This window comes from Nelumbo nucifera, chromosome 1, assembly GCF_055504915.1.
Source record: "Nelumbo nucifera cultivar China Antique chromosome 1, China Antique-T2T, whole genome shotgun sequence".
NCBI classification, from domain to species: Eukaryota; Viridiplantae; Streptophyta; class Magnoliopsida; order Proteales; family Nelumbonaceae; genus Nelumbo; species Nelumbo nucifera.
Window position 1 is genome coordinate 179,671,997 of NC_142649.1, and position 60,948 is coordinate 179,732,944.

At 43.7% G+C, this 60,948-nt stretch overlaps 1 protein-coding gene across 2 annotated transcripts; it reads left to right on the plus strand.

The window, feature by feature from the left end:
- The first annotated feature begins 31,616 nt into the window (after window positions 1–31,616).
- Window positions 31,617–59,394, plus strand: LOC104600317 (mitochondrial adenine nucleotide transporter ADNT1). Of its 2 annotated transcripts, XM_088895449.1 has the most exons (9): window positions 32,142–32,557; window positions 33,552–33,758; window positions 35,264–35,312; window positions 37,372–37,535; window positions 39,014–39,051; window positions 54,552–54,664; window positions 54,832–54,945; window positions 57,900–58,244; window positions 59,015–59,394. In XM_088895449.1, exons 2-9 carry the CDS (start codon window positions 33,721–33,723, stop codon window positions 59,096–59,098), a joined length of 945 nt encoding a protein of 314 aa, XP_088751575.1. In that variant the 5' UTR covers window positions 32,142–32,557; window positions 33,552–33,720; the 3' UTR covers window positions 59,099–59,394. The 2 variants fall into 2 exon arrangements, with proteins under 2 accessions (XP_010261496.1, XP_088751575.1); XM_010263194.3 differs by lacking the exon at window positions 33,552–33,758 and having other exon boundaries at window positions 31,617–32,557.
- The last annotated feature ends 1,554 nt before the right edge of the window (window positions 59,395–60,948 follow it).

Sequence of the window (60,948 nt, forward strand, 5' to 3'; positions counted from 1 at the left end):
GAGGTTTAGATTTGTTTCCTTTAATTATTATTTTCTGCCATATAATATTTATAAATAATTTTCCGATTTGTAAATTTTGTTCCCTTACATTTACAATGGTGTATGTGAAGGTGAGGGTACATTTCTTTTTGATTGGGTGAATTTTAATGGGAGTGTGAGGTGCCATCTGTCCACATAAATGACTTCCATGGTTCAACAATGACTATTACAATATTAAATGTCTTATCTATGGTGTTTTGTGATTTGTCAAAATATACAAGAAATTTACGATTAAGAGGCAACTTATGTACAATGAAAATTCTAGAAAATTAAATATTAAACGTCTTAATTATGTTGTTTTGTCAAAGTACAAATTTGTCTCCAAGAAATTCATTGATTAAAGGGTAATTTATGTCCAATGAAAATCCAGAAAACTAAACCTTATTTGTACTTTTGTAAGTAGTATAGAATCTATAGATATAGATATGGTGTTCTCTTGGAGTTTATATGGAGGGGAAGAAATGATTTGATATTTTGTTAGGATGTTGCCACGCTTGGACACCAAACATCAGCACCTAACTAAATAGTCACTAGGTTAGTCTACAAACCAAGGACAGACAATCTCATCACATCCCAATGCATAGTGGGCCGGGCTTTTTTTTTCCATTTGGGCGTATTTCAAATTTCTTTGGCATAAATAAAATACTTTTTCTAGCAACATTAATAACTCCTCTCAAGAGTAATTAGAACTAATAACGATGCTCGAAATTGCATCTCGTCAAGGACTACCCACTTTACGTGCCAACGGAGCCACCATTCAGTTAGCTAGTGGGCCGGGCTTATACTTAATAGATAAGAAAATGATTGATTACTAACATGTACCTTGTATATTTGAAAAACAACTTATTATTTTTTTGGTATTGAATCATTTTTCTTTGTTAGGAATGGCAACAGGGTGGGTTCAAGGCGGGGATCATGTCCCTCATCCCTGCCACCGAGCCCCCGATTCTGAAATTAATCCCCATCACGGTCCCCGATTCCCATCGGAGATAAAATTTTTCCTCCATCCCCGATCCCCGGTGGGGATGGGTTCCTTGCGGGGACCCGAATCCCCAAAATTTTTTTAGATAATAGTATTTTTTTGAAAAATAAATTTACTTAAAATAAATAAAAAATTAAATTATAAATAATGTTTTAAATATGTTTTGATATAAATATATACAAATAATATAAATAACATACATTTAATATAAATAACATTTAAATATATATAAATATATAATCGGGGTCGGGCGGGGACCTCAATCCCCACCCCTGACCCCGACCCCGATCGAGGATTCTTATTAATCCCCGTCCCCATCCCCGCCCACCAAAACAATCCCCATTCCCAACCCGATGGGGTTGGGGAAGTTAGGTCCCCATCAGAAATGGGGAAAATTGACATCCCTAGTTTTTGCCCCCATAGGGTGTAATTCAAATTTATTTAGCATAATATAATACTTTTTCTAGCAACAATGATAACTCATCTCAAAGGTGGTTAGAACTGATAACAGGGCTCGAAATTGCATCTCATCAAGGACTACCCCCTTTACGTGTCAACCGAGCCACCATTCAGTTGGCTAGTGGGTAGGGCTTATACTTAATAGATAAGAAAATGATTAATTAATAATATGCACCTTGTATATTTGAAAAACTATTTATATATACCTGAACTTTTAAAAACAATTTATACATGCCTTATTGACTAGCCTCACATAACATAAACAACATCATCATTTGTGCATTGTTTGGAGCCATTAATATTGAGTTCACATCAACCCCCCACAACCCACAATGCCCCATAGTCCAAAATCAATTTGGACAGATTGGACAGACCAATAAGGCATATTGGATCAGACCAATCTGGTTCAAAATATTTGTTAGATTGGATTAGACCTGGTCCGTCTGTAATAAATTTATATTGGATTGGGTTGGATTAAGCCAATATCTAGTCCATTGATATAAGATAAGAATATATGTGTCAATAAACCGGGTTTGAGTTGAAACCAATCCAGATCAAAATGAATTTGAACAGATTGGGTGGTCCAGACATTGAATTGGACCAATCCAAATTGGGTCCAAAGCATTCATTGGATTGAATTGGACCTGATCCATTTATAATAGACTTACATTGGACTGGAACAGATTGGACCAAATCCAATCCAATTGACACCCCTAGATGTTCCCAATACATAATTGGGATGTACTGTGGGGTGCTGACGTGAACTTGTTAATATCTTACTCTCAATGCTTTTATAATATCAATATTACCCCTAAATCTATGGCAAGAAAAAAAAGACCCAAACAAAGCATCCTTTCATAAACAAGGGTGATGATAAGGTTATCGCTTACCCGGAGAGCCTGCATACCTAGCTCATAAACATTGAATCTGGAATATTGTCATGACAAGGCATTACGTTTAAAGATCATGGTAATTGAATGAAATTGCTGGATCTCTCCTAAATAGGGGTGAGCAAACGGTTTATTCAGTTAAAAATTAAACTGAATAAATCAAAATTTTTAAAATCAAAATTTTAAATAAAAAATTGAACCAAAACCGAACTTTTTTGTTCAGTTTTTGGTTAAAATTGAACTTCAACACTATATATATTTTAGTGTATAGTATACAATATATATAATAAATTATATATTTTAATACATAATATAATACAATATAATATATTTTATACATATTGTATATGTATTATATATATATTATAGATAAACAAGTTTGTTTAGTTCGATTTTTTTAATTAACTGAATTTTTAAACCTATAAATCAAAACCGAAATAACCAAAAATAATGAAATCAAAATTTTCTATTCGGTTTTTCAGTTTTAACCAAATAATGCTCACCCCTACTCCTAACTGGTTGTCCATATATTCACCAGCTATACTCCTACAGATAAATTATGAGCTTTAAGCTCAGTTTGGAAAGAGTACTGAATTTTGTATATATTTGTACGGTACATATTTATATTTGTACTATTTCCAAATTGAGCCTTAAAACCAATTTACTTCTCCATGTTTTCTAAAAGAAATTCATAAATATTTTCACAAAATTCAGTTGGCTAGCTTCTCAATTTCGTTCTGATTGTGTATTAGAGGTCTTGAAATGATGTTCCACTCTATTGTTCATCTCCGTTGCTTTAATAGAAAGTCCTTTTTAGCGAAAAAAAAAAGTCATACGTCTAAGCATTAGAAGCAATAAAGTAATTAATTCTTTATTTAAATTGATTGTTATGCAGTGCTGTTGGATACCATTCTCAAAGGAATAGACAAGTGGCACACAGAATCGAACAATGAGAGCAGCGGCGTTGAAATAGCAGTCCCAGCCTAATGGAAACAAGAATAATGTTAAACGATAAGCTGACTTCTCGTTTAGATTTAATATTCAAACGAGGTCATTTTGCATATATTTATCTCGCACCAAGCTTTCAACCTGTCATTCATCTCGGAATTGAAGAAAAAGTGATAACAAATTTGAGCGAAGGGAATATGTCCATGAAAAAGGGAAGGATGGTCTAACGTTAAAAAAATAGGCAATCTGTTTACTCTAAACCGTTGAATTGGTCACTAATCTTCTGATTTGGGCGGTTAAATTTTTTATTTTAATTATATTTTTTTAATGTTTTTAAGTTAAGATAGACCATCCATTAAAACTGGATGGTCAAACCATTGATCCAAAAATTAATGGCCAGAATGGTTCCAGTTTCTGGTCGATTTTTAAAACCTTGATTACACTACACATATGTGTTTGGTTCCATTGGTGTTTATCGAGTAAACGTTTTGTATTTGATGTGGCTGCAAAACCGAGAAAAGCAAATAGTGAGGGCGTTTATGACACATAGGTGCCATTAGGCACCACATCAGCAAAGGTGCCAATAAACGCCTACTCGCTTCTTGAAATGGGAGAAGTGCGCGTTGCAAACATTAATACGTACAAATGCGCATAATGAGACCTTTGCTAATGGGGCGCCTATATGGCAGGGTTTTTCAGTAAACGCCCACAGTTCCAAACACCTTCATAAAGCATAAACCCAACCTAACCGCCCCTCCAAAAAAAAAGAAAAAGAAAATCTATATGCAAATTTCAAAGAAACTTTTTTCTCGGATGAAGAACAACAAATTGGAATTTTTGCATTTTTCATTGAACATTGTATATGATATGGGCACATTCAGCTAGGCCAATACAGGGCTGACATGTGTCCAGCCAAGAAGCGCCATTAGGGATGCACTACGGAGCATACGGGGCCGCTATGTGCAGATCGTGCAGGCCCAATCATAGGATGCCACGTGGCCCCAACGGATGATCGCGCATCACCCTCGTACAGCTCGCATCTGGGCCATCCAAGCCCAACTACCTCCAGGTGGGTCTAAGTATAAATACAAGGCACCTCCCACAAGGTAAAGGATCTGAAACAAAAGAAACTCTTGGTATTCTCATTACCGAGGACTTAGTGCTTACAAGTGACCTCGTCCGGGTGTTCCCGCATCGGACCGACTACATGCCTTGTGCGATTACTAACTTGACCATCAGAGTTCCCACCTCGGGTCTTCACCTGAGGCCTCTGACCCCTTCTTCCTTGCAGAGCAACCTCTCAGAGCTCCCTCGGATCCCTCGCACGCACGAACGAACAACTTAACTTCAATACCAACCCTTCTGAGATTATCCACCTCGGCCGCTAGTCCCCGGTCTCTTCAGTATTTAAGGAGGTGGTCTGCCTCAGCCTCGGCATACCCCCAAGCCTCAACCAGCCCATGGCTTCAATACCCTCATGAAGTCCTCGGGTCCTTGAAGCATTTCGTCCCATCTCGGACCTCAAGAGCAAATTTACAGTGTTGCCCTCAGCCAATCCGAGCGACAACAATTGGCGTCGTCTGTGGGAATGTCACTAAGACACTCCCCTATTCACCTTAGTTCCAAGAGAATCCTCCAGAGCTTCGAACAACATGGTACGAAGGACCAAGAACATCCAGAACCTGGTCACCAATGAACAGTTCCAGGTGGTCCCCGACCGTCTGGACTACCTCACCCAACGTGTCGAGCGAGTATGCCCCTAGGCAAGAGGCCACCCTTGGGGTGACCGCCCCGCCGGGGCGTCAGGACTTCAGAGCCGGTGCGAGTTCGTGGAACCACAAGCCCTTGGTCCTACTGACCCTTAGCGAGCCGAGCCCTTAGAATCCGGAAGCAGTCGCCCCGCCATCCCACCTCGGAGGAGTGCGAGTCCTCCCAGCCGAAGGGAGGAACAACCAGCACAGTCCGACGAAAGTCACCAGCCCTCTAAGTAGCACCATCACTGGCGAAGGGAAAACCCCCGAGACGAAGGCGAACACCAAAGCGCCCACTCAAGAGCAGAGGGTCGATGTCGTTCCTCTCCCCCGCAGGGCGTGGCCCTGCATCCAAGTACTCTAGGATTCGCGTCCGAGTACTCTAGGATTCGTGTCGATCCTCGCCAAGCCCGTGAAGACAAGGACGGGACACAAGCTCCGCCCAACCCTCGGATTGCGGAGCTATGAGCCGAGCTCGAAGCCATCAAGGACGAGCTCCGCCAAGTTAGGGAGAGTCGAGCTAACGCCTCGGCCAACCAGAGCAATCCGATGGGGATGATGAACACCTTCACCCTGGACATCATCTCCGAGTCGCTCCCCCAACACTTCAAAGCTCACACGCAAGAGATGTATGATGGGAACACGGACCCCGACGATCACCTGAAGACCTTCCAAGCCCTCGTGATACTGTATGGGTATTCTGACGCACTAACGTGCCGGACCTTCCAAGCCACCTTCAAGGGGGCTGCTCGACGGTGGTTCTCTAGCCTCCCGCCTCGGTCGATCAGCTCGTGGGAGCAGTTTGCCAATTTATTCCTCGCCCGATTCATCAGTAGCAAACGATGCCAGAAGAGCGCAGTCTCGCTAATGTCCATCAAGCAAAAACAGGGCAAAAGTTTGCAGTCCTATATCGACTGCTTAGAAAAAGAAGAGCTCGAGGTCCGTGACTTCGGCCCCATGGTCTCCATGCACGTCGCTATCAACGGACACCGCCCTGGTTCGGCTCTGAAGTGCTTGGTGTTGGCAAAAGCATGTCATTAACCACTTCGAAACACTAGTTTAAGAATTTATAAATTTTTCCAATCCTCACGTAACCTTAAACAACGTAGTACGTGGTGAGGAAGGGGTCGAAACCACGGGGAAGCGAGGGAAAAATTATTACTTTCTCATTCCAGATAAATAAAAAGAAAATGGAACTAGGGATTGCAGAAAATAAGAAAAAAAAAATTATTAATGCTAAAATTAAAGGTTCGGAATTAAACAAGACAATAATCAAAATTCAAAAATAAAATAGCACTGAAATCAACAAAAGGAATAAATAAAAGTGATTCAAAATTCGGATCTAGTGGCAGTAGTTGTAGATTGGCTGGACGGCTTGCAGGAACTCCTCCCGACAAGATCTGGGCGTCCTTCCCTTCTTCAACCCTCGAACCCCTCGAGACACCTTAGCCTTGAAGCGAACGAATTCGAATCTGCAAAACACACAAACGAACGGAAATTAAATCTAAAAGATTGCTGAAATAAAAATGACATGAAAGAAAATAAAGAAAATAAAAGGATGGTTGATCAGTTCCAATGGCGGTAGCTGCAAATTGGCTGGACTGCTTGCAAGAACCCCTCCTGATAAGAGCTAGGCGTCCTTCCCTTCTACAACCCTTGAACTCCTCCAGAAACCTTAGCCTTGTGAACTGGGTGAATTGACCAACCCTCTCTCTAGGGCCCTTGGGGTCCTTTTTATAGAGAAAAGTGGATAAAACTGGGATTAGAGAGAAAGAGGGGGGGCAACAGCTGGGTTTTTGTAGAAATATGGGCGCCCTAGGATTGAGAATGGAGGGTTAGGATTGTTCTAAGGTGATCTTAAGGCTGAGAATAGAAGGAGAGGGTGCCCAATATTATGTATGGCTGAGATATGGGTTCTTAAGATTGGATGGTGAAGATTTAGGCGCCTAGGGCAAAAAGGTGGAGATTAAAAGGAGTGGGTGGCGCCCTAGAGTGAATGGCTGAGATAGAGAGTGAAATAGAGGACTGAGATCTAGTGGCTAAAGGCTAAATGGTGAGGATTAGAAGTTAGGTGGCGCCCTAGGGTTAGAATGTACTCGAAAGAGGGTGCCCTAGAATGGGGGGTGGAGATTAGATGTTAGGAAGGGATGGAAGGTGAGGATTTAGCAGTTAGGGGCGGCTAGGGTTTGTTAGAGATGAAAAGAATGAGTGGAGAGGCACCCTAGGATTTGCTAGGGAGAGAGGAGTGTGCTAATACAGTAGGAGGGGTGCTATTCTGGGTTTAGCAGATAGGAGGCGCCCTCCTGTGCACAGTTTTTCACAAAAACACCCACTCTCTCAGCTGGAATTCACACCAACTTCCTAAAAACTATATTTTCAGCCTTGAAACTTCCCCAGTTTTCCCCAAGATTTGCACAGAGACCCTCAGATGTCACAATATTGAATTTAACCGAGAAAATGAGACATTTTGACTATTCTAAGGCCTAAAATACCCATGAAATGATGCCTTTAAGGCACCAAACTATAGAGTTATCAGTGCACGGTCGCTAAGACCCTGCCAAAGACAAAGATGGAATTCCTCAAGAAGGCCCAGAAGTACATTGCGACTGAGGAGGCTTCGGCCGGAGACAACCAAGAAAGGGAAGCCGAGCGTAACAACGGGCCCCCGGAGAAGAAGAGGAAGAGCAGAGACCACCGCAACCACAACAACAAGGACAACAAGAAGCCACCGGCTTCAGCCCTGGCCTATAGTCAGTGCATGCCACTCAACTCCACCCGGACCAAAATACTAATGCAGGTCGGTGAGGAGAAATACATGAAGTGGCCAGAGAAGATGAAGAGGAACCCCAAGAGGGGAAATCCAAAAAAATACTACAAATACTGTTAGACAATGTATGCCCTTAGCTCCAATCAGAGTGATGTACCTTATGACATTTATTGTAAATGAATAAAGTACATATTTGATTCATGTTATTATGGTGTGTTTCTGTGTAATACCCTTAAACTGGACACATATGAGACTCGTGTTAGTTTAGAATGTTCACAGTCGTTGGATAGATCTGGGGAGTTTTATCCTGATAAGGCTGACACTGATATGCTGCCAAGTTGGTTGGGGTAGCCTGTCTCAGCTGCCAGGGTGAGACCCGAGGTACATGTAGTGTAGGTTTACTTGAAACCCAGAACCGAACCAGAATTCCAGTATTGCCCTGGACCTTGGTGATTAGTGGGCGAAACTAGAATGTTACACCTGACCCCTAGACTCGATTATGATACTGCATTAGGTGTCGGATTGGGTTGCCTTTGATATGCCAATCAATGAAATCCTTAGAGGGGGTCAAAACCTGGGTATGTTGGGATAGTCCGAGAATTCATCTGAGTGAGTGATCATAGTGACAGGATCAGCCCCTTTGTCGGACAAAGGTAATGATCGGGGATGCACTCTCTCTGTTGGAAACCAAAGCTGTCGACAGCCGATTTCAATCATTGAAATTTGTTTTTGCAAAATATATTTATATAAAGATATATATATATATATATATATATATATATATATATATATATATTACAGTTTCAAAATGTTTGCAAAAGGTTTTAATTCACGGGATCCATGTGAGTGGAGAGTGCAGCATTGTTCCTTGTAGCTGAGGGAGAGGTCCTCTCTTGTCGGGCAGTGTTTGATCATTATGAGCTGAGAAGTTAAGTGTAAGACCATTTAGGATAATACCTGATGGGCTAATCTTGCATCTGCCCACAGTCCCTGGGTTTTTATAAGGTGGCTTGGCCCAAGGACCATTTAGTGTAAGTGTTGAACCCATTAAGAGCCCATGGTGATGGGCTTAGGGGTTCACTGTCCATAACAGTGAATTCGGCCAGACCTTGTAACAGAGGTCAGGCCAGGTCTTGTAACATGTGGCTGATGTGTAGATCAATGTTTGGGTCCCACACCATACAAGGAAACCCAACTGGGTAGCAGTCTGGAAGATTAGTGAGCACATGAACTTAATGGGCCTAAAGCCCAATTCGAACTGGTCTATTTTGATTAGTTAAAGAAAGGGGCGGATCTGGGATTTGGATTAGCAGATAAGATATGGAGTTATCCCTATCCACTCAGAGAGTCCAGATCCAAATACAAATTTGGATTTGGAAACTCCTAATAAGATTAGGATGGCTGATCTAATCTACAGATAAGATAAGGGCTTATGCTTATCTCTTAAAGAGAAGTCCTGATCCAAATACAGAATTGGATTAGGAAATTCCTAATGAGATTAGGAGCACTCGTTAAGGTTATAATAGGAGGAGGAGGGCGAACCTCCATTCATCTTAACACAACTGATCTTAGATCACAGAAAGAGAGAAGACAGCTACAGTAAGACTGTGCCATCTTCTGCTCTTGCGCCCTCCTCCTATTGCCGCCATTGCCAGTTTGATCTCCATTGTAGGAGCGATCAATAAGTGTTCTTGATATCAGTTTTTTGAGAAAACTGATTTGAAGTCGAGCTCACATACCCTCCATCGAATTCTTACTGAAGGATTCAATTCTTGTGAATAACCTGTTGATTCTACTCCACCCTACGCTGTGTCATCTTCAGTGGGAGCAGTCTTTGGAGTTTTCCTTGGGTGTGAACACCTTCATTGGGAGATATTGTTTCTTCGTATCAGGTACCTACCTCTCCTACCTTTTGGTTTCAAATTTGTTTCGGTTCTTGGGTCAAGATTGATCCTTGAAAATGCAGATTTTCTAAAATAGGGAATGTGATTCCCATATGGGAGAGAGAAATTTTGAAAATTTGCCCTACCTTCCTGCAGGGTTCGGCAATCCATATGATGGATCTCTCATCCCTTCAAGTACCACCGTGGCACCAGCCACGATACTGAGAACTGCTACGAATTAAAGAACGAGATAGAGTCCCTCTTCCAACGGGGGCACCTAAAGCAGTTCGTCAGAAGTGAGCCCGGTGCCTTGTCCTCCCAGCAACAGCAACACCAGCAAGTAGCCAGCGTCATCGCTGGGGACACGACCTCGGGTGGGGTCTCGGCCTCAGCCTGCAAGACTTATGCCAAGCAGTTGAACATCCATGGACCTACGCCCAAGAAGCTGAAGCATTAGGAAACCCTCGCCTTCACGGACGAAGACCTGAAAGGGGTCACAATCCCCCATGATTATGCCCTCTTGATCTCGGCCATCATCACCAACTTCGTAGTAAAGAGGATCCTTGTCGATAATGGCTCCTCCGTCGACATTCTCTTCTATGAAGCGTTTGAGAAAATGAAGATAAAGCCCGAGCACCTCCAATCGGAGGGTAGAATCACCCTACTTGTCAAATCAGAGGGTAGAATCACCCTACTTGTCACGGTAGGAACCGAGCCACAACAGGTGACAAGGATGAATGAATTCCTAGTTGTGAGGATCGGCTCACCCTACAATGCCATCATGGGGAGACCGACCCTCCATGCACTCAAGGAAACCATGTCTTCCTAACATCTTGCCCTCAAGTTTCCCACCGAGCATGGCATCGGAGTCGTTCAAGGGGACCAGCAAGTCACCTTCCAGTACTATGTGGCAGCACTGAAGGGCAAGAACAAGGAAACATTGTCGCTGGAGGGCCTTGACCTCAGGGAGGAGCCAGCAAGCCGAGGCCAACTGGTCGAGGACCTTGTCTCAGTTCCCCTGGACGAGGCCGAGCCCAAGAAGACAGTCCGCGTCGGGTCCAACCTTCCCCCAGAACGCCTATCCAAACTGGTAAGTTTCCTCAAAACTAATGTCAACATCTTTGCTTGGTCCTCCACTGATATGCTTGGAATTGACCCGTCGGTCATCATTCACAGGCTAAGTGTGGACCCGAGCTCTAGGCCAATTTAGCGAAAGAAGATAAACTTTGCACCGGAATGTTGGAAGACCATAGGAGAGGAAATTGGTAAATTACTCGATGTCGGCTTCATCCGAGAGGCACATTACCCTAACTGGTTGTCAAATGTGGTTTTGGTAAAGAAAGCTAATGGGAAGTGGCGAATCTGTATTGACTTCACTAACCTTAACCAAGCCTGCCCTAAGAACAGTTTTCCTTTGCCGAGAATAGACCACCTCGTCAGCGCCACTATAGGATACGAGCTCCTCAACTTTATGGATGCCTTTTCGGATATAACCAGATAAACATGCACCCCAAAGATGAGGAGAAGACCCCGTTCATCACCGAGCATGGAACTTACTGCTACAAAGTGATGCCCTTCAGCCTTAAGAACGTAGGGGCTACCTACCAATGCCTCATCAACAAAGTGTTCAAGAATCAAATGGGGAGGAATGTCGAAGCCTTCGTGGATGATATGGTAGTAAAGAGCCTGTGAGCCGAAGCGCACACCTTGGACCTGGCCGAGACATTTGACACCTTACGAAAGTTCAACATGAAACTCAACCCCAGCAAGTGTTTCTTCGGCATCACCTCAGGCAAGTTCTTAGGCTTCCTCGTCATTCAGAGAGGCATAGAGGCTAACCTTGACAAAATACAGGCCATACTGAATATGGCACCCCCTCGGTCGGTGAAGGAGACTCAGAGACAGCGGCCGGATAGCTACCCTCAACCACTTCATGTCAAAGTCGGTTGACCGCTACCTTTCCTTCTTCTGCGCCATTAAGAAACTAAAAGATTTTTAGTGGACGGAGGAGTGCTAGCGCGCTTTTGACAAGCTGAAGGTATACATTACCTCACCTCCCCTCCTCGCTTGGCCTGCACCAAGAGAGATCTTGTACTTGTACCTATCGACCAGGGATGAGGTCGTTAGCTCGGCCTTGGTAAAAGATGACAGGATACAAAGACCGATATACTATGTCAGCAAGGTCCTTTGCAATGCCGAGACCAGATACCCCGAAGTAGAGAAGTTGGCCTTCACACTCATAGTCTCGGCCAGAAAGCTCAGGTCGTACTTTCAAGCTCACACCATTATGGTCCTAACGAACCAGCCCCTTAAAGTTGTCCTCACCAAACCCGAGACCTTGGGATGCTTGACTAAGTGGGCCGTTGAGATCTCAGAGTTTAACCTCAAGTACCAGTAGAGGCCCGCAATCAAAGCACAAGCCTTGGCAGACTTTGTAGCAGAATGCACCTTTAGCTGAGCCCTCCGCTGAGCCTCGAAAAATGAAGTAGAAAAAGGGAATCTGCCGAACGAGGAAGCTCAGCCCGTATGGAATCTCTTTGTTGATGGGTCGTCCAATCCCAAGGGAAGTGGAGTAAGCCTCATCCTCCTCACCCCAGATAATGCCATAGTAGAGTACGCGCTGAAGTTCGACTTCCTGGCTTCTAACAATGAAGCCGAGTATGAAGCCCTCCTCGCTAGATTGCAGCTCACCAAGGAATTCGGCTTACAGCATATCGAAGTCTTCAGTGACTCACAACTGGTGGTGAATCAAGTCAACGACGAGTACGAGGCCAGGGAATAGAGCATGGCCAAATACCTCGCCAAAGTTCAAGAGCTAGCTCGCCACTTCCTACTCTTCTCATTGCAACAGGTCCCGCGAGCCGAGAATGCAAGAGCCGATGCCCTTTCTAAGATGGCAAGCACCTCGGATGCAGCCCTCAACTGCACCATCCGCATAGAGAAGCTACCTTGGCCATCCATAGAAGAAGCACATGTCTTACCATTGGAAGCCAAGCCATCGTGGATGCACCCCATCATCAACTTCCTCTTAATTGAGTAACTGCACGATGACAGAAACAAAGCCAAGAGACTCTGACGTCAGGCAGCACATTACACTCTCCTCGAAGGAAAATTGTATAGAAGATCGTTCACCCTACCCTACCTCCAATGCCTCTGTCCGGAAGAGGGTGAGTATGTACTTTGAGAAATTCACGAAGGCATCTACGGCAACCACATCGACGACCAAACCTTGGCTCAAAAAGCACTAAGGAAGGGGTATTTTTGGCCAACGTTTCAGAAGGACGCAGTTGAGATGGTACAGAGATGCGATAAGTGCCAAAGGCATGCCACCTTATGCCATCGGCCAGCAACCACACTCTCAACCCTCAGCAACCCCTGGCCCTTCGCCAAATGGGGAATGGACCTCCTCGGCCCCTTCCCTCAGGCAATGGGAGGTAGGAAATACCTCATCGTCGCAATAGACTACTTCACTAAGTGGGTAGAAATTGAACCCTTGGCTACCATAACGGCTCGAGCAATCCAAAGCTTCTTTTGGAAGAATATCATTTGCCACTTTAGCCTCCCCCACATGTTAGTCACTAACAACGGAAAGCAGTTTAACGACACTAGGTTCCAGGAATGGTGCGCTTCCCTCGCCATCAAGCAGCAATATACCTCGATGGGCTATCACTAGACAAATGGCCTAACTAAGGTCACTAACAGGACTATCTTAGATGGACTAAAGACCAAGCTTGACCGGGCCAAAGGCCTATGGGCTGACGAACTGAGCAACGTCATATGGGCATATCAGACCACACCTCGGATGGCCACGGGAGAAACCCCATTCGGCCTAACCTACAGGACCGAAGCAATTATCCCAACAGAGATCAGCCAGCCGACGCTCTGTATCAAAGCGTACGACGAAACTGATAATAGTGAAGCACTTAGAGAAAACCTAGACCTACTAGATGAAGCCCAAGAATAGGCGCAAATCAGGGTGGCTGCCTACCAGCAACGGGTGGCCCGCTACTACAACTCGAGGGTGAAGGAGAAACACTATCGAGAAGGAGACCTTGTCCTCAGGAAGGTCATGGTCCTCGAGCCTGGTGTAGGCATGCTCAGCCCCAATTGGGAAGGTCCCTACAAAGTCAAGCAGGTCATCGGCCTCGACACCTTTCACCTAGAGCACTTAGATGGGAGACCCGTCCCTCGGACGTGAAACTCGGAGAATCTTCGGATGTATTACTAGTAATTGTAAACTTTGATGGCCAAACAATAAATGAATAATGTAAAGTTCCTCTTTGGCTCAGTGACTAGTGTATGTTCTCACTAAGTCCCCAGTACCCCTCGGCTCCGCAATCAGCCAATGCACACAGCCCCCTCTGAGGACCATGCGCTTGTGTCGAACCGTTGCTAGGGCACATGGCCCCCTTCGGGCTAGTAACGAACACCCAACTTCAACACCTCACCAAACGTAAGTGTACCAGGATGGCCAAGGCATCGCACACCTCACCACCCGCCTCGATGGCGGATGGCCTCTTAGTTCCACAAAGCGATAAAAGAAAGGTGACTACCCCAACTAACTCGGCAGTTTGCCTTGGCCTGAGACCCCCGGTCACCTCGGCCTCGCAAAAGCAAGCACTTGGGAAGGAAGCGAGCAAAGCGAGCTGCACCTCGGTTGCATAACTCTGCCTCGGCCTCTCCCCCCCCCCCCCCAGTCACCTTAAGCAAGCGTGTAACAAGCCATTGTGAACTATTTTTTGCCCTGTGATCTCTTCGAAAGGAGGGGCAGGGACCCCTCGATAAAGAGAGAGAGAGAGAGAGAAGGGAGAGAACACTATGTACAAAAAATGCTCTTCATTTCATTCATTTGACAATATGCATTTACAAAAAGTTTAGTTTTTCTTTGGCCTCAAAGGTCGAGCACATACACTTCAAAATAGAACAAAATAAAAACAACTACGCTTCGCCACGAGTAGGAGGGTCAGCAGAGTCCTCGGCTCCATCAGCAACCTGGTGGGGGACCTTAGCAGTCTCTTCCGGGGTGGGGGAATCCGAGTACACCTCCAGCTCATCCACCATGAAGTTTGGCATCATCTTCAGGATGGCCTTCTTAGTGTCAACAATGCCTTCAAGGTTGACTCGAACGCATAGTCGACGAGGCACTTCTGGTACTCTATCGTCTGCTTCTAGATCTCCACGGCCTCTGCAACCTGTGCCTCGGCGTCCATTGCCCACTTCTGGGCCTCCATAGCAATCCTATCGAGGCGAGCCTAGGGGTGAGCAAAAAAAACTGAAAAACCAAACCGACCAAAAAAATCGACTGAAACAGAACCAAAAAATTGGTTAATCGAACCGATCGATTTGGTTTCGGTTTGATATTCTTAAGAAACCGATAGTTTCGGTTAACCATTTAAAAAAACCAGCGGTTAACCGAACCGACCGATATATATATAATATTATATATATTATATTATATTTTTTATTTTTTTGAAATTCGATTAAAAGAGTTTGACAGTCTGAGAAACTGTTGACATTGCCAGTCTGACAGTGCCAGACTGCCAGTCTCGAGTGTCACAGTTTGGCATTGCCAGTTTGAAATTTTCAATTGTTTTTTTTTTTTGAAAAAGTAAACTTTCAATTGAAAGTTGGGCAGTGTGACAATCTCCTTTAATTTCCCATTGGTTTACTAACTTTAATTTTCATATTCCCCAATGAAACAATACAAAGACTCACAGAAAAGCCACCCCTACCTCTTCTTTTTCTTCTAATTTTTTCTTCGACTTCCTTATCTTCTTTCTCCCTAGTATCGCCTCCATAGTCCAATGCTCCAATCTTTAGGTATTTTTGTGTATTCATGGCCGATTACAGATCTAGGTCGTACGGGGATGGGAGGATGTAGATGCAAAGCTTCTATTCTTTTCCCCAATCCCCACTCCAAACGGTGTGCCAACCACCAGCACGACAGTAGCCGGAGCACCAAGCAGCAACGCCAGTCGTCGCCTCGCCGGCAAGCAAGCACCAACGGCAGCACCAAGTCCATTAAACAGACTTCCATCTCTCTTCTCTCTTTCTCACCTCTCCTCTCGGTGTCTCTGCCAGACTTCCGACAGCAACCATCGACACCGAAAGCAACCACCGAGTCACCGACAATTTTAGTTTTTTTTTATTTTAAGTGAATAAAAAACCAAAAACCCGAACCGTAGTTAACCGGTTAACCGTTTACATCGGTTTGGTTTTGGTTTGGATATTTAAAAAAACGATCAAGTTGGTTCGGTTTGAAAAAATACCCCACGGTTCAGTTAACTGAACCATGGGCACCCCTAGGCGAGTCAAGCTTGCTCTGACTTCATGTGGTCCTCCAACGTCTACCAAAGTTGCTTCTCCTCCTTCAGGGCCACCTAGGCCTCACCTCGGCTGCTCTCTGCCGTGCCAACCCTCAGTTGGAGCTTCTCGTTCAATTTCTCAAGCTTCACGACACGATCATGGAGGAGTTCAATTCAGTCCCCTAGACCGATGAAGTGATGGTAGACCTGCACCAAGCATCATCAATAAAGCAAGCAGAACTTGAGAAAGAATGAAGTACGAGATAAGAAACTTGCATCGGCCAAGTAGGTGAGCCCATTGTCGCGAATGAGCGAGGGGTCAGTCTACATCATGTCGTATCGGTCCCTCAGATCAGGGCCTTGCCAACCCCTTCCTTGCTAATAGAGTCCCCCTCTTGGACCTGCCACCGGGGACGGAATAGTCGGGTGAGGTGCTCTCCCTCCTCGGTTGTATTTTGTGCAGACACCAGGGCAGACGAAGGACCAACGGGACCACCCTTTGTTGCGGGCCTCTTCGCCCCCACACCCTTGGCCGGACATTCCTTGTGTGCCTACTTCTTCAGTGGAGGCCCATGCTCCACATCAGCTGGCCTCTTTCTTCCACTCTCCTCGGTCAACCTCTTCCTTTGGTCCCCTCAGCTGGCAGGGACTTGTTGCCGTGGGACTTGTTGCTGAACCACCGCAGGGGGAGGAAGCGCTCGCTCTCCCCTTGTCGCATCTTCGATAGGCCTTCTCAGCGTCTTCCCACTGGACGTACTGCCACCTCGGGCTTTCGCTCGCATGCGAACACTCTCCAAAAGCATATTCTTTGCATCCATGGGGACCTCTACAAGCAAACAAAAGAAAAGTCAGTAAGTCGAAGATGAAGAGAAACATGCTAAGAGACTACGAGACCTCTCCTACCAAGGGGCTGAGCCCCGCGAACACCAAAAGGAGATCCACCTCCACCAAGGGCTTGGCCCGAACTCTCCCCAACACGAGTAGGTGGGCTATGGCAGCGGCCTCCTTGTCCTAAAGCAGGGGTACACCTCTCAGTTGTCATATAGGCCTCCCCCCACCTCGACCTCCACGACTAACCTTCGGGGTAGGAAATGAAAAAGAACTTGCCCTTCCAGTTATGGACGGACGAGGGGTTATCAACGGGTTTACCCCTCTGTGGCTGAAGGTAGTACATGCCGGCCTCGGAGGAGTGCTTCATCGGCACGAACATGGCGCAAAATAGCTTTAGCGTTAACTCCGCGTCCCAAAGCCGAGAAAACACCAACATGGCTATTATGGTCCTAAGGGCATTGGGGACAAGTTGGTTGATGGTGATCCCATACCACTGTAGTAACTCTGAGACCAAGGGATGAAGGGGAAATCTAAGGTTGAACTCTAAGAAGTGTTGGTAGACGCAAATCTTCCCTTCCTCAGGGGTCCACGGCTGGTCACCAATATCAGGCACCCTAAGTGTGTAAGACCGAGGTATGTGGAACCACCTGGCCAAAGCCTTAACCTAGTCCATGTCCAGAGTGTTATCAAACTCCAAACACGGCAGACGGTCCAGGTTCATCTCTCAGGCAGTGTATAAGGCTACTGCCCCAAGATTGGGTTATGGGACCAACTCCCCCTCAATCTGGAGGGGACCCCCTCGGGTTCCCTTGGCATCACGGATGTGGCGCTCTCACAGGGAGGGTCATCGCCTCAGTAGCTGCCCTCGGCACCCCTAGAGGCTACCCTCTCCCTCAGCACCATCACCCCTCGTTGAGGAGAGACCTCGACTACCAATGGACCTAAGTTGGAGCTAAGTGGAGTAGGAGTCCTAGGAGAGCTCCCTTCTGAGAGATTGGGAAGTTCATAGCACTCGGGGCCAGAATTGGAATGAGACATTGGTTCGAGGTGTTACCTAAGACGGATGACGAAGAAAAATGCGACTAAGGCCCCTATTTATAGAAGAACGGATGACCCAGATTGTGCCAGATCCAACGGCTATAAAGCCTCCGCCTTCATAGCCCATCCGCGGTGTGACACTCGACACTTAGCCTCGGGGAGACAAAATGACACTGGTCAAACCAACAGGTCCGCTTGCCACATTCCACTGGTTCGATGCACCGACCCAGCGAACGCATGATCCGGTTCACCCGTAGCACTTGTCCCCCCTACGGAAGACTCCTTGCGCTTGACCCGTAGCGGGCACGGCCCCGGTGCATTCACCCGAGTAAATCGTACCTCGCACGACCCCATGTCGTTACGAAGGATAAGACATGGACTTGGCCATCCCGAGCCTCTCTCCCTTGGCTCCCTCAGTCGGAGCCGAGGCCTTAACAGCTTCGCCCTTCTCCCTTGGACAGAAGCATAAGCGAGATGAATGCGATGCCACCATAGGGTACCCTTCGCCGAATCAGCCCGATGGCGCCCACCAGCAATAACACTCCCTTCGGCCAAAGCTAAAGCCTTACCCAGACCTCCACCTCGACCTCGGGAGTGGGGGGCAAATGATATGGGCACATTCGGCTGGCCCCGTCGGATGATTGCGCTTCGCCCTCGTACGGCTTGCATCTGGGCCATCCGAGCCCAACTACCTCCAAGCAGCTCCAAGTATAAATGCAAGGCACCTCCCACAAGGTAAAGGATCTGGAACAAAAGAAACTCTTGTTATTCTCATTACCGAGGACTTAGTGCTTACAAGTAACCTCGTCCGGGCGTTCCCACACCAGACCAGCTACTTGCCTTGTGCAATTACTAACTTGACCATCAGAGTCCCCGCCTTAGGTCTTCACCCGAGGCCTCTGGCCCCTTCTTCTTTGCAAAACAACCTTTGATAGCTCCCTTGGATCCCTCGCGCATGGACAAGCACCTTAACTTCAACACCAATGCTTTCGAGATCATCCACCTCGGCCGTTAGTCCTCGGTCTCTTCAGTATTTAAGGAGGTGGTCTGCCTAGACCTCGGCCTCGGCATACACCCAAGCCTCAACCAGCCCTCGGCTTCAATACCCTCACGAAGTCCTCAGGTCCTTGAAGCATTTCGTCCTATCCCGGACCTCAGGAGCGAATTTACAGTGTTGCGCTCGGCCAATCCGAGCGACAACGGTATATATAAATTGTGTTGGTGGGGATCACCTTATAAAGCCAAAAGCCCCCATCGAAACCCCCCTCACAAATGGGCAATGGCTTGTGATGAAGGAAGATTTGGCCCGACCTCGCAATCACTCCACGTGGCAAAAGCAAATAGCTCGGCACTTAAAACAACGCACCCAGGGCGCAAGCACCAAAGGGAAGAAACCAGCAGTTGAACTTCCTACGATGAGCCCGACCTCCCTACGAGGAGCCCGACCTCCCTACTAAGAGCTCGAACTCCTTACGAGGAGCCCGACCTCCCTACGAGGAGCCCAAACTCTCCCTTAGGCCCCGAGCCACACAAGGCAGTGACCCGAACTGGCCCGCCTCATGGCAGTTCGGGAAACTCCCCTATCCGAACTCAAGACTTCACCTCATTCGCCACTCCAGCACTTCGCCTCCGAGACGCCAAACTGAACAAACGTACCATACCTGACACCGAAGAGGTCCGTATCCAAGGGCGGCGCATCTGACTGACTTGGGATTTGACGCTTGACAGCCGCACTTCAATGCACCTACCACCGCCACCTGCCACCGTCATCGTCAGTCGCAGAGACGGCTCCGACAAAAGGGAGCAGTGGAGGTTCTGACCTACAGAGGGGATGACACCCAAATTGGCAGAAGACCAGAGGTAATCGTACCCGACCTGACAGAAGCTTAGGAGTGAGTGCACGAGGTGGCTATAAAAGGCTCCCTACCCCCAAGAACAAGGTATGCAAACTTTGCGCTATCTGGTTTTATCTTGCCTTTGAAGGATTATAACTTGAGCTTCAGAGCCTCCACACTGGGTTCCCCCTGGAGCTTCCTCATCTTCTCCGTTTCAGGTTCCCCGCAATTCCGTTCAGAGGCAAGGTCATTGACAGCTAAGACCGGCCGGATTGCGCACCATCAATTGGCGCCATCTGTGGGAAACGCTTCAAAAAGCCTCCCTCCAAACTCTCATAACCTCTTTTCTTCAAAAAACCCAACACTCATGGCTTCTTCCAGCAACGCCGGACATGGCACGGAGACAAACACCACCGGGGAACAACTTCAAGTCCTCGTGGTGTGCGTCGGACAGTTCACCATCCCCCTTTTCATGGATGGGACCCCCAGCTTGAATGCGCCACAAGCAGTGGCACCCGTAAACCTTCCTGCCATGAGCATCCCCTTTCCTCCCCCTATCAAGACAATCTTTACTGAACCCACTGTCGTCCCCCTGGCAACCAGCCAAAACCGGTTGGATGACCTGATGCAGTGCATGCGGGCAATGAAAGCCCAAATGCAACAGTTCCAGCAACACTAGCTCTAGCAGCACCAAGTACTACACAACATCTCTCAGTATCACTATCAACAGCAGTTCCCCCAACTGCCGCTGAACCAACCACTACTCCCACCTCGACACCCTACTCCGAGGCCGGTTAAGGCCTCCCCACAGGATGGACGCCCCCACCAAGGAAAAGCCTCTTGGCCCCAGAACCCCCCTAACAGCCAGCCCTCGTCGCCAGGCCGAAGAGAGAGAAAAATCACCCCCGCCTCATAGCTCGCAGGTAGGTCAGGAACCTCGCCCACGATGGTCGGCACCTCGGCGCTCTAGGCCCGAGTTCCCGCTCACGGAAAACCGATTCGGCGCCCTGGCAGCAGACTACGAGCATTCCGGGCCCATCGAGCTCGGCAACACGGAGGCCAGCAGCGCCAGTACCGGGCCCACTCAACAACGAAGGTGCCGGCGAAGTCGCCGAACTGCCACCCGTGTCCTACCAGAGCTCAGAGGCAAGGAAGAGACGAGCTCGGATGAGGTAGGAGCTGCCCCGATTCTCTCAGTTCCTTCCCCCCTCGCATCAGAACTCCTCGCGGTCCCCTTGCCCAGAGATTTCAAGCTCCCACCTTTGGACAAGTATGATGGGTCCTTCGACCCCAACGACCACGTTGACGCTTTTCAGTCCCAAATGCACCTCGCTAGGGCCAGTGAGTCGTGCATGTGCGTGGCCTTCACCACCACCTTCAGGGCGGTAGCCCGCACTTGGTACAGGAACCTGGCCCCCGGGTCGATAAGATGTTGGGCCCAGTTCGTGTAGGTCTTCACCGCACACTTTGTCACCAACAAGTGGTGCCCCAGAACAGAGGAAAGCATCTTCGGAGTAGTCCAGAGGGAAGGAGAATCCATCCGGGGCTACATCAAGCGGTTCAATGAAGCATGCTTACAAATACTGCGGTTAGACCCCGCGGTGCAGCTCGCGGCGGCCAAGAGAGGAGTAACGCACAAAGAGTTCAAATGGCACATGGTAGCTAACCAGCCCGCAACCGTGGTCGAATTCCTCAAGCTCGCGGATAAGTTCATGAGAATAGAGAAAGAAATCAACCAACGAACCGAAAGCGGGAACGATAAAAGAAAGAGGGAAGGCGAGCCCTCCAACCCAGTTGACAGAAAAAACCCGGCCCGGGAGCCGAAGCCGAACCAGTTGTTCCGAGCTCCCCTAGCAGTTCGGACGGATTACACACCGTTAAACACGAGGCGGATCGAGATCTTAATGATGATCAAGGACGCCCCATACGTAAAGTGGCCACCTCGCCTAAAGGGAAATCCGAACGAGAGAAATAAGAATTTGTACTGTAGTTTCCATAAAGACCACGGTCATAGTACTGAACTGTGTAATAATCTCCGGGACGAGATAGAGGGACTCATCCGTCGCGGATACTTAAGGAATTTTGTACAGCATGACAATAATAACAACAATAAGGCAGGTCGGCAAGGGGAGCACGGAAAGGATGCCCCCGAATCTAGTAGCAGACCAGCCGAACCGTTGCAGCGACAGCCTCCGGAAGAGAGGCCAGTTCGAGGAACCATTCATGTAATTGTGGGAGGTTCGGTGGTAGCAGGGTGTACTTCAGCAGCGGCCCGGACGTCAGTTCGCGAAGCGACCCTCGAGGAACAGAACCCCCCAAAAAGACCAAAGACTGAAGAGCCGATCTTCTTCACGGAAGACGATGCGTGAGGGGTCCACTACCCCCACGATGATGCGCTTGTCATTAAACTAAGGATCAGCGACTTCGAGGTCAGGTGCGTACTCGTAGATTCGGGCAGCTCAGCGGACATCCTCTTCAAGTCAGCATTTGACCAGCTACAATTATAGAGGAGCGAGCGGAAGCCCGCGAACACTCCTCTGGTGGGTTTCAGCGGAGAGGAAGTCAGGCCTCTCAGAAAAATAACAGTACCTGTGGAAGTCGGCACATGGCCTTGTGCGGTCAGACTCAACCATGATTTCCTAGTGGTTGCGACCCCCTCCCCATACAATGCCATAATAGGGCGGCCAATTACGCATATCCTGCGGGCAGTGGTCTCCACATACTATTTGGTAATGAAGTTCCCTACAAACTTCGGTGTGGGGGTAGTGCGGGACGACCAGCTCGAGTCCCGCAAGTGTTATGTTGCCGTCCTGAAGTGAAAAACCAAGGTGGCCAATGACCTTGAACTGGAGCAGCCTACGAAGAAAGGCGAGGAACGAGCTTCGCCCACAGAGGAAACGGTCGCAGTCCCGACTTTAGCTACAGACCCAGTCCGCACACAACAGATCGGTGCTTCCGTCGAGGAACCACTACGAACCGAACTGGTGAGTTTTTTACTTCAAAATTTAGATATTTTTGTCTGGTCCGCGGCCGACATGCCCGGTATTAACCCCAGCCTGATAACTCACAAACTTAATACTGACCTTGTAGTCAGACCCGTTAAACAGAAGAAACGCAACTTAGCCCAGAGCGCTGGAGGGCGGTCGACGAGGAGGTCGAAAAGCTCATCGCAGCAGATTTCATAAGGGAAGTCCATTACCCGAGCTGGGTAGCCAACCCAGTGCTGGTGAAAAAGGCAAACGGCAAGTGGCGCATGTGCGTCGACTACACCGACCTGAACCGAGCTTGCCCGAAAGATTGCTTCCCCCTCCCCAGAATTGACCGCCTAGTGGACGCGACCTCGGGACATGAGTTGCTAAGCTTCCTAGACGCCTACTCGAGTTACAACCAAATCAGGATGGACTAGTCCGATGAGGAAAAAACCAACTTCATAACCGAGTTCGGCCAGTACGGCTTCAAGGCCATGCCCTTTGGATTAAAAAATGTGGGGGCAACCTTCCAAAGACTTGTAAATAGGCTGTTTCGGCCCTTGATTGGCACAGAGATAGAATGTTATGTAGACGACATGGTCATCAAGACACTGTTTTCACAGAAATTAATACAAGACTTATATTTTGTCTTTCAAATCCTGCGTCAGTTTAGCATGAAACTGAACCCTAACAAATGTGTCTTCGGTGTCACCTCGGGCAAGTTCCTAGGGTACATTGTCAACCGGCGTGGTATTGAGGCCAACCCGGACAAGATAAAAGCCATCCTAGATATGAGACCACCCCGAAAAGTAAAAGAAGTTCAGAGGCTAAACGGCCGCATAGCCGCTCTAAGCCGCTTCATGTCCAAATCAGCAGACCGCTGCCTGCCCTTCTTCAGGGTAGTCAAAGGCAAAGGGTTCGAATGGACCCAAGGCTGCCAGCTCGCATTCGACGAGCTAAAAAGCTACCTCGCTAGTGTGCCAACCGTAGCCCGGCCCGAGGAGGGCGAGGTCTTAGAACTGTACCTCTCGGCCAACGACCCATCTATTATGTTAGTAAAATTTTGCAGGGAGCAGAGACAAGGTACCCACAGATAGAAAAGCTAGCATACGCACTGGTGATAGCAGCTTGGAAACTCCGCCCGTACTTCCAGGCTCACACCGTCATCGTCCTAACTGACAAACCTCTGAGGCAAGTTTTACTCAAGCCCGAGGTTTCCGGTCGACTGACGAAATGGGCCATCGAACTCAGCGAGTACGACCTCCAGTACAAGCCAAGAACTGCTATTAAGGCCCAAGCCTTGGCAGATTTTATCACCGAGTGCACGTTTAGCCTCGAAGCCCCTGAGCCGGTCGAGCCCAAGATCCCCAGTTCGGGCGAGCTCGGAGCTCCCAAGCCAATAGAGTCCGAACCCCGTGAAGTAGCAGCCAGTGTAGCATCTCTCCTGGTTAGGTCAAATGCGAACTGGGATGAGGAGCCCTGGATCCTTCACGTAGATGGCTCCTCGAACCAGCAGGGCAGCGGGGCTGGAATAGTGCTACGCGGCCCGAGCAGAACGAAATTGGAATACGCACTACGCTTTGAGTTCGCGACATCCAACAACGAGGCGGAGTACGAGGCACTGATAGCCGGGCTGAACCTAGCGCACAAGGTCGGAGCAAAGCACGTAGTTACCTGCAGTGATTCCCAGCTCGTGGTCAACCAGGTTACAAGCAAGTACGAAGCACGCGAGCTCACTATGATTGCATACTTGGCAAAAGTAAAGGAGGCTCTGCTCAACTTTCAGTCACACTTCATCAGGCAAATCCCGAGATCAGAGAACACTGAGGCCGACGCCCTGTCCCGGTTAGCCAGCACGAGTCACAACGCCATGAGAACCGTTCTTGAAGCAGAGCCGAGCTGGATCGACCCACTCGCGAGCTTCTTGCTAGATGGAACCCTCCCTGCGGACCGCAATAGAGCCAAGAGGGTGCAGTGCCAGGCAGCCAAATACGTCATAATAGATGAATAGTTGTACCGACGATCCTACACGCTTCCCTACCTGCGTTGCTTGCGACCTGCCGAAGCCGAGCTCGTACTCCGTGACACTCATGAAGGTCTGTGCGGCGGACACCTGGGGGGCAGAGCCCTCGCTCAAAAGGCACTTCGACAAGGATACTACTGGCCAACGATGAAGGCAGAAGCCGTCGAGCTCGTCAGAAAATGCGACAAGTGTCAAAAGCATGCCAATATCCACCATCAGCCTGCTGCCGACCTCAAGTACCTCACTAATCCATGGCCCTTTGCACAATGGGGCATCGACCTTCTGGGGCCATTCCCGCCAGCAATAGGTGGGAGAAAGTTCCTAGTGGTGGCAGTAGATTACTTCACAAAGTTGATAGAAGTTGAACCTCTGGCAACAGTTACAACCCGAAACATACCGAACTTCTTTTGGAAGAACATTGTATGTCGCTTCGGGCTACCTCGGGTACTGATCTCCGACAACGGCAAACAGTTCGAGGATATCAAGTTCCAAGAATGGTGCCAAAATATGGGAATTCGTCAGAACTTCACGTCGGTTGCACATCCGCAGGCAAACGGTCAGACATAAGTAATGAACAGAGCCATCCTCTGCGGATTGAAAGCACGACTAGACCGAGCTAAAGGGTTGTGGGCGGACGAGCTACCAAGTGTCCTGTGGGCTCACCGAACCACGGAAAAAACTGCTACGGGAGAGACCCCCTTTAACCTCACCTACAGCACCGAAGCGGTAATCCCGACGGAAATCGAAATACCTACACTACGACTAGAAGCATACGACGACCAGACAAACGAAGACGAGTTACGCACCAACCTCGACCTATTGGATGAGGTAAGAGACCTCGCGCACATCCGAACAGCGGCCTACCAGCAAAAAGTAGCTCGGTACTATAACGCCAGAGTAAAGAAAAGGAGCTTCCGCGTCGGTGACCTGGTTCTCCGTAAGATCATGGTACCTGAACCCGGCGTGGGCAAACTAGGACCATACAGAGTAAAGAAAGCACTCGGGGGGGGGGGGGGCATACGAGCTCGAAACCTTAGAGGGTAAGCAAGTACCCCGAGCATGGAACATCGTCAACCTAAGGCGATACTACCTATAGACCACAAAGCAAAGTGGATAAAATCACCACCAAAATAGGCCGCGCGAGTGCGGTAACCCGGGCAGGAAACAGATCGGACGTATGGTCAGTTCAGAAAATACGCTCAGTTCGGGAGAAAGAACAACCAACACTTAACCAAAAGTTAGTCATTCCATTTCAAAGTAAGGTAGTACATTTCAAAAAAAAAATTTACAAGCCCAGAGCTACTTCTTCATTATCAGAAGGCACTTCAATGATACCCGAAGGCCCCGCCTCGCCCTCGGAGTCTGGCTAACCATCAGCAGCATTGGCCATCTCCTGAGTTATGCGCGAAGTGGATATGGCGCTAATATCGAGCTCAGGGTACGTATTCCGGATCATCCACCGGCTTAGTTTAAAACCCCTCCTATATGAATCCACCATCAGATCATCAAAGCCCGGCGAAGCAATGTACTCATTGATAGCCTTCTTATTGGCTTCTTCAATACCTTGAGAAAAGATCTGCGTCCTCTCCCTGATGTCCTCCTGAAAGCACTCAACCTGATGCTGCAGATCCAGCCTCAAGTCCGCCACGTGTTTCACCACCACTCCCATAGCCTCGGCATCTCTCTGAGACCTCGCCTGCCTGATCCGTGCAAAACGAGTAGCCTCCTCGGCAGCACGAGCAGCCCCTTCAGCAGCTCGCGAAGTCGTCTCAGTAGTGCGAAGAGCCTCTTCGGCAGCTCGCGCCTGCCTCGAGCTCCTCTCCACCTAGGCCGCCAAGGCGTGAATAGAAGAGTTCACCTATAAAAAAGAATCAACAAAACGAAAGCCAAAGAGCTCTAAAAAAGGGAGATCACTTACCACCATGGCATGGGTAACGACACGACAGGCCACTTGATGCAGAGGGAGATCAGTCCACGTCGCGACCTCCTCGGGGAAAATGGCCTCCTTACTCTTTTGAAGAGCATGGGTCGGCGACAGCACACTCCTGAAATCCCCCGGGGCCCCCGAGCCTGAGGGCCCAGCTCGCGTATGAGCAGACCCGGAGTTAGCAGGAGCACCAGAGTATGTAGGAGCCCCTGTGTAAGTAGTCTCAGCATAAGGGACCCCTGTCGGCTCCTGCATTGGAGGAACCATCTCGGGCTCCCTGGGCAAATCTTATGACGGATAGTCCGGCACCTCGGGCTCAGCATCCCGGGGCAGCTCGGCGTGAGTTAGCTTGGCAACCCGCTTCCTCCTCTTCATGCCTTGGAACAAGTGCCCACCACGGGTCCCTCGAGAGTCCATCACACCTACGAAAAGAAGTTCGCCATCAATAAAAAGCAAGAAAGACAGCAAGATAGAATCTCTAAGTGAAGAACCTACCCGAGCTCAGGCCGGCCGCAATGAGCTTGGCCTCCGTCAGATATTGTTGACACTTCAGCCCAAGTCACGCCCATTGCCGGAGGCCCTTCGCCGTCTCTTTGTCAAGCGTGACCCCGGAGTCAGGATTAGCCATCCCCCACCCAGTCTGAAACGGCCACCCCAGCACACTTCGCACCCCGAAATAGTCCCGCTTCCACGCCGGGACCTTGTTGGGGAGTTCATGTAAAAGCTTAAAGCTCGGGCGAGGAGACAGGTAATATGCCCGCCTACGCCCGGGGAGGGGACCCGCTTGCTTCTTAAGCATTAAGATTGAAGAAAAAACCTCTAAGTCCAAAGGAAAACTCTCTTCGCAAAATAAGGAGATTGTCCCCACCAAATTTCGAATGGAGTTCGGGTGAAGCTGGCCGACCGTCACGTTGAAGTGGTTCAAGACTTCGACAAGGAGGGGATGGAAAGGCAATCGCAGCCCCGCGGCGAGCTGCTCCCGGAATATCACGATCTCATCAGAACCGTGTTCCCAAGGAAAGCTACCCGAAGGTATGAAATAAGCGTACTCCCCGGGCAAGTTATAGTAGATAATAAGGGATTGGAGCCCCTCAGGTGTCATGGTCGAAGGGCCAAACTTGTCTAACATCCGACCCCGACGAGAGGTGGACGCCAAACTACCCGAGGTGCCTCGGCCTACGAGTTCGAACTCTTCCTCGATCTCTACCTTCGGCTCGCTAGAGCTATCAGGGGATGCAACTCGGTTCGTAGAACCTGCATCAGACCCACTTGAAGGACTATCTGAGCTATCCAAGCTAGACATCGGGGAGTAAGATGGATTCCAGGAAAGTACTCACCCGGAAAAAGGCTGTAGACCACAGGAGCTCGGATGAGCAAAAAACCTTGAACGCGAACTGAAAAAGCCTGGACGCGAACTGAAAAAACCTGGATCCAAGCTGAAACTCGGACGCGAGCTCGAGAGAAATACAGAAGTGACAGCGACTAGGGTCCCCCCCTGCTATTTATACTCACAGTGATCGAAAAGCGACGGCTTAGATCAAAGCCAATCCAATGGCCCACAGTCGCAGTGACCGCACGTCCCCTGAGACCGAGACGTGATTGGTGCACATCTTTCTGAAATTGACAGAGTGTCGGCGCACGTCTTCCTGAAACTGACAGAGCGCTGGCGCACGTCTTTTCGAAACTAACGGAATGCCAGCGCACGTCTCCTCACAATAAAAGCGGTAGCGGCACGCTTTCAAATTTGAAAAGACGCCTGCTGTCGCGTCTCCCAAGGAGCGCGCTTTTTGAAATTTCGAAATAAAGCGCGCGCCATCGCATCTATCAGCGTTCAGGCAGGTCGGTACGTTTCCCGCCTTTTGGGCGCTCGAAGAAACCCAAGGAACCTTGACAACGCACCTCGCGCCATCAGAACCAAGATTCAAAGTACAGGGCAAATCCACCTGACACCTTGCGAACTCCCCTCGCCAAGGCAAGACCCTTAGCGCGAGGAGTGGGGGGAAATTGATGAAGGAAGATTTGGCCCGACCTCGCAATCACTCCACGTGGCAAAAGCAAATAGCTCGGCACTTAAAACAACGCACCCAGGGCGCAAGCACCAAAGGGAAGAAACCAGCAGTTGAACTCCCTACAAGGAGCCCAACCTCACTACTAAGAGCTCGAACTCCCTACGAGGAGCCCGAACTCTCCCTTAGGCCCCGAGCCACACAAGGCAGTGACCCGAACTGGCCCGCCTCATGGCAGTTCGGGACACTCCTCTATCCGAACTCAAGACTTCACCTCATTCGCCACTCCAGCACTTCGCCTCCGAGACGCCGAACTGAACAAACGTACCATACCTGATACCGAGGAGGTCCGTATCCAAGGGCGGCGCATCTGACTGACTTGGGATTTGGCGCTTGACAGCCGCACTTCAACGGTCACCTACCACCGCCACCTGCCACTGTCATCGCCAGTCGCAGAGACGACTTCGACAAAAGGGAGCAGTGGCGGTTCTGACCAGCAGAGGGGATGACACCCGAACTGGCCGGAGACCAGAGGTAATCGTACCCGACCTAACAGAAGCTTAGGAGTGAGTGCACGAGGTGGCTATAAAAGGCTCCCTACCCCCAAGAACAAGGTATGCAAACTTTGTGCTATTTGGTTTTATCTTGCCTTTGAAGGATTCTAACTTGAGCTTCGGAGCCTCCACACTGGGTTCCCCCCGGAGCTTCCTCATCTTCTCCATTTCAGGTTCCCCGCAATTCCGTTCAGAGGCAAGGTCATTGACAGATAAGACCGGCCAGATTGTGCACCATCAGCTTGGGCGTAGAAAGCTTCAGATTCGAGAAAAGTTAGTTGGATGAAATTTTTTCACCTATCCAAATGGCGAAACTGTGTCCACACACTTTTCCTCATTCCTTCCGTGCAATCTCGCAAAAGAATTGTCTTTTCAATCTTTTCCACAATCCTCATTGTCAAATAAAGGATAAACAAGAGTTGCTTTCGTTGGGCCAAATGCCTGTACATTTCTTCTCAGGAGCAAATGAGCATTCGAATGGAATATATGCACGTCGAGACACCGATCCACACAGTGCACCCAATCCCTTCGGTCGCTTCTACCACACGTTCCGATAACTTGTGGATCAGAACTCGGAACGTATGTGTTTGGGGCAATTCTCACGTATGCAATAATAAAATTACAATAATACCCCTACTTCTGTTGGAATGACAAATATGCCTAGATTGTTGCCTACCAAGTTACCAACCCATATCAGTCTATAATATTAAATTTGTCCCAAAAAATAAGAAATTATTATAACCACATGGCCAAGGCTCCATTACAATTTTTCGGCCTTCTATGCTAAACAAACTGAATACATCTGCGCCAAACGATAATTTGATTTGTATGATGAAGACATGCGATGGATCCTTCACGCTTGTATTATATTTATTATATACAAATACTGTGATTTAATCAGGGTTGCATGCAATAACGTGCTGTCTGAGTCACGTCCACATGGACGGGTTGCAAGGAGTGTGTTTTGCTTATGTCAAACAGCCAGTTTTCTACTTGATTATTATTCATCAGTTACCTAATTAAGATTTGTTTGAATCCCTACTTTTTTATGTCTCAACTTGTACTTGTCATTACACTGTTCTACTTAGTTTTATGCTGTTTAGGTCGCTAATGACAAGATTTTGAGTCATCGCAATTCTCAATAGAAAACTGGGAATTGGAATTAGCCGATTAGGTTTTGATGTACATTATATATATATATATATATATATATATATATATATATATATATAGGGGTGTCAATGGAATGGTTTTGGGTTGGATTCCGTTCAAGTCAAAATCCATTTGGACGGATTGGACGAACCAATAAAATATATTGAATTTGGATGGACTGGACGGACCAATATGACATATTGGATTGGACCTGGTCCGTCCATAATGAATTTATATTGGATTGAGCCAATATCTGGTCCGTTGATAGAAGATAAAAACATAGGTGTCCATGGACCAGATTTGAGTTGAAACCAATCTAAATTAACAGGAATTTGAACAGATTGGACAGTCTCTGGACCGGTCGAAAATGGTCCATAATATTTATTGGACTGGATTGGACCGGGTCCACTTGTAATGGACTCACATTGGACTGGACCGGATTGGACCAAATCCAGTCCAATTGACACCCCTAATTATATATACAAGCCTTCCTCCCCTGCCTTTCGGGCTGTTGCAACTCGGATGATGAATGCTGAGGTACCAAGGCTGGATCCATACTCATTCAAAGGTTTTATTATTCATGAAGCATGTTTTTAACACGCTAGCACAAATGCCACGTGACAAATTAAGTCATTTGAATGCAATTTTTTTAAGCAAATTATTTGTGGAGCTTGGAACTTGAGTGGTAGCTATCCCCTCAAAAAAAAAAAAGGTTCTATGCTTTTTTTTTTGGAAAATTTTCGATTAGTATCTTGTACTTTGGGCTTAGTATCACTTTGGATTCCAAACTTTAAAATGCGATAATCTAATACCCAAACTTTCAAAGTATACCAATTTGAGTATCATCTAATTTTCTTTATCAATCATCTAAATATTGATAGAAAATGAGTAATCTCAAATCTTTGCCTCTTCTATTCAAAAAAGTTAAAATCATCAATGACAAAATGTAACCTCAATTTTCTTAAAATAAAATAGAAAATGGTTTGAGACCATTCATTTTTTATTAATATTTGAATGATTAATAAAAAAATTAAATAAAATTAAAAAGATATTTATGCCTTTTTTAAGTGCTTTCCTTTTTTAATAAAACGGTCCCGTCTTTTTCTAGGCAACGAAAGATGACATATTTGTCTCGTCTCGCTCTTGGTTGTTGTTGAATGAATGAAGCACAACGGCTCAGCTTGGTGAGAATAGACACTGAGCACTATGGTCTCATCTGGATGATCTTTATTAGTGTGAAAGTTGAGACTCGATAGCGGGAGTGGGATTGGGAGCCCCGATTCCTTGTCCCCCGGCTGACCCTCTCCCCGCCATTTTGGGATCAGTAGAAACTTCCTCGTTCCTTCAGTACAACGTGTACTTTGTAGATATGAAAAATAGAAAGGGTATTTGGGTAAATTAGAATCTCGACGGCATTTATATAACCTAATCTGCTCCTCACATATATCGAGAACAACGGCCGTCAGATGTGTCTAAATTTCCGTCACAATCGGAAGATGTTCCCAATGCACGATAAATGTTCCTGCGAGGCGCCCATTTGCGAGGAGCAGATCCCGTCACAATCGGAATTGGTCTGATGGCTATCGTACGAACAACGGCCGTCAGATGTGTCTAGGTTTCCGTTTTGGAAAGGCAATCGGCAATCCAACCAACAGAAGAGAACGGGTTCACTTGTTGTACCATTATACTACCAGTACCATATAAAACTAACACATCCCTCATTCGGCCATTCTTTCCCACAGACTTATTAGACTCTGAGACTCTCTCTCTCTATCACATTATATGAATTAACAGAACGCCGTCTCATCTGTGAACTTCCAGCCAAAAGTGGTGTTTTCCCGGCATATTTTTGCCAACGACCTCTTTCCTCTCTATGGTCACCGCCAACAACTGCGACAGCAGAAAAATGGAGATTTTTGCTCTCGGTTAATCGACGGAAAACTGATCCATCGCGGAAGTACCGGCTCAAGAAAACGAAGCTCCTAGTGCTCCTAGGGTTCCGCCTTGAGTTTGCTTCGTAAGGTTTGATCTTTGATGGCTTCGGAGGATGTCGTCGGGAAAACAAGCGAATCTGCAGTCTCGACGATCGTCAATCTTGCTGAAGAGGCGAAGCTTGCAAGTGAAGGAGTTAAGGCGCCTAGTCACGCGATCCTCAGTATCTGCAAGTCTCTCGTTGCTGGAGGAGTCGCCGGAGGAGTGTGAGTTCTTCATCTACTCGAACTCTCTCTTTTGCTTCCTGGTGAATTTAGTGTTAGCTTCCCATTATTTCTTGCTGGTTCTGTTTTTGCATTTCTTTTTTTTTCCTTTGGGGGGAGGTGGTGGAGATTTATTTTTGCCTTTTTAGTTATGGTTACGTGGTTGGTTATTCAATCCTTTAATGGGATTTGCGATCTTCTTAGTGTGATCGTGCCGTATTTTTCTATTTTGTTTTGCAATTGACATTCGACTTTGTTTTTTCTCAACTTCAGTTGGGATCTTCGTCGGTTGTTGGATACATAATTGATGGTTAAAATTTTTCTTATTCTACAATATCCCCCAAAACGACGTTAATTTATTAAGCTCTAACTATTGTTTTGCACTAATCCCAATTCATAGTTATTATCCTTGTGAACATCATGTTCACAATTCTCACTAGAAAAAAGAGAAGAAGAACAAGAAAATTAATTTTTCATTTATCTGCTTAAACACTAGAGGAAAGATTGTTTGGGCATGCCAATATGCAGTATTATACATCTTATTAATTTGCACAAACTTCAATGCACCACGAACTAGATTTCTTATCACCATCTAAGTTTGTTTGCTTCCTCAATTGCTAAAAGTGAAGGTGACTGCAATTCTGTTATATTATTGTTAAAGTCTCCTAAAATTGTTTGTGTACAAAAGGTAGGATGTTTTGTAAATTAGATGGTTCACTGGTGCGTTCTCACAGGCTATGTAAATCTTCCTTTTGTTGTCAGAATTTTGTCCCATAATAATATAGCTATATACTTCTAAGCTTTATGATACAGTGACATAATTGTCTAGGAACTGGACATTTCGTTCGCTTTAGATTCAGAGCCCTTGGTTCTGTAGCAATAATGCTGTCATAAATATGAAACTAATAAATTGTTTTTGTTTTATTGATTTTTGAGTATTGCCATATGTACTTGCTATTTGAAGCTGAAATCTTATTGTGCCTTCTTTTCTTTACAGCATGTATATGATTTTCGTGCATCAAATAATAAAATCTTAGACACTGATCAAAAGAAAATGAATCAAATCTTGGACTGCTAAAATTATTAATGGCGGAGTACATAATGCTAGCGCTTGGCACTTAGAGGTACCTGCCTACTTGCCTTGACAACAGTCTGGAAGTTAACCAATGGGTGTCATCAACAGCTTTTGTAATGCAAATGCAGAGTAAGTAGATTGATTCAAAAAGAAAGGATAAAAGAGTAAAAGGAAATTAGGCCCATTAATATGGGGGTGAATCTTTAAGATTTTACCAAATTACATGGGCGTACCTGGTTCAAATTTGCCAAACCCATCCCTGGAGCAAAATTAACTAGCAAGGAGGAATTATAATTCCTTTACATTCATTATGTAGTTATCGATTAGAAATTATTCATTTCATTATGTGCAAGAAGTCGTCATCATCATCATCATCATCATCATCCAAGCCTTACCCGAACTATATGGGGTTGGCTACATGAATCCTGTTTCGCCATTCTGTTCTATTTAATGCAATATCCATGGTTAAACTATTAACGCTTACATACCCTTGCCCATTTGAGACTATTGTAGCATTTCATTTCTGAAGAATGCACTAACATGAGCACGAAAAGACAAATCGGGATTAGGGGTGTCAATTGTCTGGATTTGGGTTGGACCCTTTCTGAATCAAAACCATTTTGAATGGGTTGGATGGTCCAATAAGACATTGAATTGGACCAGTCCAGACTTAATGGTTCAAAGTGCTTATTGGATTGGATTGGACCTGGTCCATCTTTAATGGATTTATATTAGACTGATCAGGTTGAACCAATATCCAGTCCATTGACAGAAGATAAGAGTAGGGATGTCAATGGACTGGGTTTGGGTTGGATGCAATCTGAATTAAAACCAATTTGAACAGGCCGGATGGTCCAATAAGACATTGAATTGGACCAGTTCAATCCAAAATATTTATTGGATTGGATTGGACCTGATCCATCTGTAATGAACTCATGTTGGACCAGATCAGGTTGGACCAATATCCAATCCATTGATGGCCCTAATCAGGATCCATGATCATGAAAGTCTGGCAAAAATTTTAGTGCTAGATGCAAACTTGACACAACCCTCCTTGGCTCCTTTATTTGGGTTTGGACCGGTGGTGTAAGACAAGCTCACACTGGCAGAGTGATGTGCAAACAGTAAGGGTACATGAAAATAGGTTAAGAAATGAAAGGGAGATACAATGCTCATAAAAAAGGGTAGGGGGAGATGCAAGAAAGACATTCATGGAATGGCTCTCAAGAAAGGAAGATATGTGAGACAAGGATACATGGTAAAGTTGTAGTTCTGTTGGTTATGTGGGTAGATTGAAGGTCTGGTAGATTGTTATAAATGATATTTAATGTGCTAGGACTTAGGGTGTTTATTTACTAGAAGTGATATTTCAACTTCATACAAATGTTCTTAGAATATGATCATTCTTAACATTAATGAACTATCATCAACTATTGAAGAAGAGTGTGGTTTTATAGTGTAAGTTAACCCAACATTTTGGAATTGTATTTGTTGTCAATTAGAGATTGTTTATAACTTATAGGTATATGATAATGAAAATATGCCTATAGTTTGTATTTTCTCTTAGGGATATACTTCTGCAAATTCTTTTCATGCCTTGATATTCCTCAATCAAGTTTGTATTTATGTTTCAGGTCACGCACTGCTGTTGCTCCATTAGAACGGTTAAAAATTTTGCTTCAGGTACACCATTTATTTATTTTGTTGGAATTCCTCCTTCATTATACCTAGTTCAGCCAAGGATTGAAGTCCAAGTGGTTGGCTCCAAATAGGGGGATATATATGAATTTCTTGTTGTGCTTCTTTGCATTATTTTACTTTCCAACCATTGTGTTAATGATTCCAGGCTTTTAGATGTTATATGTGTGAATTTCATTGTTTTGATGGGCCGGGGAATAAGGGCCTTTTTAATCATTTGTGCATGCTTCTTTATGTGTGTGTGCGTGTGCGCATGTGTGTTTTGAATGCACACACACACACACACACACACACACACACACACACACACACACACACACATATATATATATATATCAATTTTGCCCATATCCACTTTGTCCTCATTTATCAGAAAAGTTGATTCTTTGGGTTTTTCATCATGTTTTTATAACTCAGGTGGACCCTATGTACAATATTTAATGGATTTGTTAGGCATAATAGGAAAGAAAAATGTGTGCTTAGTATTTTTAGCAAAGAAAGAGAATACTCATTTTTTTTGATAGGTGAATGTGTATTATATTATTCGCAAAAATGTACTAAGCATGTTCCCCCTATACAAAAAAGAAATACATGTATAGTTTTTCATCTCATTTACATTATCTACTGACATTCAAAAATATGTTTTTCCCAATTACAAAATCTTTAGGACATTCATTCAAATAAGCTAATATTAAGCCAATATACTCCATGCTCTATCTTTCCTATCACTAATAAGATCCCTAGGTGCTTCCCATGAATGCCATCAAAGATACCATAATTCCTTTCCCTCCATATGCGTCAGATAGCTAAAAATGGGGTAAGCTCCAAAGAATTTTAGCTATCTATGATGCTGGAAAGACTGCATACCATAAGAGTTGTGACCAATCTAAACCCACCTGTGAATTTTGATAAATTCCACCTGATTGGTTAACTTGTTTATGATACCGGTTGGTTGGTCACAATTTTTTTAGATATCATATCTTTCTGGTGTCATAGCTGAACTATTTTTAACTAAACTGCCTAACTGAGCAAGCATCCGCCAAATTGATGAAGATACCTGGAACAATCAACTCTCTTCAAAACAACTCTAAGGAGTGATTCCAGATTTGTATCAAGAAGTTCAGTGCACACACACTCCTAACATCTCTACCCCAAGATATGAGTTGATCAATGGTTAGGACCTTGTTGAGAGGTTCTGTCCACATGAATAACCAATATTGGTAGGAATATGATAGACCTTTAAGTAATTTATTTAGCTATTTTTTTTTGATAAGTAGTAATTCAGTTAGCATTCCTAACATCTCTACCCCAAGATATGAGGTGATAAATGGTTAGGACCTTGTTGATAGGTTCTGTCCACATGAATAACCAATATTGGTAGGAATGTAATAGGCTCTTAAGTAATTTATTTAGCATTTTTTTTTGATAAGTAGTAATTCAGTTAGCATTTACTATTTAAACTACCTCAAAGGGAAAACTGTGACTGGAGATTTCCTCAAACTGGACCCTTGTTGAAATGAGTCCCTAGGGCCACTTTTGTAGTAGTGGAGAAACGATCCTCCAAATGCTGCATCTGTATGTGTTTGTGTTTGTTTCTCTGTGTTGGGAGGTGGGTAGGTTAAGGGAAAACTCTGACTTTCTTGAAAAGGATAAGGTTCTTTTCCAAGGATGAAGTGTTGATTTATGGTGCCTCATTCCCCTTCATGCTCTTTGAAATTGAATTATAGTTGCAATTCTGCAGTCATACCAGTCTAAAAGATTTAAGATGATTGTTAAGTACTGAAGTTTCACTTATAAAGTGACAAATTATCAGGAGAATGTATGTAGTGCAGGGAAACTTGTAAAACTTAATTAGAAGAATTAGAGATGTCATATACTGTTAATCAATCTAGTTAGGATCTTATCAATGTAAAGGTAATCTAATTATAATGTTCTGCAATATATGTAGTGTGATACATTCATCAGTATATATACATTATTATAATTTTCTTCTCATAGTTTATGTTAAAAACATGATACATTTTGTAGCTACTGGAATGTGCAGGTTCAAAATCCTCACAATATAAAGTATAATGGAACAATTCAAGGATTGAAGTATATATGGAAAACTGAAGGTTTCCGAGGATTGTTCAAAGGCAATGGAACTAATTGTGCACGTATTGTCCCAAACTCAGCTGTCAAGTTCTTCAGCTATGAGCAAGCATCTAAGTATGAGCTCATTCTAATGTTGTTATTATTTGTTTTAATGTTCATTTTTCTTTTATGCACATGCAGTTTCTATGTTTCACCATACACAAACATACATTTCATGAACTATTGATTGTGTTTTATAGTGTGTGGATAGAAACTGTTTACAACTGAGAGTAATTTTTTCTTGGTGACAGTGAAGAAAATTTTTATTAAAAGATAAAAAGAAGAAAATACAATACCACCAAGAAAAGAGAAAGATAAACAAGATTTGCTCATTAAACCCACAAAACAAAAACAACAAACTACTAAAAACAGCCTAAACCCAACATGCCATTTCCTTGATTTACCAAGACAAACAATCCAATAAAAATTCAGAATGACAACCCTCTTCATCACTCTCCCTAATATCTTGCTGTACCATTCTCTCACCAAAATTTCCACCCCTCCCTTCAAGAGAAAATTAGAGACCCGTTCTCACTTCCTGTCTTCTAGGGGCCATTAGTTGGTGAAATGGTAAAATCTCGGGCTGGCAAGTGTGACAATGCAGGTTTGAGTCTGAGAGCAGCAACTTTTTCCAAAACAAAAGGCCAAAGGTTTGGACCATATCCAGGCCTATCATGTGATATTTAGGACTAAACTAGCCACTAAAGATGAACAAGCAAGCAGTTCAGTGTATCCAATGCAACCATTATCAAATGGTCGTAGTAATAGAAAGTCTTTTATACCTTTAGTATCTTTGCTTCCCAGGTGCTATCCATTTTATTTGTTTTTCTATCCAACCTTTTGCATGCAATTTTTGGACTTAGTGTTTGTAGTTGTCAAGGTATACTGTGTACAAGTGATGCTGGGTAACATATCACCATGGAAATGAAAATTGATAAAAAAACTGAAATTCTTCTGTTATTTATCTAGTTGGAATGACATACAGCATTTATAGATCGATAATTTTACTGAATAACAATGCATTTAATTAATTATCAAAAAAAAAAACAATGCATTTAATTTAACAAAGTACACTATATCATCAAAATCACAAGGCAATGGCAAACTTAATATCATTATTTCACAAATTGCCATATATATATCAGAGAGAGAGAGAGAGAGAGAGAGAAGTATTAAAGCAATAAATGTGTACAGCATATCAATAAATGTCCAGTCCTCCTAGCTGGTTTATATCCTCAAGCCCATTACATTGTCTAGAGGAGTGCCTTAATGTCTTAATGATGTCATATTTAATTCTTTCATGGCATCCCTTTTAAATGACTGTGGAGAACTGTTTTGTCACCTAGGTAATGCCTTGACAACCATGTTTGTGTCCAATGAAATGGCAGTTCCTTTTGTGCTCATGTGGTTTTTTTGGCAACCTTCAGTACACGTCTTAATGTTTCACTTCTTCCTTTTTTATTTTTTTTATTTCATACCTTGAATTGCAGGATGTTATTTTATTTGCAGTTCATTGTCTTCCATGTGCTAATTATTTCTTGATATTTACACAGTGGAATTCTGTGGTTTTATAGGCAGCAAACTGGCAATGGTATGGCAGCCTCTATTTTGCTTTATCATATTTATTCAGAGTTTGCACTACTATTCTATGGTTTATGATTGATTTCTTTTTTACATTACACTCTCACATTTATGCATATAATATAATATTCCATATATGAAAGCTGGTACAATGTGGTACCCTATTCAATCTACTTTTGAAGTTTCTCCCTTCGATTCTTACACATGTTTAGGGTTGTCAAGATCTTGCAATTTAAGATATAGTTTTATGATTCAAATAATGAACTCCAAGGGTTTCAATTTGAATCTTATGTCTAAATCCTTTTCTGCAATACAGTTTTTGTTTGATCCTATGACTTTATTTCTATATCTTACAATTTATATGATTCATGCTACTTGAATCAATTCAATTAATACTTAGTTCTTGTCATTTCTTTGTTTCTTTTTAAAATTTTCAAAGGGAACTTATTTTAAATCTCTTAGTACAAAATGTTTTATATAGATTATTTATGACCTTCTTAAAACCATATTGAGTTTATTTTCTATTATTTGTAGGTTGAAGAGCCACTATATGTATATTACATGTCATTCAAGTCAAACTTGATTTTATCTTCATAGGCTTCTAGTGTACATGCTGTAAGCTCTTGTTTTAGATACACAAATAGTAGATATGAATTAAAATAGGGTAAAATTACTTTTCTATATTATTTAAATACTAGTATATCTATTTTTAATTTTTTGACAAGTTTGTAAAAAACAAAAAGTAATCTTATGGTTTACAATATATTTACGATTCTATTCATTTCAACCTTCTCTACAATATATGATATGATTACAATTTTAAAACAACACTTTAGACTAGGCATGTAAGGAAACATTTTTCTTATGTTCACTCGATTCTTGATCCTGCCAATGTGAATCAATTTTTTTACTTTATATGTTGGGTTCTTTTCTGAATGGACTCTCTTTCTCACTAGTTACTGGTGATGAATTTATTTATTGAAAAAGAACATGGTGCCAATATACAATACAATCTTAATAATTTCTTCCCTAAAGCATGAATGAATAGGTGAATAGGTGCTAGCTCAAGTGCTACTTTTCCCCAAACTGATCCCACAAATACAAGCATTATTAATTTACTGAACTGCGTATGTGCCCCAAAATAAAGGCTGTCTACTGATTCCCGCCCTGGTTAGGGAATCTGATACAATACTTGCAATGTGTGGACCCATGAAAAAGTATCTAAATTGGTAACGCCAGATATCTAACTTCCATGATTAGATGTCTTAAGCATCAAAGACCTGCTATTCCTTCTTTCATCGGTTCATCTAGCTGATGATAATTTTAAATTCCTTTTCCACAATCAGATCCTTGTACCCAAGGGAACTAGCCAATCTAAATCTTGAAGTAGTCAACATTTCTTCTCTAATTGAGTTGTGGTGCCAATTGGATCTGAGAACATCATTACAATCATCTACTTGTGGTCCATAGAAGAAGCACTGATTCTTGAGTCACCTTAATTAAATTAGGCCTTGTACCAATTATATGGGGTCAGCTTCATTCATGTATACTATTCCACCATTTCACTCTGTTCAGTGCTATGTTCCAACTTATTCTTGAGTCACCTAGGTTTCCCAAATTGCATTCATCAAAGTTCATTACTGTCTAATGGAGGAGGCCCCAAGCAATAACTATCCTATCTCTTATCTATAAGGAGATGTGAGTGGGGAGGTAAGGCAACAGTATGGGTCTTCCTGAAAGATGGTGGATGGCCTTGGGAAAAGGGCAGAGGGAGAAGGGAGGTTTCTGCGAACTATAAGGAGGCTTTAATGGAGGTTGGAGGAGAGTTGAAGACACAGTCAGGTGGGGCTTGTGCAAGGACTCGGTATTGGAGGAGAGTTTTGCCACATGTCATCATGGAGACTCCAGGACCAAGGCTCCCGCCCTTTTCTCGGGGTCCGCACACAAGCACAAGTTTGGCTACAACCCTGCTTCTAGAACTTCTCACTATGCCTTAATTGTTTTGATTGAAGTGTCAATGTGCTGCTAATTCGTTGCAGTTTTTATGCATGTTAAATTACTGCATTGCAGCACTCAAGTCGTGTTGTACTGCTGTGCTGCAACATTTTGGTGGTGTCATCACAGCTTAGAGGGTTACTGCGCTGGTGTATTAAACCGCATGTGTGTTGTTATTTGGTGTTCTGTCAATTCTGCATTGTGGCGATGGTTCGCTGTATCTTGCTGAGAGGGCATTGGTTTGTTGTTTGACTGAGTGACTGTTGTATGGGTCCTCTCCAGGCTTAATCGTAGTTAAGTATCCTTCAGCACAGTTTTACTTGTTATCTGAGTGTGGGGTTTTAGCTGTGCAGTGGGATGTGATGCGCTGCAGTCACTTGTTTAAGTGTCTACAACACAATCTCTATAGGGTCTAAACTATAAAGAAACCTAGCATGCTAAAGGAGACAATTATTATTTTTTTGATCAATAACATCAATTTCATTAAATTAAGAGAATAGAGGGAAATGAATACAAAGGGAGATAAAATAACTTAGCTCCCCAAAAATCAGAAAACTCAGGGAAAGCAAAGAAAATTAAAAACTAGCCCAGAAAACAGCCTCCCTATTCACTCCTTGCTTGGCCAACCCATCCGCAAATGAGTTGGCACTCCTCTTCACCCAGCTGTACTGAATCTCTATGTCCCTACCCAGCCATAAGAACTGTTTTTTCTCATTGTAAAAGTTCCACAAACCACTGTCCTCTGTCTTCAACCAATTAACCACCACCTTCGAGTCACCTTCCAGAATCAAACGGCTAATATTTAGATCTTTTGCTCTTCGAATTCCTTCAAGCGCTGCAAGGATCTCAGCCCTAAGAGAGTCACCTTCTCCAATAGGGCCAGAGAATAAAGTAGTAACAATCCCTTCCTCATTCCTGAAGACTCCTCCAATCCCAGAGGGCCCTGGATTCCTTACACTGCTGCCATCAAAATTCAGCTTTAAAAAGCCCGAGGAGGGAGGGGACCAGAACAGACAAAGAGTCCTCTTGCATCTTGCAGTGAAAACAATCTCTTTCCAGTTTCTTAGCAAGTCATCCATAGGACAATCTGAAAACAACTCCAAAGATTTTAGCCAATGGACCGCTCTTATAAGGATTCGATCTAACAAATCTTCCAAAGTTTTTTCCTTGTCAGAAAATATACGTGAGTTTCTTTCTTCCCACAAAGACCAGCAAACCGCTGCCCTAATACACCTCCACATAGTCTTCCCTCGCTTCTTAGGCCAACTGAAAAAAGATGGGGAAAACAAACCTTGGACAGTCTCCGGAGGATACCAAGAACACCCAAAACGGGAGAAAACCCACTCCCAAACAGATTTAGCAACCTTACAAGAGACCATGAGGTGGTAGCCAGATTCCCCATCATCTTTACAAAGAGTACATCTATTAGGAAGTAAACAATAGTTGGGTCTCTTTCTTTGGAGTAAGTCTAAAGTGTTGATTCTTTCCAGGAAAATTTCCCAACAAAAAAACCCCACCCGAGGAGGAATAGGTCTGCTCCAAATTTCCTTAACTAGAAAGGACAACCCCAGGGGGGTAGGAGTCTGAGTTAAAGTTTCAAAGAAAGAAGCACAAGAAAAGGTACTAGAGCTAGAAAGGGTCCAAAATCTGGTGTCTTCCTTAGCAGGGTTTAGGAAGACACCCTCAAGGGAGGCTAGCAGAGCTACTAGGCTATCCAAGTCCGTATCCCTAATTGCCCTACGCAGGCCAAGGTTCCAACCAAAGCCCAAAGTGGAAGATGAAGGGACTAAGAAAGAAGAAATGGGTTCATTTTTCAAGTCTAAAAGAGCATACAAGGAAGGAAACTTGTCTTTCAGAGGAGAATCCCCAACCCAAAGATGTTCCCAGAAAAATATTCGGTTACTAGAGTTTAGACCATACCTGATCCAAGGGGAGAAAACTGGAAGTAGATTGTGGATGGATTTCCAAGGAGAAGCAACTGAAGCCCTTGCCAAGATTCCAGGATCCCAACCATTGTCTTCCAGCCCATGAATGCTAGCCACAATCTTAGTCCACAATTTATCCCTTTCCAAAGAGAACCTCCACAACCACTTCCCCAGAAGAGCCATGTTCCTTTTCTTGAAATTACCAATCCCTAGACCTCCTATTGATTTACACCTAGAGACCACCTCCCAATTCACCCTATGATCTCTCTTCTCCTCTCCAAGCTCCCATAGAAAGTTCTTTATTAATTTTTCCAAAAGATTTGAAACCTTTGAGGGGATCTTAAACACTAACAGAAAGTAAACAGGAAGGTTAGCTAGGGTAGATCTAATGAGAGAGACTCTTCCACCTAAAGAAAGATAACTCCTCTTCCAGGCCGCTAGCCTCTTCTCAAACCTCTCCACTACCGGAGCCCAAAAGTTGACACTCTTAGGATTATCTCCTAAAGGGAGGCCCAAGTAAGTCAAGGGCCAATCCGTAATAGCACAACCTAGCTCATCTGCAGATTCCCTTAGGTCACTTTCGTTCACATTCACTCCCGCCACACAACTCTTGTCGAAGTTTACCTTGAGGTTAGATATCTGCTCAAAAAGTTGTATTGTCAACTTTAGATTCCGGATCCAACTGAGGTTCCCTCCTTTACAGAAAAGGATAGTATCATCTGCAAACTGTAGAAGAGTTAAGGGAACCTCCTCCCTTCCTACTCTCCACCCTCTTATCAGATTCCTCGAGTCTGCTCTATGAATCAATCGCCCAAACACATCAACAATAAGGGTGAAAAGAAAAGGGGAAAGAGGATCTCCTTGTCTTAGACCTCTCAACGCCGGAAAGAAGTCAACCACAGTCCCGTCCACCAGGATAGAATAATGGCAAGTCCTAACACAGCCCCAGATCCACTTGCACCACCTGTCACCAAAACCAAAACTCCTCAACACCTCCATCAAGAATGACCAATCCACTAAGTCGAAAACCTTCTCCAGATCCAATTTGCAGATCACTCCCTTCTTCTTTGACTTTTTAAAGCTCTCCAAGCTCTCATTTGCAATGAGGATCTGATCGGTGATCTGTCTTCCCTCCACAAAAGCACTTTGGTTGGGTGCAATAATAGAGGGGAGCACCTTCTTTATCCTGAGAGACAGCACCTTAGCAATGATTTTGTACAAGCTAGTCACCAGACTAATAGGTCTAAAATCTTTTGGTTGAGAGGCATCTTTCTTCTTTGGGACTAAGGCAATGAAAGTTGAGTTCAATCCCGGGTTTATTACACCCCTCCTGTGGAACTCCTCAAAGACCGAAGCAAGATCATTCTCCAAGATATCCCAGCAATCCTGGTAAAAGGCCATTGTGAACCCATCTGGACCCGGAGCTTTTGTCCTATCCATAGAGAAAACTGCTTCCTTTATCTCCTCCATATCGAATCTTTTTTCTAGCCACTCTCTCTTCTCTGCACTTTGAGTCGGCCAATCCAAACCCTCCAACCACACTCTCTCATTCATAGGCCTTCTAAAAATAGATTTGAAGTGATTTACTAGGGCCTCTGCAATTTCAGCCGGGTGCGACAAAACTGCTCCATCAACTTCCAACTTAGAGATGTAATTCTTCTTTCTCCTTCCATTTGCCACTGAATGGAAAAACCTTGTGTTTCTGTCTCCCTCCCTTAGCCACTTACACCTAGATTTTTGCCTCCAACTGATTTCCTCCTTGATTAGGATGTCCTCCAACTTCCTCCTTAAAACCCATATCAACTTCCTTTCTTCCTCTCCAAAGGGGCCTCTCTCTTCCTTCAGGTCCAAATCCTCAATTTGCTCCACCAGAACTTGCTTTGCCTCTTCTAATCTTCCAAATTCCAGCCTATTCCACTCCTTTAATTGAGATTTTAGGTATTGGAGTTTCTTGTGGAACCTCATTCCCTCCCAATCAACTACCGGATTCACTTGCTCCCACCACTCTCTGATTTTCTCAGTGAAATCCGGATGAGACAACCACATATTTTCAAACTTGAAAGGGGTAGGCCCTACTCCTCTTAATTCCTCCTTGACCAAAACTATTGGCCAGTGGTCTGAAGTGAGTCTAGGGAGAGCCCTAGAAGTAATGTTGCCCCAATGATCCTCCCAATCTGTTGAGAACAAAAATCTGTCCAGTTTAGAGCAAATTGGCTGAGATTGAAGGTTGGACCAAGTGAAGTTATTATTTAGGAAAGGAAGTTCTTTGAGATTAAAGGAGTCCACAAATTGGTTGAACTTCCTCATACTTGTTGTCACTCTCTGTCTGGGGTTATTGGTTTCCTCCATAAATCTCACTACATTAAAGTCCCCTCCCATACACTAGGGTCCATCCCAAAGGCCTCTAATGTCACTCAGTTCTTCCCATAATTTCTCCCTTTGCCTATAGTCATTGGGGCCATACACATTTGTTAGTACCCATTCATACCCATCGGCCACCTGTTTGAACTTCAGGGAGACAGAGTGATCTCCAATTAGCTCCTCCACACCTAAGAGAGTCTCTTCTTTCCACAGGGTCACAATCCCTCCCGAGGAACCCCACAAAGGAGCAGCCACCCACTTAATACCTCTAGAACTCCACACACTCCTTACCCAGCTGCAATCAAAATCCATTCTTTTGGACTCCTGAAGCATAACCACATCCGGATTGAATTTCTTAATTACCTCTTTGATTGTTGCTCTCTTCCTAAAGCTACCCAACTCCCTCACATTCCAACTTAGGATTCTCATCGTAAACTAAAGGCTTTAACCCTAAGTCCTTCAAGAACTATTTAGACCCTTTTCTTCTAAACCCTTTCACTTCGAACTTCTTGTCCCCCTCAAAATCTTTTTTTAATCTCTCCACTTCACTCAGCCTTCTAAACTTCATCTTGCTGTCCTCTTTATTTTGCATGTAGGCTTTTAGGTCATTCGGGTTCTTCAGCTTGCACCCCAACTTCTTCACAAACTCTACAACTGACTCTTCCCCAAAAGTTTCCTCTTTCCCTAAAGAAGCACTCTCCTCACTCCTAGGAAGCTTCTTGTTCCTTCTCACTTTACCTCCAACCCTGTCTGTCCCCTCTAGGCTCCCTCTCTGCAAATCCTTCATTCCCACTTCACCCAAGAGGCTTTCTAAGATTTCCCTAATTATTGCCTCTCTGCAAGATTCCTCACCCGCTTCCCCCCTTTGTAGACTCGTTGTGGCTTTCAGACCAAGGGCATCCGACTCTTGGTTGGGAAGAGAATCTGGTACAAGAGATACAAAGCGTTCATCAGTATCCAAAACTGAATTGACAGAGTTGAGGGATTTACCTGAGGTAGAGAAGTGAGGAGAGAGCAAAGGTGAAGGAGAGGTAGTCACTTTCTTTTTTGGGAAAACAGAGCACTCTGTCTCCCAGAGATGGGGGAGGGAAATCCCTGTCGCTGTATCAACACAAAGACCCCTTTCTGTACCCAAGTATGTACCTCTCTGTGAAGTACCCTTGTTCTGCTCTGAGAAAACCTGAGCAACCTCCTTTTCGGCCTCTTGCAAAGCATTAGAACTGAGGGGGGGCTCAGCCAGTAATGGGTTAAAATCAAACACCCGCTCCTCCCCCTCCACCTTTCTTTCCTCCACTGAATCCCCTAAGAACAAACAGTCCAGGCTAAATGAATTGCTGTTCTGACCTTTAGATAGAGCTTCAACTGCCGCACTGCCTAAACTCCCACAGTCATCTGAACTATCAACATGATCAGAATCTGAACCGCAACTCAACCAGCCTTGATCAGCCTCTTCTTTCTCTTCTAGTCTGCCTCTCAAATAGCGCGGGTTCGGGCGATCAGAAAGACTGAGATTTTGCTCGTCGGACCCAGCACAGAGGCCGGCACTCTCCAGCCTTGTTCGCAGACTTCGCCCCTCCACAGTCGAGAGGGCGAGACTTAGACGATGATAGATGAAAGAAGTCATCCCATGCCTGCCCCGCCCCACGTGATGACTTGAGTTGTCACGTGGGCTTTTAAAACCGATAGGAAGTTCACCCACTGGCCCGACCGGCTCGACCATTCTTAGAACCGGTTCGGAGAGAGACTTAGCGCGCGAACCGTTCTTTCCCAACTTAGCCACGTTAGCATAGGATGGGCCACCCTCTTTACACAACCCTTCTTCAAAAAAATTTGAAAAAGAAGCCAAAATAGGAAGGCTTCGAGACTTGGGACACCCCTGCCATTGTTTCCCTTCCTCTGTAAAACGCCCACACTCAACAGACTTACCCGCCAGCCCCTGAAGGCCACGTGTACACCCCCCTGCGAGCTTGTCAGAATCTTCAACCTCTGGTCGTCTTCCCCAAAGCAAAGCTTCAACTTCTGAAACTAACCAGACCTTGTGCCAAGCTTCTTCTGAGAGAACTTCGAAGATCCGCGGCAAGTTCTCCGGATTGATCCCAGCAACCTTGAGTTCCACCGCTCTCAAGTTACTTAAGTTAGCCTCCAATAGAACTCCACCCATCGCTCTAGTAATTTTCCCCAGAATAAGGTCATTCCAAAGGTTGAAGGGAAGACCGAGAAGTTTAATCCAAAAACTGCCGGCTCTGGGTTCAACTTCGTTGCAATCTGGAGCCCAATTCTGGACCTTAATCAGGCTTCCTTCTACAAGGAGAGAATTAAAGAACAAAGTCTTATTTCCAATATCTAGTAAGGCTTTCTTTTCAGCAAAAGGTAGCAACAATACATCTTCCTCTGATCCCAACCTCTCTGTTAAAACTTCTATAACTTTCGTCCAATCTTCTATCACCCTTTCTACCACTAAAACCACCCTCTTCTCCCAGCTCCCTCTCCCTTCTTCCACTGCTACTCGTCGGAGGACAGACGAGCTGGACACCAAAACTTCAGGGTAAAGCTTTGGGCGGAGCACAGAACAAACCTTCGAGCCAGGGGCTTCTTCTACTCTGCCTTCGACCTCCAAGAGAAAAGCCTGAAGATTAGAAGCGAAAGAGGCCCACCCTCCACAATTATCCTTCTTATAAATGGTGATAAATCTTCCAATTGCATCTCCTATTGATCTAAATGCTAGGATGCACCACACATGGATTGGTATACCTGCAACATTTATCCAAACTAACTTTGAATACCTGTTGTTTCTGATACAGCCTGCTAAAGGAGACACCAATCGAAATGGAGTTCTGGTGAAGTGGTGATCTGGTATTCTGGTCTACAAAAGTTTCCATCTAAGAATATCACTAGCACCTTTATTTTGTTTTCAGAAAGAAAAGAAACAAGCTGTCACCTAACATCTGATATCCTATGTCCCATTCCCGCAACGCCCATAAGGAAAAAACAAACTTCTGAATCATCATCATCCATGCCTTATTCCAACTATATGGGCTTGGTTACATGAATCCTGTTTCACCAATTCATTCCATTTAAAGCTATATCCACTGTTAAATTATTAGTGCTTAAATCATTTCTTACCCCATGTCCTTTTTGGTCTACACCGAGCTCTTCTAGCCCCTTTAATGTGTAACAAATCACTTCTAACTAGGTTAACTGGTGCAATTGGCGGTTTTCTATGCACATGCCCGAACCATCTTAGTCTATTCTCTCTCATTTTATCACCTATTGGAGCTATTCCTAGGTTCCTATGGATAACTTCATTCCTAATCCTATCCCTTCTAGTTTTTCCACCCATCCATCTTAGCATTTACATTTCTAACACATTCATTTTCTGGACATGTTTCTTGACTGCCCAACACCTATCCTGCTCTAATTCTTTGGGTGACATCATCCTCAATTTCTCCCTTGTTATGAATTATTGAACCAAGGTATCGGAAATGGTCACATTGAATTATCTATTGGTCTCCAATCCTAAGTGTATCTTTACACTCCTATTATTATTAACTTTACATGTCATACTTTGTTTTAGTCCTACCTATATTAAAACCTCTTGTTTCTAAGGCATTTATCCATAAGCTTAATTCTGCATTTAATCTTTCATTAGTTTCATCAATTAAAACAATGTCATTCGCAAACAAAATGCACCATGGAACCTCCTCTTGTATATGTTCAGTCAATTCATCTATGATTAGTGCAAATAGATAAGGGCCAAGTGCTGAACCTTGGTGAAGACCCATATTAACTATAAAATCTGAAGTCTCTCCCATTGTGTTCTAACATTAGTCGTTGCTCCCTCATACATATTCTTAATTAGGTCTATATACCTATTTTGAACCCTTTTCTTTTTCAAGACCCGCAATATTATCTCTCTAGAAACTCCATCGTAGATCAATGAACACCATATAAAGATCTTTCTTCTTCTCTCTAAACTTTTCTATCAATCATCTCAAAAGAAATATAGCTCTCATGGTTGATCTCTTTGGCATAAAGGGAAGGTTTCTGGGAAGAACTAGCAGCTGTTAGGGGTTTGTGGGATGGCCCTTGGTGCTTGGGTGGGGATTTCAACATAATAAGATTCTTAAACGAGTCCAATAACCCCAGTCGTAGGATTACATCTAGCATGAGGAAGTTTAATCTCTTTGTGGAGAATTTTGCATTGCGGGACCTCCCTCTTCAGCAAGCAAATTTTACCTGGTCAAACTTCCAAGAAAACCCTACCTGTTGTCGATTGGATAGGTTCCTCTTTACAATGGATTGGGAAGCTGAATGGGGTATTTTAGGTGTTACAGCATTGCCGAGACCTATTTCAGATCATTGCCCAATCAGGTTGTCTCAAGAAAGACTAGATGGAGGCCCGTGCCCTTTTAGGTTTGAAAACATGTTGTTACTTCATCCAGAGTTTCTAGCTAAGGTAAAAGAATGGTGGAAGGTGGACCAAGTGGAATTCCAATGGAAGGGGTATAGGTTTTACAAGAAACTACAACTCTTGAAAGCTAGACTTAAGATTTGGAATAAAGAGGTTTTTGGTAGATTAGAGCAAAGGAAAGTGGAAATCAGTCAGAGAGTGCAGGAGCTAGATGGACTAGAAGCTGAAAGAAGACTAGAGGAAGAGGGTAGGGTGGAAAGATGGAATTTGAAACAGGAACTGGAAGATCTTCTTAGGAAGGAGGAGATAAGTTGGAGGCAAAAATCCAGGTGCAAATGGCTAAAGGAAGGGGACATCAATACAAGGTTTTTTCATTCGTTGGCAAATGGGAGGAGAAGGAAGAGTTCTGTTTCAAAATTGGAGTGGGATGGGCAATTGCTGACAAGGGAAGATGATATAGCTCAAGCTTTGGTTAATCACTTCAAATTAGTGTTTGACAACCCAGGGAGACCTAGCGAGAGCTTAGAGGACTTGGAGTGGAGGGTGGAAGATAGTGTCTTATTGGAATCTTTGGAAAGAAGATTTGAGGCCCAAGAAGTGAGAAATGCAATCTTCTCCATGGATCGAGCTAAAGCTCCTAGGCCTGGTGGTTTTTCGATGGCCTTCTATTAAGATTGTTGGGAGATAATTAGAGAGGATTTGTTGGAGGTTTTTTAAGAATTCTATGAGAGAGCAAATTTAACTCGGGAGCAAATGCAACTTTTGCCTTGGTTCCTAAGAAGAAGGACGCTCTCCAACCAAAGGATTTCAGACCTATAAGCATGGTGGGAAGCATGTATAAGATCATCTCTAAGGTCCTAGCGCTAAGATTAAAAAAGATCTTCCCGTCTCTAATCTCACCGTATCAAGGGGCCTTTGTAGAAGGAAGACAAATTGTAGATCAAATACTTATTGCCAATGAATGTGTTGAGGTGAAGAGGAGGAGAAAGGAAAAGGGGTTGGTTTGCAAATTGGATCTTGAAAAGGCACATGACATGGTGGACTGGGATTTTTTACTAGAGGTTCTCAAGTGGAGAGGGTTTGGGGAGAGATGGTGCAGTTGGGTAAAGGGATGCATTTCTTCATGTCATTTTTCAATATTGGTGAATGGTGTAGCTAGGGGTTTCTTTCCTGCAAAGAGGGGTATTAGGCAAGGAGATCCATTCTCCCCATTCCTCTTTACCCTAGTAGCTGATGTGTTAAGTGCCATGATTTCGAGGGCCGATGCTAACAATTTGATAAGAGGTTGGAGGATTGGTAAGGAGGAGGTGGTGGTCACACACTTACAATTTGCAGATGGCATCATCTTGTTTTGTGAAGGGGAGGAAGGGGAATTACGGAACTTAAAGAGTCTAGTGCTTCAATTTGAAAGGAAGTCCAATCTTAAAGTGAATTGGGGAAAAAGTTGTGTGGCAGGGCTCAATTTAGGGGGAGAGGAGGTGGATCCCCTAGCTAGGATTTTGGGGTGTGAAGTGGGGGGCTGGCCTTTACAATATTTGGGACTACCACTAGGAGGGAACCCAATGGTTGAGAGTATTTGGTACCCTGTAATTGAAAGATTCTCCAAGAGGTTAGCAAATTGGAAGAGGAATTACATCTCTTTAGGGGGTAGGATAACCTTAATCAAGTCAACCTTAGCCAACCTGCCAGTTTATTTCTTGTCTACCTTTAGAGTACCAGTGAAAGTAGCTAACCAGTTAGAGAAGATAATGAGGGATTTCTTGTGGGAACCAGGGGATACTAAGAAGGATCACTTAGTGAAGTGGGAGGTGGTTTCTAGGAGTAGGGATGATGGAGGCCTTGGGTTAGGAAATATAAGATTAAGAAACATGGCTTTGCTGGGGAAAAGGATTTGGAGACTACCGATGGAACAGGACATACTTTGGTCTAGAGTGATTGTTAGTATTCATGGATTGGCAGATAATGGCTGGGATGCAGGACTCGACCCTGGGACTTCTCAGTGTTCTCCTTGGAAAGCTATTCAAAGTATTTTGCCTCTTATGCTTCCTTATTTCAAATATGATGTCTGCGTTGGAAATAAAGTCTTGTTTTGGGAAGATGTTTGGGTTGGTGAAAATTCCCTTAGAGATAGATTTCCTTCTATTTACTCCTTGTCTGAAAACAAAAGAAAAGTGATCTCTTCAGTGTTTGTTGATAACTCCTGGGATTTGGGCTTGAGAAGAGGTCTAAGGGATTCTGAAATGGGGATGGTTGATGATTTGATCACTCAGTTAGGGGAAGTCTTTCTTGATCAGTCCTATAGAGATAGCAGAATTTGGAAACCTTCCCCTTCTGGTTTTTTCAGTTGCTCTTCTTTCTATAACATTTTGCTTTAGACCTCTAACCTTGTAGGGAACTTTCCTTCAAAGGAGGTGTGGAGTAGCCCTGTAACCCCTAAAATTTAGGCCTTTTGTTGGGAAGTAGTACTCCAAAAAATCAACACTTTGGATTTATTGCAGAAAAAGAGGCCAAATATGTGCCTCTCCCCCCATGTTTGTTGCCTCTGTTTGGGTTCTGGTGAGACAATTTCACATTTACTAATCTCATGTCCCTTTGTGTTCTTTATTTGGTCTTGGTTCTCTTCTCTCTTTGGCTGCAGGTGGACTCCCTCCTCAAGCGTGGTGAACCTCTTTGATCCAACTTTTTACGGGCAACCAAAGGTTCGTGGAAAGATTATGTGGAGAGCCACTAGAGCTGCTATATTGTGGTCAGTGTGGGAGGAAAGAAACAATAGGACCTTTAAAGGCAAATGTAGATCCAAGGAAGAGGTTGCAGAAGGAATAACTACTAAGGTTATCCATTGGTTGAAATCCTGTGATCTTTTTAAGGATTTCTCAGTTGAAGACATTTATAGAAGCTGGGGTATTGTGGCATCTACTACTACTTCCAAAGCTATGATACAGGAAGTTTGGTCCCCACCGGCACAACAAAGGATGAAACTGAACTTTGATGGAAGCTCTATAGGTAATCCAGGCCCATTTGGTATAGGAGGTGTTTTCAGAGATAATGAAGGCAAGATAATGGCTTTGTTTTCAAGTCCAATAGGAGTTGGAGATTCCTTAAGAGCGGAAATCTTGGCACTACATCAAGGTGTAAAACTGGCCAAACAATTGGGGCTACAGCAGATTGAGATAGAGGGAGACTCCAAGTTGGTAATTGGGTGGATGCAATCAGGGCAGCTGGGAATTTGGCAATATAGACAGCTAATAAGGGAAATTCTTATCATAACAAGGGAGGTGGGTGTTTGGTTCAAGTGGGTAAGGAGATCAGCAAATGGTTTTGCTGACGCCCTAGCAAAACAAGGGACTGCAAGGGAGAGTCTTTATTGGGCAGTGCTGTAATGTTTGATGTTTATTGGATCAACCTTTTCTAATAAGGGTTGAATTCTGTTTTTCAGGTTAATTTATCTCTAATGAAAGTTATTGTTTCTGATAAAAAAAAAAATCTCTTTGGCATAAAGCTAAATTGGTTATCTGATTTACTTGTTTCAAGTCGTAATCTTTGTTCAATTATTCTCTCTCAAAGTTTCATAATGTGGTTCATAAGTTTAATCCACTAATAGATATTACCACTTTGTATATCACTTTTTTTCTTAAATATAGGCACCATAGTGTTATTTCTCTAATCATCAGGCATCTTCTTTTCTTTCACTATCTTATTAAATAGTTTGTAGCCATAACAAGCCTGCCTGCCCCATACATTTCCATACTTATATTTGGAATCCCATCAGGTTCTAATGTCTTTCCCTTATTCATCTTATTTAGTGCCTCTGAAACAAGCTTCTCTGGATCTGCCCCTATAAATCTTTCCACCAAACATTGATCCAGCAAGTCGAATCTGTGCTCTAAACAACCCATTTCTTTCACATTAATAAGGTGCATGGTGGTAGCTATGATTCCAGCAGAGTACTCTAAACTATATATGTGATCATCCCGAGTCTATGCAACTATTGGATTATGATATCATTTTGATGCACATGACAAATCCTAGTAAATATAAAAAAAAACAAATTTATGCAACTATTGGTATTGAGTTCTTCGTCCTACAGGCTTGGTGAGACCTGCAAAACAACATTACAAGACAAAGTTGAACATGTATTTCATGACTCCCACCTTATCTCTAAGGGAAAAGAAAGCCGAGAGTTGCATAAACTCATTTTTTACTAGCAATCCTCTTTTCATTTATGCAGATTTTTATTTGATTGATGATGTCTATCTTGATTATGAATTTAGCACCTGACAAAAGAGCAATGTTATAATTCTCTTATTATTAATTAAAGTTTATGTTAATTATCAAAAAAGAAAAGAACAATGTAATATTTGTGTAATGTTTAGACAGGAGGTCTTTCTGATTGCATATATCTTATGTCATCACATGAAAGCCCACGTTAGTCTTACTCAATTGATATTTAATTTCCTAGATCAACCCAATTAAACTATGATTTCCATTTCTATATACTTTAACAGAAAATGTGGGTAGTGATTTTTCATCTCATGCTGCCTGCTGTATGTAATATCTTCTGAATGATTGGCTATTATTTTGAAAACTCCAATTTGAACTAGGAAACTGACCCAATTGGAGCCTAGAAAACCTTCTTTGTGCATTGGTGCTTTTGTCATTCCTAAATAACTAATCCACTTAAATCTGGACCTAGTTCTATAACTGGCAAATAATGCTGACTATCTGAACGTCCACTGTTAGATTAACATATTTTGCAATTGAGATGAAGTTAATATGACAGCGAAGGATCTCATTTAACTGATGTGTCATCTGTTGCAGAAGATGCAGGGTTAACCCCTCTTTTACGCCTTGGAGCTGGAGCATGTGCTGGAATCATTGCTATGTCAGCAACTTATCCAATGGACATGGTACGAGGCAGACTAACTGTGCAGGTATTGCTTCATCTCTAGGTTATGTGCAGTTTCCTTGGCTAACTACTCATAAAATATGGTACCAATGTTTTTTATTTTCTAATTTTGTCTTTTATGACTCTTCTTTTTTGCTAAATATAGTCTTATGATCCTGTAATATTGTTTTCTTTGCTGTCTTACTTTTGCAGACAGAGAAGTCTCCTTATCAGTATAGAGGAATGTTCCATGCACTTTCAACTGTCCTTCGTGAAGAAGGTCCACGAGCTTTGTACAAAGGCTGGCTTCCTTCTGTAATTGGAGTAGTAAGTATTTGGGATATTCATTTATCCTACTATTTATATGATGATCAGTGTTTTAAAAGGCATGGGAGGCATACGCCTGGAGGTGCGCCTCCAGGCCAGGCGCCCCCAAAATTCCCTGAGGCGTATGCCAGAGGCACTGATACCTCTGAGGTGTATGCCTTATACGCCTTTTTCATGAGACGTGCCAGAGGCATGCGCCTCATGCACATTTCATATAAAAAGAAAAAAAGGAAAGGAAAAGAAAGGGAAGGGAAAGAAAAAGAAAGACAAGCCCCCCCCCCCCTTTCAACTAGTGCTATGCATCTTCATTCTTCTTAATATAAAAGGTTTTTATTAAAAATAAAGAAAAATGAGATCCTCCTTTCTTCCTCCCCCCCCCTTCCTCCTCCTTCCTCCTCATCCCCCTCCTCTTAAGGCTTACGCCCCCTTGTGTTCGGGAGGCTTACGCTTCTTACGTTCTGAACTACGCCTCACGCCTCTAGGTAGTGGAAGTAACGCCTCGCATCATGCCTCCCTGTTTTAAAACATTGATGATGATATCATGATACTAATGTTCCCCATCTTGGACTGATTACAATTGTGTTCTTCTGACCTTAAAATAATTTTGCCCCTCCTGCCCTGCATTGTAGATAGTTTGTATTTGACGTCCTGTTAATTTCATCCTGTGTCAAACTTTGTGTCTGAGTGCCTTTCCAGTTCCCCCTAAGGCTGTGTTTGGTTTGAATGAGAATGTAGGGAAAGGTAGACAAACCTGTACTTTCTCTTTACAGGTTTCCCTACCTTTCCCTTTCCTTATTTTTCTTTCAAACCAAACACAGCCTAAGAGGACACCCTGCTCAAACCATAATTTGCATTTATGGTTCAAGAAAAAAGGAAAAAGAAGAGCAAAATTTGCTCGGTACTCAAATATAGGTTTGTGTGCTTGCATCTATAAATCTGCTGCAGAAGCAAGCTGCATTTCCAATTGGTTGGGAGTCCTTGTCATCTTCTTATGATCAGGTGCCCCACAGAATTTTGGGGAATGGAGATATATAGATATAATTAAATGATCATCTGGGATCTCTTTATCTTCTTTGTTCTTCTTTTTTAATTTTGTTAGAGCAATATCATAGTTTATTTTGCCTTTATAGTGTATGAAAAAAAAAAAGAAAAAAGCTTTTCAAGGTGAGGCACCTCCAAAATGCCCTAAGGTGAGGTTGTATGCCAAAGGCATTGATGCCTCTGAGGTGTACACCTCATGCATCTCATGCACGCTTCATACAAAAAGACAGAAAGAAAGAAAAAAGAACGAAAAAGAGAAGGAAAGGAAGGAAATGAAAAAGGGAAGGGAAAGGAAAAGAAAGAAAGAAAAGAATAAAAGAGAAAGGGAAGGGGAAGGGGAAAGAAAGTTTGCAGCCCCCCGCCCCCCACCCCAACACCTTTTTAATGCATCCCTTTTTTTGTGTTATGCATCTTCATTCTTCTACTATAAGACATCTTTCATTAGAAAAAAAAGAAAAAAAAAAAAAGATGAGATCATCCTTCCTCTTCTTCCTCATTCCCCTCCTCTTAAGGAGACGTGGAACGGCTCGCATCATGCCTATGCATTTTAAAACATTGCAAGTATTTTTCCTCCTTTAAGCTTCTAGTTCACTTGGTCAGTGTCATAGTTGCCAATGCGCTAAGGCAAGGCCAAGTGATAATATGCCTTGTTGTCTAGAGGATAGGTGCTTCCTAGGAAATATTTTTCATAGTAAACGGTTATTAGCTTATTTGCCTAATTTTCTTTATGACATATATCATTTCCTTAGTTGAACCTAGCAGGTATCAATCATTAAAAGTGATAGCAAGAAATAACCAAATATTAAAAGTATAATGAAAACAACATGACATAGCCTATGGGTGAAAAAGGAAGGGTTGCAGCCCCTATGTTGTTAATGCCACACAGAAAGACAGTGCATTTTTGTGTTGCATGTCAATTACAGTTCAAAAAGAAAAAAATGAATGGATGGAGAACCTATTCTGCTATAGAAAGATAATATTCTGTTTTTTTCCCTCATATTGATGGATATAAATGAAATACCATGATGAAGGCTGCTAGTTGAAGTTCTATCATAGTTATCACATTTGTATGGTTCTTTGAATTGAAAACTTAATCTTTTACAGTACCCTTTCACCTCTTTTTTCATTATTTCTTCAATATTATATGATATGGTATAAGATAATAACCTACAACAACAAGATGAAGCACAAGACAACCCCAAAAATATTCCATGTTGCCTAGACAGCACCTTACAATTACAATCATAATAATGGGCTCTTTCTATTCCTGGTTAAAGAGAAGGGGCCTTTATATGCTCGTGGATCAATGTATGCATAAGCTTCGTATGTGATTACTTTACATGCTTTTATGGATTTCTAGAATTAACATAAGATAAACCTACATATGCTTGGCTTCTTTTCATGTTAACATCATTTTGTAGCAGAGAATTATTCCAACACAATTTCATTTGCACCTTTCTCTCTCCAAGACTCTTAACCCTCTACTTTTTTTTTCTTTTTTTTTGTATTCCCCTTCTCAACCGGTGTAAAGAAGAAGGCCATTCATATTGGATTTAAGATCTTGCAGTATTCCAGGAGGGGGGAAGCATTTTTTTTTTTTTTTGGATCAATAACTGTGAATTGAGGAGGGGGGAAGCATTTACAAAAAAAAAAATGCAGAATAAGAAAATAAATTTTAGGGAGTCGAAGAATCATAATGAATTATGTATCCAACCCAAAAAAAAGATGAATGAAAAAGAAAATCATGGTGTGAAAAGAAGTTGCACAACATGCAAACACTGAAGAAAAAATAATTTTAAAAATAATATTACTAGATCTTTTTTATTTTAAAAATGGAAAACTCCACTTGAGAAACAAGAAGTTCTACTCTCATTGCTGTTTGTGGATCTTATACTATTTTTTGATGTTTGCAGATCCCATATGTAGGTCTCAACTTTGCTGTGTATGAATCTTTAAAAGACTGGTTGGTCAAAGCTAAACCATTTGGCCTAGTTGAGGACTCTGAATTGAGTGTGACAACAAGGCTTGCATGTGGAGCTGTTGCTGGAACAGTTGGCCAGACAGTTGCTTACCCTCTTGATGTCATTCGTAGAAGAATGCAGATGGTGGGCTGGAATAATGCTGCTTCAATTGTTACTGGTGATGGAAGGAGCAAGGCAACGCTTGAGTATACTGGTATGGTTGATGCATTTAGGAAAACAGTTCGGCATGAAGGCTTTGGAGCATTGTACAAGGGTTTGGTCCCCAATTCTGTAAAGGTCAGTTGCACATTATATTCAACCTCTTGAGTGACTCTTTAACTCCAATAGGCACTTTGGCTTCTGTTTAAAACAAAGATCACTAATCTCATGACCATGTATAGAGGACAATATTTTGCCACACCTTTGGATGTGATACACTCAGGTTGGTTGGGACTTGGGACCTGCCATTCCATCTACCCCTCATTGACATCTCATTTTATGTGCACTTCTCAGAGCTTAATTTGATATGCATATTGGTTACGAAATGTAGAAATGTCCTAATCTACTTTGGCCTTCGAAAGTAAAGATCTCATTGGCCATCTATTTGTTATCCCCTCCCCCCACACCATTGTGTTTTTCTTTTCTTTTTTTTAATTTAGAGGTGGGGCGTTTCTGGTTTTTGTTTTGGCAAGTCTTCCTTCTGGAGGGCTGGATGCTTAAGGTAAAATTGTTGCATGGGCACCTTCAGTCTCTGGGACTGAGGAATTATAGATCCCCCACCATAGTTAGATTGAGATAGAGGATTCCTTCATAGTGGTTCATACATTAGCCCTACAATCCTCTGTGGAACCCAATCTATTCTATCATCCTTTAAATGTATCCTAGGTTTTAAAATTGAGGAGAATGTCATTTGTCCAGCTAAGGAGCTTACATTTATTTGCACCTGCTGAAAATGTATAACGAACTACATTTGTTAAGGAGATTACATTTTTACTATTAAGAAAACAGGGAAAAATAAAATCTAAATTGGAGATGTTTTCATGCTGCTGCTGTTTTTCTTTCTTCAGGTGGTACCATCCATTGCAATTGCATTTGTGACATATGAGATGGTGAAGGACGTTCTTGGAGTTGAGATGAGAATATCGGACTGAAACTTGGGTAAAGTCTTGAGACGTTTGGCGAATTATGATGCTATTTTTGTAGGCGAAAGAAAGAGGGTAGAGGTGAACATATAAATATGTATATATATTTTTTTCTGAATCCTTTCAGTGTTATATTTTTCCTACTTTCTTGTCATTTGTCGCCATCTAAACATTCCCCAAGTTTTTTGCCCTTTTCTTTTAACTTCTGATTCATATGCTGTGCTAATAAGGGTTTTACATGGAACACGAGGTGAATGTGCGTAGCTTCTTAGTTTAAAGAAATATCCTTTACCAGTTTTTATTAATGATGGTTGGTTATTTATAAGAATAATCTTCTTCTGTCAGCAATTTTGTGCGAATGTGCAATTTCTCTCCACTTGCTTTTATCCTTAGAGCCACGTAGGTGAGTGATATATATGATTCTAAACTTCAAATCTTTCTCCGAGGACCATTGATGCATTTTTGGTATACATTGATCCAGATGATACAGCATCAGCCAGACATCACTGTTCCTCTGTCTTTCATAAAGCTTAGCCTAGAAAGTAGAAGCATTAATTCGCATGTGGAAAAGCACATGCTGAGTTTTGGAGACGTTCGTCTGGCTTTTTTTTTTTGTTCTTTTGAAGGGCTACGGCTATGCGACGGACTTCAAATCAGCCCCCCACAAGATAATTTCCCACAACGTCCTACAGTACATTCCGGTCGTGTATTGGGAATATCCCGATGATAAGTACTAGAAATGATAAATCTCATTGGGAGATGTTCCTAATACACGGAGGGAATGTGCAGACGTGGGAAACTATCTTGTGGGGGGGTTGATTTCAACTCCGAGCTGTTCCCACATTTCCACCCACGAGAGACATTGCAGCTGCATATTGGAAATATCTCCCGTATCATTTATCGAAGATGTTTACAACTTCTGGGTAGGGCAGATCCCGAATGAGGTTTTACATAGATTAGTTCGCCTTCGCCCTTGGGGCTAATGTGCTGTGTTGCTGAGCTCCATTATGATTGACGGTACATTCCCAAGTTACAAAACTTACGATAATAAGAGACTATGATGTAGTGTTTTAAACCCAGCCCAGAGGCTGAACTGCTTTTCCCCTGGTTCAATGGGTCTGTGCCTTCAACCAATTGGGCCCATAGATCAATCTGTGATGTCTTCCTTAAAATAATTAAAATAATGCAACCCATTGGATGGATCTGATGGGTCAATCGTTCAACTGTTCAGCCGTTCAGGTTGATAGATTGCTTCTCATGGATCTTTATCATACAATCAAACAACCTTTAACATTTAGAAAACGTAAATGTGCATCTCAAAATTACACTGCCCTAGGGCATATTTGACTAATTTTTATTTAGAAGAATTAACATATATAAGGGTATGCCGTATGATACCTTTGAACAATCAAACTAGATTAGATTTGAAATGCAGTGGACGAGAAACCAATGGACCAAATTTAGAGTTATGCAATCAACTTAAATTTTATGAGAAGACAGTATATTTATTTTAATTGTTTAATAATATATATTTTTGCGTATAAATCTTATCTCGAGTATACAGGAGTAGCTATATGAATCCTGTTCTGCCCATGGTTCGAAGTGTCGGTATGATACATTTTATATCGGCCACATTCTATTGTTCCCAAGGGTCTTCGAAATGGCTATTTTTAAGAGTTTGAAAATTTTAATGTTTTTAATCATTGAAGATAGATGTTAGAAAACTCCTTATAAAGATATGAAACCAAAAAAAAGGGAAAATTCCTGATCAGTACTCTGTACTTTGCCTTGAGTGACAATCTGGTCCCCAAACTTTAAAATGGAACAATCCAGTACCTGAACTTTTGAAACACGACAAT

Excerpts from the sequence above, each read along its gene's own strand:
- LOC104600317 (XM_010263194.3), top strand. The coding sequence starts at position 32,394 with ATGGCTTCGGAGGATGTCGTCGGGAAAACAAGCGAATCTGCAGTCTCG. Across the intron at positions 35,313-37,371 it reads GGTTAAAAATTTTGCTTCAG|GTTCAAAATCCTCACAATAT; the intron begins GTACACCATTTA and ends TGGAATGTGCAG. Across the intron at positions 37,536-39,013 it reads AGCTATGAGCAAGCATCTAA|TGGAATTCTGTGGTTTTATA; the intron begins GTATGAGCTCAT and ends ATATTTACACAG.